Here is a 65,231-nt window from a genome sequence, read left to right as displayed (position 1 = left end):
TCATGAAAGCAACAGGCCTCTAGAGAACTTGAAAAAAACAATGGACCAGAGGTAGACATCATTCAGGTAGTAACTGAGCTCCTACTGTGTGTAAGGTCCTAGAGAAGGGATGTTCCACAGCCAGACTAGTTCTCAGGGAAGACTAGAAAGTAGACCTTGATGTAATAAACTCTAGAGTAAATGTGAAGTCACTGTGGAGGTAAAGGCCCTGGAGGAAGCACAGAGCAGTGAGGGGAACATAGGAAGGGGCAGATGAAGCAGCTTCTCTAGCCCAAGGCTGCCTGGTATGAGCTGTGGATCATGTGGGAACTCCTTCTCCCCAGGAATGCTCATTGTAAGGGGTGGGGGCTGGCTATTGTAATTGCTGTGTTTATAGACAATGGCATCCTAGGTCTAGAAGGGACTTTGGTTGTCTTCTAGTCTATTATTCATTTTTTTTCCCCAGCTAGAAACATCTCTACAGCACCCCTACTGGACATTGGTGCAGGCATTTCCAAGTATATTTCCAAATAAAGACCAACTATTCTGTTTCCATCTTATAGTTCCACATCTGTGGATCCAACCAACCACAGATCAAAAATATTTGTAAAATCAAAATTGAACCTATACTAAACATGCACATATTTTTCTGTTCATTAGTCCCTAACCAATAAGGTCTACTGAGTATTTACAATGGCATTTACACTGTTTTACTTATTATCGCCAATGCAGGGACTATTTAAGGTACATAGGATAATATGGGTAGCTGTTCCATTTTCTATAAGGGATTTGAGTCAGCACATTTTGTTATCTATGAGGGCTTTTGTATCACTTCCCTGTGGATTTCTAAGGAGCCACAAACAACTGTATGATTTCATATGACTTCTTCAGGCACAAGTTAAAAGTTAGGGACAAGGAGCTTGGCATACCCATCAGTCTGAATAGAAAAAAGTGAATTCCAGTTAATGCCCAAGGGGCAGAAAACACACAGGAGCCACCAGCCTTCCAACTACCCTGATATCTGTCCTCATACCAATTCCTGCCCACACAGTCAGTTAGCAGTGGGCTGTAAAATCAGTTCCACTACTCAGAGTTGATTTGGACAGTAATGCCTGTCGTGGTGCTTTGGTGTAGCTGAAGCCAAGAGACGCCCTGTAATCCCCACTAGCAAACACAATCAGTGATTCCACCGGCTCCTTCCCCCAGCCCTTCCAAGTCAGCCAGAAGTCACCTAGTCCTTCTACTGCCACCTAGTGACAACCGCCAGTAATTCTACAGTTTTTAGGGAAAATTTTAACCGCACTCCAAAAGAAAGCTTGCAATTTTCTTCTAGTGTTCTACTTCTACTAAAATTAAAACCCATTTAACTGTGCAAAAATTTAAAAGATATGCCCTGTAAGGAAATGGTCTTCACTTTCAAAACCCCCAAAACTGTATGATAGAGGAAGAATACAGAAAAGGTTTAGAGGGAATGGGGTGGTGGGGGAGGGGAGGGCAGAGTAGGAGTGGTCGGGGGAGAGCACTAAAGATGTTTGAGAAAGCCATATGGAAGATTCCTGTATCAGTGGGGTTCTCTAGAGGAACAAAACTGATGAGTTTTTGTTCCTCTAGAATTATATATATACACTTTATATTAGAGTGGCTTACAGGTTGTAGTCCAACTATTTCAACAATGGCTGTCTCCTGACAGAAAGTTCAAGAATCCAATAGTTGTTAGGGCCAGAAGACTGGGCATCTCAGATGGTCTTCAGCATACACTGGAATCTGGAAGAACTGGGCTCTAATATCAGTGAAGGGATGAACTTGCCAGTAAGAGAGGGCAAGCAGGCAAAGAGCAAGAGCTTCCTTCTTCCTGTCCTTTCTTTTTTTTTTTTTTTTTTTTTTTTTGGTTTTTTTTTTTTCGAGACAGGGTTTCTCTGTGTAGCTTTGCGCCTTTCCTGGAACTCACTTGGTAGCCCAGGCTGGCCTCGAACTCACAGAGATCCGCCTGGCTCTGCCTCCCGAGTGCTGGGATTAAAGGCGTGCGCCACCACCGCCCGGCTTCCTGTCCTTTCTATAGGCTGCCTCCAGAAGGCGTGGCTCAGATTTAGGATGGGTCGTCTTACCTTGAATGATCTAATCAAGAAAAATTTCTCACAGTTACATCCAGCCACTGGAGTTTTGGTTAATTCCAGACACAGGCAAGTTGTCAAACAAGAGCCATCACACCTACTATATTATGGAATGAGTGTGTGTGTGTGTGTGTGTGTGTGTGTGTGTGTGTGTGTGTGTGTGTGTGTTTATTTGGAGTTATACTTCAGAAATTTTTTCATTTGAAATTTTCTAGTTGGCTTTATTTTTAATCAGCTGAAATTTCACATGTAATCAAGTATGATTTTTCCTGGCCATTTAGGACAGCTAAAAGATCTGCTTTGGCTGGGTGGTGGTGGCGCATGCCTTTAATCCCAGCATTCGGGAGGCAGAGGCAGGTGGATCCCTGTGAGTTTGAGGCCAGCCTGGGCTACAGAGTGAGTTCCAGGAAAGGCGCAAAGCTACACAGAGAAACCCTGTCTCGAAAAAACAACAACAACAACAAAAAACAAAAACAAAAACAAAAAAACAAACAAGAAAATATTGCTTTGGTCTGTGTGACAATTCCAACCTCTGGTAATCTCAGGATTGACACACTTTGTCCTTTTCAGGGAGAATGGTCTGAGTTTCATATGCCAAATGAGTGTGGACAGTGTCTTGGACACTGTGACTAAAACCTTGTATGGCCCTTGGGTCTTTGTGGAAGACTGTTTTAGCAAGTCACCAACCTGGTGTGATTCAGACAACAAGCTCATTCTTGATTTCCTGTGAGTGGTAGTGACAATACCACTTTGATTTTCCAAGGCTTTGCTATATTTGTGTGCATCTGTCCTGTTCATAAACCTGAGGCTTGAGGTTCAAGCACAGAATTAAGAAGAGTTCTTTCTTTAAAAAAAAGATTAATTTTTTATGTGTATGAATGTTTAGCCTAAATGAATGTCTGTGCACCGCATGTGTGCCTGCTTGGATGCTCTAGAACTGAAGTTACAGATGGGTATGAGCTGCCACATGGCTGCTGGGAATTGAACCTGGATCCTCTGGAAGAGCAGCCATGCCTCTTAATCACTCAGCCATCTCTCCAGCCCCTCATATCCACTCCTAATTTAAGGATTCTCACATAGTTGCTTTCCATATTTTATACAGAGCTTTTGAGCTGTAGGGAATAAGAGGCTTGGCTTCTGGGGTGTGGTGTTATCTGAATCTGCCTGGCTTCTTAATTGAATTTTTGGTACTTCATAGTCATTTTCCTCTAGAAAGGCTCCACTCTCTCCATCTTAGGATCTCAGCCTGTGGAAACAGCAGTAGCGATCTCATCTCATCTCATCATTTCCAAAGGATAAAATATGATGGGCATCAGGCACTAGTAATTTGTTAATAAGCATCAATGCTTATTTCTCTTCACATTTTCATAAAACTGAATACTGCAGGCTAAGATTATCAGAATAAAAAATTGAGACTTAAAGTATCTGCAGGTTTTGACATTATAGCTACCTGGAACCTAATTGTTGAAAGAAAGATAAAAAAGTAGCAATATTTTAGTAAGCAAAATATCCTATTGTTTTTTATCTGCTGTACAGAGGCTGCACCTGAACCTACCACTGCTTTCAGCTGCTGACTATGCCTCTGCAGTCACTGCCACCTCGCTGTTGAGGCCTCTGCCCAGGGAGCCTTCATGTCCACCACTGCTGCCTCAGCTGACTCCACATAGGGAGGCAAATACTGTTTTTGACTAAGTATCTTTTTCTTGTACCAATAAAGACTCAAGAGTCAGATGCTGGGGTGAAAGCCTGCTAGCTCAGAGAGGTAGAGAAAACAGTTGGCTGACTTTTCTCTTCTGCCATGGTATCATAAAGAGGGCTCTCTCCTACACCATCTGAAACCAAATTCCTCCACCTGGATGTCCGTCCCTTCTACTTCCTGTGCTTCTCTTTCTCTGACCTCCCGACTTCCCCTTACTCTCCATGGTTACTTCCAGTCAACTGATTGCTTGCTCTGCCTCTTGGCCTACAGTTGATTTTTATTTAAATAATGCAATCTCAGGGTTCACAGTGTGATCAAATATCCCACAACATTCTATGTCAATTTTATGGACTTCAACTAGCTCATCAAAGGTCTATCAAGACATGGATGGCATTCATCAAAATGTTAAGTTAGAAGGCTAGATATCTTACAGGTGCCTTACAAAACACCAAACTAAAGAATGAGGATTGTAAAGCCAATGAGGAACATTGCTTTTCCAATGACATGACCTATTGTTCTTGTCTTGCATCTTGAGTAAATTGTGTAGGTGTGTATTGGGGAAGATGTGGTGTGGTGGTTTGAATAAGAAAGACCCCCCCCATAGGCTCATAGATTTCAATGCCAGGTCATCAGGAAGTAACATTATTAGAAAGTGTGGCCTTGTTGGAGTAGGTGTGGCCTTATTGGAGGAAGTGTGTCACTGGGGGAGGGCTTTGAGTTTTCATATGTCTCTCTCCCTTCCTGCTGCCTACAGATCTGGATATAGAACTCTCAGTTCCTTCTCTAGCACCATGTCTGCCTGCATGCCACCATGTTTCCTGCCATGATGATAAAGGACAAAACCACTGAACTATAAGCCAGCCCGAACTAAATGTTTTCCTTTATAAGAGTTGCTGTGGTGATGGTGTCTCTTCACAGCAAAAGAAACCCTAAGAGAAGTGGATTCTTATTTATTTTCCTCCTTTGCCAGATGGTTGGAAAAGAAAATGCAACTCAAAGAATACCTCAAGTTGGTGATCTAAAGACTGTTGCTGTTTGGCCCAATTTACTTAGTCACTATGTGTGGATGATAAACTGCTATCGTGGTGTCAGAGATATGATCTCAGCCTGAAAGGCTGTCAACATTTTTCAAAACAGCTCCCCACGTAGACTACCCTGGGGTTCACGGCAGCATCCACTCATGTTAAGCAATGTAAGACTTTCTATTGCCGAAATCCCACACCAATTCTTAAGGCTTGATTTATGAGAGTTTTTATTTGTCAGCGCTGTGTGTCATTCTCATCACAGTTGCCATGTTAGTCAAGGAAAAGACACAGTGCAGTGTGTGTCGTTCAAATACTGGAAACCGGAACTCGCAGCACACCCTTCCTCTGAGAGGTCTAACTGCTGCGGTGGTCTTCACAGCTTTGCTTTTCTGGACATGAAGCTCATGAGTGCATTGATGCACTCCTCTGACAGCCACCTTGCTTGGAGGGTAGTGCACTCTTCGGCATTAATGGCGTGGAGCCTTTCTTTCTCATTTTTTCTGATTAACTCCTTGGAAATTCTCATGGACTGATGAAACAAAACCAGCAATACGTTATTCCAACAGGAATAGGATTAGTCCATTCTTGCCCTCCACTGTAATGAATGTATCCTATTAGATTTTACTGAGACATATAAAATAGAGTACACCTTTAATATATACAGAGAGGATGCTAGTAGTTGTGGGCGATAGGTCTTATTCCTGTACATTTCCAAACAGCCCTAGATGGACACAAAGCTTCTGGTTCCAGGATCACACACTCACCAGCAAGGATGGAAGAGCAATACATACACAAACGGAAGGGCTAGAGAGTGAGGATCCTAAATATAGCCAACCTCCTCACCTCCCACCTGAATCCAAAGTCAAAGAGCTGGGTGTCTACTGGTATCCTCCTGGAGTCACCCCCATGAAGGATCTCCTATTTGCCCTGTAGCACAGAAATGCAATGTCTATCTGCTAAATTCTTTGTAAAAAAATTACTATTCCCAACATTATAGTAACATTTAATACAAAATCCAGAGGTGCTCAAAGCAACTGAACACATGCCTTGTCTTTTTAGGATGTGTCCTCCTAAGGCACATTTCCCCCTGGGAAATGATTTCCATGTCCCCACAAGTGAAAAACCAATACTAACGTTTGGCGGGAGCTTCGCATATGCTTTCAGCCTGGTCCAGACTTCGTTCTCAAAGGTGCTTTCCGGAAAAACTTCAGTGACAAGGCCTTGAGCCCAAGCCTCTCTTGCTGTGAGCTTCTTCCCAAAGAGAAGCATCTCAGTTGCCTGCAATGCAAAGCAAGATGTGACCCTAGCTTAATAAAGCAAGGCTTCAGTTGACTTCGGGGCAGTCAGCCTCGGGGAGACACAGATGCACTCATGGCTCTTAAGGATGCCTGTCTTTCACAGAACAGGGAAGCTGATGGCCTTGCTGGGCAAGGGTTTTCAAACAGCTGAGGCCATAACCGGTTCTGTCTCTCCAGAAGCTAGAACAGCAGACGCTTCTGTGAGGGTCTGCCTTGGAGAGGCAAGAATGGGAAGCCTAGGGCAGAAATGACCTGAAGCCACAGTAGCTATTAAACCTTGTAAATGATAACCAAGCACGCGCGCGGGGGTGGTGGGGGGTGGTGGTGGTGGGGGGTGGGGTGGGGTGGGGTGGGGTGGGGTGGTGGTGGCGGGACAGGGCATAAAAACTACATCCATATGGTCAACCTTTGAGGAATCCAAAATCCATTCCTTACTAGTTGTCCTAATGGTTGAACTTTGAATGTCTTCTTTCTCTGCACATACTCAAATGACTTCTATGTGAATAAAGGGACATGGGGATAGCTTACATTGCATTTCTACAAAAACTGAGTGCAATGAGCAATTTTCTTTCTATAGTTGCATTTTCTTTTCAAAAAAAAAAAAAAACAACAACAACCATAAACAAATTCCAAATGCTCTATCTCTGAAGAGCTGGGTCTGCTCAACTTTTCAAAGCTTAACTGATTAAAAACTCGGGCTCTGTGACGACAGCACAATGAGGTTAAAGAAGTGTACGGACACGTACTATATATGTGTGCACGCGGGGGGCATTCACAACAAACCATCTAGTAGTCGCCAAACAGGCTCCCTTACCACACTGAGATGGTGACCAGTGTCCACTGAGTCCTTCCCTCTGTCCGTCTCCAGTGCTTAGTGTCCCTGGAGCTGCTCCTCGAAGGACAGACAACTGGATTTGCACAGATACAGAGCTAAGCCTGAGCAGCCTGTGGGCCACCTTGGGAGTCTCAGCACACGGCAGACCAACTGGTAAAAGTCAGCTCTGACTGGGAGTCACAGGGACTACGACTTCATGGGGCTGCTAAGAGCCAGCAACAACATGGCCCCAAAGAGAGGATGTCGTCACCATGTCATCTCATTCACACAGTGAGGTGGCTCTGAGCTGATCACATCTGTAAAGGCTTCCTAGTCTTGGGCCTTCATGGAATGTCACACAGCTGTGGAGGACAAGGTCTTGTGCTGCCACCAGTGCTCCAGCTCTAGGCCACCAGGTGTCAGACTCTGTCCCTGCATTAGGGACTGCAGAGAAAATATCCTGACCCCTGCCTTATATCAGCTCTCCCCTTAGTTGGGTTCCTTCATGTTGCTGAGCAAATAGTCACCCTGCAAGCTTTGCCCAAGGGAAAGAAGACAGAGTACAGGCTTGCCTTGGCAACAAAGATGACAGACACACTACACTTTAAGTTTTTTCTAAGTTACCTTTGATGAGCCCATTATCTTTGGAAAAGTGTAGGAGGAGCATGCTTCTGGGCTCTGGCCGAGGTGGCTGAATGGAGTATGAAATGTTGCCTGGTTGGGATGGGGGGAGAAAAGAAAAGCATTTAAAAATTACTATTTGATTTTAAATCCACAATTTGTATGTTTGTGTTTGAGACAGAGTCTTGCTATGTAGCCCAATCTGGCCTGGAACTTAACTACCTGAGAGGGATTACAGGTGTGGACCACTATGTCCAGCTCAGTATTCTTAATTGATGAGGACATTTAAATTAAAATTATGTGTTATACTATGCACGCACAATTCACTTCTGGTGTGTTATTAATGGAGTCTCACAAATATGTAAATTACGTTGCCACCAACAATTTCAGCAGAGAAAACATTTACTACCCCAAAAGTCCCCTAATGGTCCCTGTGGGCAATCCCTTCCTTCTACCATCCCCATGCATCTGTTCTCTGTCCCTTCTGTTTTGCCCTTTTCTAGAATGTTACACGCATGGAATCCTAGATACAATAAGACCTGTGTTTCTTGCTCCTGCCACTTGGCATAAGGTTTGGGAGTCACTCACGCACTGCAAACTGGTAGCTTCTTTCTTATTATTGTTGCTTTTACCATGTGTACATGCCAGTTAATGCTTTTACTAATGTCTCCAGTATTGTGGCCATTATCAGTAGGGTCAGTCACAACCATGGACTTGCTTGATATAATAATACATTTCCCACTTGTCAATAATATCTCAGTGAAGCTGAAAAAAAAAAATCCTTTTCAGATGTATTCTACCAAAAAAGAAGCAGTTGTGCATAGAGTGGCTGTGCCATCAACATTCCACATTGAGGTAGGAGAGCGCCACCTGGTCCATGTCCTTATTCAGCTTTACTAGGAGAAGTCCTTGTAACCTAATCATGTCACTATGTGCATAGTGGTGCCTCATGTTTTCAATTTATGTATCCTTTATGACTAGTGATATTGAGAATCTTCTTGTATACTTATTAGCCGTGTGTAGTAGCATCTTTGATGAAATAACTACTAACATGTTTCCCACTATTTTTTTGTTCATTTTGTTTTGTTTTTCAAGACAGGGTTTCTCTGTGTAGCCTTGGCTGTCCTGGAACTCATTCTGTAGACCAGGCTGGCCTTGAACTCACAGAGATTCACCTGCCTTTGCCTCCTGAGTGCTAGGATTAAATGTTGCAGGAATCTTAAAGAGTCTTATTAATAAAAATCAACCCTGAGGCCAGTTATTGGGGTGAATGCTGGAAGGTCAGAGAAGCAGAACAAGCCACAGCTAACCTTACCTGGCCAACTTCTCAGCTGATCTTGTTTCCTCAGACCGGAAGCCTCTGTGTCCTCATATCCAAATGGCTCTCAGCTGAACTGTGCTGCTCAAAACCTAAAAGCTTAACCAGCCAAATGCTTCTAGTTTCTGGTCCTCACGCCTTACATATCTTTCCTTTCTACCATAACTCCCTGGGATTAAAGGCTCACTTTCTGGGATTAAAGGCATGTGTCACATGCCTAGCTATTTCCAAAGTGGCCTTGAACTCACAGAGATCCAGAGGGATTTCTGTCTCTGGAATGCTAGAATTAAAGGTGTGAGTGCCACCATTTTCTAGCCTTTGTATCTAGTGGCTGTTCTGTCTCTGACCCCAGATAAGTTTATTAGGGTGCACAATATTTTGGGGAACACAATACCACCACAATTAAAGATATGCACCATCACTGCCCAGAATTCCCTACTATTTTTCAAGTTAAATTATTAAAGAATATTTTTGAATTGTAAGGATTCTTTATAGACGCAGGTTACAAGTAAGTATCATGCAAAGAATTTTTACAGGTCTGTGGCTTATCTTTCCTTTTAAATAAAAATAATGTTTTGGATAAAGGGTCTTTATCCAAATGTAGTATAGGCTGGCCTCAATCTTTGAGCAGTTCTCTTGCCTCAGCCTTCCAGAAGAGTGCTGGAATTACAGGCATGAGTTATCATATCCTGCTAGCCTTTTGGAGGGAAAGGAAAGGAAGGGTGTGGGAGAGGATCTCATGTAGTCGAGGCTAGCCTTGTTATGTAGCCAAGAATGACCGAATTCTTGATGGTCTAGCCCCTTTTCTCCCCAAGTCCTAGGATTGTATCTATCTACCATTATACCCAGCTTCTCTTTGCATTACAAAAACTTTAAGTTACATTTATTTGTGTTACATTTGTTTATGCTATGGAATACTTGTTTAATGATGCAAAGATATGCTGCATTCTTTTATGTTGCATTTGTTTAACTATGTGAAGCTGTGTTATTCTTCCTGTCTAAAACATCTGATTGGTCTAATAAAGAGCTGAATGGCCAAGAGCAAGGCAGGAAAGGACAGGCGGGGCTGGCAGGCAGAGAAAATAAGTGGGAGGAGAAATCTGGGAAGAAAGACATTGAGGGGGAACAAAAGGCAGAGGACACTAGGTGCCAGCCACCCAGCCAGCCATGGAGTAAGAGTGAAAGTAAGATATATAGAAGTAAGAAAAGGAAAAAGCCCAGAGTCAAAAGATAGATGGGGTAATTTAAGTTAAAAAAAGCTGGCAAGAAACAAGCCAAGCTAAGGCTGGGCATTCATAAGTAAGAGTAAAACTCTGTGTGTATTTATTTGGGAGCTGGGTAGCAGGGCCCCCAAAAGAACCAAAGAGTAAAGAGTAATAAAAATCAACAATAGGGCAATGTTCACAACAATACTGGTGTTTAGAAACATTAATTAACATTGAAGGAAAAACATAAATCGTCAAGTTAGACTAAGTCTTTATGAACTATCTAAATTACTGCATCCTACCACTGTCTTGTTTTGCTTTCTGTTGCTGTGATAAAACACTGACCAAAAGCAACTTGAGGAGGAAAGGCTTTGTTTAGGTTACAGGTTACAGTCCATCATTGAGGGAAGCAAGGCAGGAACTCAAGCAGAATCAGAGGCATGAACCACAGAGGAACAGTGCTTATTGGCTGACTCCCTACAGTTTGCTCAGCCTGCTTTCTTACCACAACCCAGGATCACCTGCCCAGTGGGCCCTCTCATGTCAATCATTAATCAAGGAAATGCCCCACAAACATGCCCATGGGCCAATCTGATGGAGAAAAATTCCTCAGTTGAGGTTCCCTCTTCACAAGTAACTCTAGTTTGTGTCAAGTCGACAAAAAACTAACCAGCACACCCACTAACCCCTTGTAATATACTGAGTGATAGTCACCATAAGGGAGAATGCAAGTACTCACTGATTGACGTTTGTTTGTGGAAGTGGACTTACCCTGTCAGATGCATAGACAGCATCAAACAGTCCCAGAAGGGTGACAGAGATTCCCACAGCTGGGCCATTTACTACTGCAACCAGAGGCTTGGGAAAGTCTATAAAACTGTTTACAAATTCCCTAAAGAAATGGAAATAGGAAAGCATTAAACATCCCAAAATGGCACCACTAACTATAGAAAGGAATGTATAAATCTGGTATGACATCACTCTATAGAGGCCACCTCCCCAGATTGGCCCAGGATCCCTGTGAATGGCACCTAATAGAATATCAGGTCATGATCCTACAGGCTAAGGCTAGTTCATACCCTGGGCAGTGAGTTCAGGAGTGGGCCATCTGTGACCTGAGAGACCATGGTGGGGGACTAGGTGCGTGACTGCATATTACAGCACAGGGGGACTGAGAGACTCAGCAGAACTGGGATAGGAAGCCAAAGCCTCAAACCTCCTTCAGCACCTTTCAAGACTACTTCCCGAGTACAGCCAGCACTCACAGGCACTGTCCATTCACCCCGCTGCTGCACGAGAACTCAGACTCCCTTTGCCTCTTTCTCACCTCACACTTTCCAGTCAACCTCATGTAGACGGCAGGAGGAAGAGGGGATCTGACGGGGAATCACAAGTAAGCGCATCGGCACAGACAAGTGGGCATTTTACTGATGATGTGTTAAGAATGAACCCTCTTGGGGGGAGGGATGAGGAAACGACTCATTGGTTAAAGCATTTGCTAGCCAAGTGTGAAGACTGGACTAGAGATTGAATTCTCAAAATCCCCATAAATTCTGGGTGTTTGTGGAGGCGTACTTGTAATTGGTCTCAGAAGCTGGAAATGGGAGCCTAGAGTAAGCATGTGAGTGAGCGCTGGGTTTGAGAGGTCTCGGTTCAGTGACTAAAGCGGAAGAGGGTGCCGTCCAGTCTTAAGTCATCTGGGAAGGAAGACTCTTAATTGGAAAATGCTTCCATAATATTGGGCTATAGGCAAGTCTATAGTGCAGTTTCTTAATTAGTGATTGACGTAGGGGCCCAGCCCATTGTGGGTGGTGCCAGCAGTCCTAGATGCTATAAGAAAGCAGGCTAAGCAAGCCAGGAGGGAGCAAGCCAATAAGCAGTACTCCTCCATGGTCTCTGGATTGTTCCTGCCTTCAGGTTCCAGAGCTTGTTTCCTTTGATGATGGACTGTCATGTGGAAATGTAAAGAGAATAAACCCTTTCCTCTCCAAGTGTTTTTGGTCATAGTGCTTTATCACAGCAACAGAAACCCTAACTGTGACCAAAAATGATGAAGAAAATGTCTGACATCGACCTCAGACTCCACATGCACACACATGCACTCGTACCCAAACACATGCTCACCACAAACAGACACATGAAACTTGGGGGAAAAAAGAATGAACCCTCTAGGATCAGACAAACATTATTCTTACCTCAGTACCACAGCACCCCTGCTAGCTGCCTCCTCTATTCCGCCAGAGGCACTAGTGAAGTTAGTGAGGTCATTCCCACTGCAGTAGTAGTCACCAGTTCCTGCGAACAGTCAATCAACAGAGCCATGGTTCCTCCGTGTATCTACTCATTCGAGGGTTGCTGTGTATCTGCTGTGAGCAGGGCTCAGCCAGGTACTAGTAGAAGACTAGGGAGCCTCATTTACACATTAGGGACTAGCAAGACATGGGTGTTAAAGAACATAACTAAATACAGATGGTGTGACTATAACATGACAGGTGGACATGTGGTCTAACTACAGAACAGGGTTGGTCTATTGGGGTGTTCAGAGTGGAGCTCACTCAGGAAGGGACAGCTGGACTTGAGAGCTAAAGAGCAGGCAAGACTAGCAGAGAGGCAACAGGACAGATGAGGTTCTGTGTCTGAGGTCTCCAGGGTCTATACAACTGTAAGACTGTAAGAAGAGCCCCCAGGGCTGAAGCAAAGAAAAAACAGGGTGCAGGGGGAGCTGGTATAGTCAAGATGAGAAGCCAGACTCTGTGGGCTGTCTAGATTACAATAAGAGCCACTGTCTCTATGTTAAGAGCCACTGAAGGAGTGTGTTTATTAAAGTATAGTTTGCCTACAATGAAATGGATACTTCTTAATGAGTTTTGTTTTGAGACAGGATCTGAAGTAGCCCAGGTTGGCCTCAAAACTCTCCATGTAGCTGAGGATGACCCTGGGCTGCTGATTTCCTGCCCCTACCCATTGATTGTCAGTATTGAAGTCTTGTGTCACAATGCCCATGCTGGGGATCAAACCCATGACTTCCTGCATGATAGGCAAGCACTCTATCTCAGGCTACTTCCCTAGCACCCTTAAATAGTTTTGATAACTGTAAAATACAGGAGTGATCCCAGGCCAAAAGAAGACACAGTGTTTCCCCCTTATGCTCAGGGGATACATTCCAAGATGGTCCAAAAATCCCTGAAACATGGGGATGGTACCAGGTTCTACAATATGTATTGTGTTTTCTCCTTTCCAGTTGATCCTCCATACCCTCAGGTTTTACATCTGTGGATTCAACCAACAGAAAATATTTGAGGACAAAAAAATCATCTGTACTGAATAGTCACAGGCTTTTCCCTTCATGTTCTGTTAGGACTGTTCATTCCTAAACAATGTAATGAATACTGACATAGTATCACTCTGTGTTAGACATAATAAGGCACCCAGAGGGGATTCAAGTTCCTTGAGATGTGTGGGCCTTCTATGCAAGTAGCACATGATTTTACACAGGGAACATGAGTATGAAAAGTTCTATATTGATGGGAGTCATAGAACTAATTCCCAGAGGATGCTGAGGGCAACTGTATGCACATACCTGTGACTAAGTTCAATATATAGATTAGGTAAGGTATTTACAGTAAGAAACTTTAACAATAACCTATATAAGAGTTATTTAAAACATACTGTTAATTTTTCTAGAAACTTCTACATATTTCCTGACCAAGGGTGACAACATGTAACTGAAATTTTTGGAGGCAAAACTACAGAAAGGAGCATTCAGTTAAGATGGGCTACTGTACTGACACCTGTTGTGGAATATTAGTTTAAGTTGTGTTACATTCGTTTACACTGTGGAATATTTGTTTAATGATGCAAAGATGTGTTGCATTCCTTTTTTTATTTTTTATTTTTTTGTGTGTTGCATTCTTTTATGTTACATTTGTTTAACTCTGTAAAGCTATGTTACTTTAGCTGCCTAAAATACTTGACTGGTCTAATAAAGAGCCGAACAGCCAATAGCTAGGCAGGAGAGAGAAACTGGCAGGGCTGGAGGGAAGAGAACAGGAACAGAAATCTAGAGCAAGAGTAGTGAGTGAGAAAAGGAGGAGAGGAGGACGCCAGGTGCCAGCCACCCAGCCACCCAGCCACCCAGCCAGCCACGGAGTAAGAAGGAAAGAAAGATATGTAGAGTAAAGAAAGGTAAAAATCCCACAGGCAAAACATAAAGAGAAACAGGATATTTTAAGTTAGAAAAGCTGGCTAGAAACAAGCCAAACTAAGGTCAGGCATTTATAAGAGTAAGTCTCTGTGTGTTTATTTGGGAACTGGGTGGCATGCCTCCAAAGATTGAAAACAAAACAAAGAAAAACAACTACAAAGACCTCAGAATGTTCCAGATGTTCTTTCTACCCTGCCATCCCAGCTGCCTGAGGCACTCATGTTCAGACTCCATCCACAGAGTAGAATTTCTGTCTAGTATCATAAGACATATAAATTGAACCCAGCAATACGCACTCTTGCATTTCATGAATTTCACAAAGCCATTCTATGAGGATTATCCATACTTTTGCATGTATCAAGCATCTGTTTCTTTTCTACAGATAGTTCAAAGTCAACCTGTTTTTGGACAGATGAGTTGTTTCTGTTGTGGCTTTTGAGAGCCAGATACCACAAGCTTTACTTTGTCAGTCAGGCTGGGGCTTATGATTTATCAGTATTATCGAAGAGTTATTTTATTATGTGCATGATAACATGCTACATTTATAAATCAAACCACCGAAGACCTTCAATCAATACCAATTCTCTACCTAATAAGAGAGTCCCTAAAATAGAAACTGAGTAAGTCTGTGAAAATGGTCTTACCTGTGAAGGCCGTTATGGCTGAGTTGTCTGTGCTTGCATTCTTAAGTGCAAGTATAATATCCTGATACATCTGTGTGATTGGAAAGATAGGGAAAAGAATGCTAAAAATAAGATCCATCATCCAGGGGACTGAGCCACTCTATCTCTCAACACAGTGCTAAAGTAATTTTTTTTAAAGACTTTCTTCTTTCAGTTTATATGTGTAAGTGTTTTGCCTTGTGTATGTTTATGCACTGTGTAGTACCTGGCACTTTTGGAGGTCAGAAGTGGGTGTCAGATCTCCTGTAACTGAAGGTACAGATGATTGTAAACCACCCTGTGAGTGGCTGGGAAACCTAAGAGCCGAGAGTGCTCCTAAGCACTGAGTCCTCTCTCAAGCCTCAGTAATTGTAAAAAGAGGCTGCCTGAGAGGATTTCTGCTCCTCTAACAACCGCTGGATGCACATGACGTACAGGTGCTGTGGCAGATGCACCAAGCAGCCACTGTGTCCAAAAGCGAACAAGAGAGACACAGACCTGGGCCATGCAGCTGGACAGTTACTGTGCCCAACAGGGATGGGGTGGGGGCAGGGAAGAGGTAGCACACAGCTTGCAGGAACTGTTGAGGTTGCTGCAGCAGGTGAGAGGGAAGGTGGCTGAGAAAACTGTCCCTGAAACAGCATCTCAGCTGGGGCTTCAAGGAAGGAGAAGTGTCCTGGGCAGTCTGGGAAGCGATAACTAACGCAGAGGCTGGATTTACGAGACTCTGTGCTGGGATCCAAGGGCCCTGAACATTTCTGAAAATCTTGTTGTAGTTTTAGTGTATTTTCAAAATTGGTTTAAATTTTACTTTAATAAGATTCAATGTGGGTTAGAGTTATGAGGAGGGTGGGTATTTCTAAAGACTCTGGAAAAATACAAACATGTACTTAATATGTGAATAATGATGTGACTGTTTCCCTCAAGGCAGGGGACAGGAAATAATTCCTGAGAATTATAGCAAGGGAGATACAGCAGCTAAGGTGACTAGCTAGAGCCAGGGCCAGAAAAGAGATGGGTCAATTTAGATTCTCCGGCTTATGAGCTATAAGAACTTACCAAGTTACTTCTCAACCTGCTCAGACTATTTTGTTAAATAAAAGTGTCAGGGTCCTCTGTTCAGGAAGTCCTGAGTCTTATTGTTACAGTGTGTAGCTATACTACCCTGCTTACACAGAAGTAACTCAGGACAAGCCTTATCAATTGGAAGGCAGACAAGCAACTTTACAAGATTCTTGAGCCTTCAAATGAGCATGCTGTTCCACACTGCAGATGGCAGCCTTGACTCCCAGTTCACCTCCAAGCATCTGATAAACTTCCTATAGCCAGGGGGAGGGGCTCAAGTGATTAACTTATTATCATTGTAGTTCTAGGGGAAATTCAAAATTGCCCTCAGAAGCAGTTCATTCAAACTGGGCTATTACTGCTCTGCTGAAGATAACGTCTCTCTCCCTGCTTCCCTCCCACAAATGGTTCACGAGCATGGAAAAGACTCAGGATTTATGATCTCCTTAGGGGGTCCTGTGCATCTCCTATCAATGCTCTTTCATTTAGACTGATTTAACTGATTTCTGCTTCCATTCAAAGCAAAGCTTCATAGCCTTCTGGATATGTAGAACCTACCAGAAACTCTCAAGTTCTAAACTATGCCCAACTTTGCTGAGTTAAGCCAAATTATCTAATCTTCCACAAAAATAGGAATAATGCTGAAATTCTACAGTTGATGAGTGAAAGAAATAGAAGAAAAAGAAAAATGTGTCCATGCCCTGTGCAGGAGCATCACCTGGAAAGTTATGGCATTCTTTTTGGTGGGTCGATTGAACACAATCTTCGTGATGCCATCTTCAGAGGTCACCACAATGTCCTTAGACCCCTGGACTTTCTCATTGGCTTCATGCTTTCCCTGGCTAGAGGCTTCAGATGAGGGACTCAGACTGGACACCAGATCCACATAGTTCTGCCTGGCAGTTTCCTGTGGGTGACAAAGACCTCAGTCTTTAAAATAAGCAATTTGAGAAACATACTATGCTAATAAACACCACTAAGCAATAAAGAACAGAGCCTTTGATTCAACAGAGGTACATCACGACTTCAAAGATCGTGGGACAGGTGACCCATATGTGTAATTCCAGCCACTGGGAGGCTGAGGTAGAAGAATTGTTGAGTTCAAGGCCAATCTAGTGTGTGTGGGGGGCAATAAAAAACAATTCAAAGGCTTATTCAGAGAGATTAGATGTGGGGGGAAAAGCTTCTAGTGAGGTCTAGTTAATAACAGTCAACATACTTACCTTTGGCAGGCTGCCAAGAGCATTCCATGCTTCCCACTTGGCTTTATTGACTAGGTCGAACACCCCTGGCTTAGGCATATTACAGGGTCCGTCTGTGGCCTATAAAGAGCACAGAGGTAGTTAATATGGAAGAGAAAGCCTTTGAGAAAGTGGTTCGAGAAACCTAAGAGTTCATTAATTTTGTATTCCTGACCAGTTGTCACAGGAAGTGAAAACAATGAGTCAATATTCAAGTCACAGAACAGTTGGAAGTCCACACCATATTCTAAAGTCCTATCTATGGGGACAGACCAGAACTTTAGTGGTAAACTCCTGCTAACTGCTCAAAGGGCTGTAGCTGGTGCTGGTAGGGATGGGGTCTTCAGTTCCTGGTCCTCAGGAAGCTTAGCTAAGTACCACTCCAGGAAATACAAAGAGAACTAATTTTGTTTGTGGATAGGCGGAGTGAGTATCCTAAAATGCAGCTACTTTTCAGAAGTGATTTTTAAACAATTAAAAATTTATAAATTTTGTCCTAGAGTTAGTTAAAGGAAGACAGAAGATGCATGAAAGTCACAGTCAGTGGAGGCTCATACTAAGTCAGTCAATGGAGTCAACCATCTGGGAAGTTACAGGGAACCGAGTTGACAAAGGGCTGCTCTTCCCTCTGCCAATGGGAACCTAAGGACCTGCTGGAGACTATGGACAGTGGCTTCTATTTGTTTCTAGTCCCTGCATTTCTCCATCCCAACTGTTGACTGATCCTAACTCCTGACAGACTGCAAAGCTTAGGACTGGGCAGTTTCTAAGATCACCTCAGTTCAAATCCACTAGAAAGACTCCTAGTACCCTTGCAAGCTGTGGTATTCATGGTATAGTTCCTCACAGGCAAAGGACAGAGACTTAAGTCACGGGCAAGGGCTCACATGAAAGAGTTCAGAGGCAAAGTCAATGTGACACTTCTCTTGTCCTCTCCCCAGGAGTCAGAAAGGAGGAATAGCCCAGACTGATGGATATATGACAATACACATGGAGTATTGACAGTGAAGACATTCTCTTCAGCTTCCATGTCCAGTCTTTGCCAGAGCCCTAACCCATAGGCAAACCTGCCTACCCTGAGACCACCCTGTACCCTAAATTGACTGCTAGACTTTCCAGGCAAACAAAGCTGCTTGTACCAGGCATGAGAGTTCATGGGGTTAGAGAATACCTCCTAGCAGTTGAGGGCAAAGTCTTTTTGAACAAGTAAAATTCTTGAATATACACATCCATTTCTTAGTTAGGGTTTCTATTGCTGTGATAAAAATACCATGCCCAAAAGCAACTTTGGGAGGACAGGGTTTATTTGAATTTACAACACTCAGGTCTCGTTCCATAAATCACAGAAGTCAGGGCAGCAAACGAAAACAGGAACCTGGAGACAGGAACTGAAGCAGAAGCCAGGGGGAATGCTGCTTACTGGCTTGCTCAGCCTGCTCTCTGATACATTCCACATCAATCATTCATCAAGAAAACGCCCCACAGACTTGCATACCAGCCAATCTTGTTGAGGCATTTTCTCAGTAAGTCGCTCTTCCCAGATGACACCAGCTTATGTCAAGCTAACAAAGCAAAACAACCAGGACACCCACATAAAGAGACACTTATGCTAAGCACCTAGTAGAAATGACAAAACTAATAAATGATAACACAAGAGTCCAGGGTGGCAGACATATGAGTGAAGTCTTTGCCATTGCAACCTTTAGTTCCTCAATGGTTATAAAAATTTTCGAACAAACATATGAGTTATAATATCCAATTAATCAGTCAAACCGTTACTAAATTTTACTTTATGTGCTTCACCTATTTTCTTTTTTGTTCTAATTGGTTTCAAACACCCCAAACACCATATTATTTCACCCTTCAATACTTACTATCCATTTCCCCAGAACATCAACATTTTACTATATAATCATGGCACCATTAACAATATCCAGGACACCATGAAATAATAGTTGGTAAGACTCAGCCAATATTCAGATTTCCCCAATTGCCCTGAAACATCTTTCCAGCGAATTACTTTAATCAGGAAGGACTCAAACACGTAAACATGAATGTGATTGTTAAATCTTTCAAATCTCTTTATTCTGTAGAGAAGCAGAGGGACGGGCTACTCTGTGTTTTGATAGTATATCAAGACCTAACATAAAAAGCAAACCAAAACAAAGCCTGCAGCATACACCCCAAAGGGGTGTCAGCCATGCAGCCCAACCTTTCAAGATGCCTGTAAGAAACATATCAGTTTGAGGAATCATTTGCTCAAAATGTGTTGAAGTAACATCAGACCTCAGGCTACTACCTGCTTATACAGCGCGTAGAGTTTCAGCTTCACTTGGTTTCCTGGGTCCTCTTTCAAGAGTTTCACTTGGTTCATGGCGTTTTCAAAGTCCTGCTGACTGGCCCTCATCGTTGGTCTGCCCAGGTGCACCTGAGCCACTGGGAACCTAAAGACCTGCAAGAGACTGCAAAGAGTGGTTTCTCTTTGTTCCTAGCCCTTCATTTCTGCAGCAGAATTACCGAGATTGGTCCCAACCCCCTATTAATCAGAATGACGTGCTTATCTGCAACATTTTCTCTAAGTAAGCAACTTCCCACTGACTGGTAAACACTTATTCAAATGAAGGTAGGTTCTGCTTTTTCAGGAAGTCACTCATGCCACCGCTTTACTGCAAGCACCAGGTTCCAGGCTTTGCTCCTGATGCGCGGGTTCTTTGGGCTGTTACATGTGGCTCGCTCTCTCCTGCCACTCTCTCAGTATAGCGAACCGATTGTTTGAAACCCACGCTGCTGATAACGGGCTGCGAGTGTGCGGCGGCGCTCAGCTAACTAGCACTCTTGGATGTAGTGTCGCCTTAGCCAAGGCACTCAGCGCCCTAGGAAGTTCCAGGCTGGGCCTTCAGGCATGGGCGCCGCCGGGACCAGAGCAAGCAACTCTCTCTGGTGGGCAAAGGTGGTCAGAGTGCGTCCTTCCTTACCCTTCCAGATTCAGCAGAGGAAGGACATTCGAGGTCACTCTTTAGAGCTCTCGTGCTGGGACACCGCCAAAGGAGTATCCTGCTGTCCTGCTAGCCAGACCAGGTGACAGAGCGGGCGGCTCCGCGGGCGGGCGACAAACCCCCTCTGGCAACTTCGGGCCAGAAAGCCGAGGCTGCAAGCTTACCTCGGACACCAGCACCGCGCCGGTCTCCAGGTCATTGCCGCCATAGCTAGATGCTCAGGACAAACTGAGCCCTGAGGCTTAGGCCCGGCTAAAACTGCCCAGCGAGAACGGGATGGGGGCGGAGCCAGATGTGAGCTCCCGGTGTGGGCGGAGCCAGGGGGTGAGCTCGGGCGGTGAGAGGAGCCGGGACAACAAGGCGGGCAGAGCAGAGCTAAGATGCAAGCCCCGGGGGGAAGGCGTGTAGCTGGCCGCTCCTTCAGAGGGGAGAATGGGCGGGTTTCGGGGAGGAGCCCAGAATTCCTGGACCAGGTCCAACTTGGTACAAAGGTGACTGGCACAAGACTGGGCAAGGAGGGCTGGAAGCAGGGCACGGAGTCAGATACTGGGCTCTGGGAATTTTAATCAGAGATCCTAAGCATATTCATTTAGAAACTGGACCATTTCTCAGCGGGTTCAGTTAGGAGCACATTTCTGAGCACGCTCAGTTTAAGGTAATGGAACATATGTTTAAAAGATTAAATGGACAAGAATCCCTTGGACGTGCTTATCTTGCACAATAAAGTTTAAGCTGAACGTGGAAGGACACTGTATAAACTGCTTTAATGTAGACGTTTGCCCTGAAGGTGTCTGCCTTGCTTAGCCGCTAAGGTACTTGGAGCAGAGACCATGTGTAAACACGGTGTCTGACTGGAGACTGGCGTGGGGGTGGGGCAGTTCTCAATGAAAGGGAACCACTGTGGGTTGGGTAGCACTCCATTTTAGCGTGAGGATCACTGTGTCCATGCTAAGGAGTTTGGATTCTGTGCTAAGCATACTAGAGAGCCATAGAAAAGCTAATTAGTGGGCTAGAGAGTTGACTCGGCTGTTTGAGAACATTTGTTGCTCTTGCAGAGGACCTGGGTTTGGTTTCCCTGGACCTACATGGTGGCTCATAACCATTCAAAACTCCAGGTCCAGGGGAACAGACCCCATCTTTCTGACCTTTGCAGGCACCAAACACACAATGTGCGTACATACAGGTATGCAAAATCAACCACACATAAATAAACACATAGACAAAGTTAAAAAAAGAAGTTAAATACATTTTTTTTTTTTTAAAGATCAGATTGGCATGCTTTTGATGTAGTTCACAGTGCAGTCAGAGTTGGCCAGTACATCCCCTGAGGGTATTGTTTCTGGACAAGAGTAAGAACGGCAGAATCAGCTGGGCGGTGGTGGCACACGCCTTTAATCCCAGCACTCAGGAGGCAGAGGCAGGCGGATCTTTGTGAGTTCGAGGCCAACCTGGGCAACAGAGTGAGTTCTAGGAAAGGCGCAAAGCTACACAGAGAAACCCTGTCTCAGGAAAAAACAAAAACAAAAACAAAAACAAAAAAACCCCGGCAGAATCCTCAAGACCTCAGCCAGAGCTCTAATAGCCACTCTGTTGTAGGAGCAAGGGCTCCTGGTTCTTACGAAGACCTTGGAGGAAGGTCTCTCAATTAGATCCTACCTTAGAGGCTAACTGCAGGGACCAGTGCTGCCCAAGAAGGGATTTGATAAAGAGTTCCAGGCCTAACGGTCACAAGAGCCAAGGAAAAGTTTCAAATGACACAATCTTGGGGGTTCTATTTCATCGTATATGCTCGGTATTTTGAAAGATGTTTCTTGAGATGGTGGCATAGCATCTATGATTGATGAACCTGTCAGCCATAGTGATTGTTTTTATTTCTGATATTAAAATCTCATCAGTGAAAGGACCAAGCAGATGCCATAACAGGCTGCTCAGTCTTCTCTCAGAGATCAGGCCTCAATTTCAGTTTCCTGAGACTTGAGCAAGCAGTTTCTGGGAGGGCCATGAACAAAAGACATAGTCCTTGCAGTAGCTCCCTTTCTGCACATACTCTGACTGCTCAAAGTTCAGCCAGATGTTTACTGTCTGGGGCCCCTCACCAACTTAGAGTTATGTGCAGTACGTGCTTGGCCAGCCAGCCCCCATGGTGGCTCAAGGACAAAGCCTGGGACTTGTGCTGGACTGCCCCCAAAGTGATAATTGTAACCACCAACCAGTAAATTCAAAGGTTACGTACCCTCACCCAATTAAAAGAGAACAGAGATAAAAATAAACCAATCCGAGTTGCACCCGTGCAAAACAACCCCAACCCCCCTGAAGGGCTTGTGGTTTCTGCCTTTAAAAGCTAGCCACACAAAGGAAAAGCAAGTTTCTCCTGGCCTCACTGCTACTACGAGTGAGTGCTTTGGATTGAGCTTCCCTGCCCGGGGCTTGTAAACAGAAATAAACCTTGCTTTGCATTCTGTACCTAAAGTCTCCGGTGGCCTCTTTGGGGATGCGATCTGGGCACAACAATCAGGTCATGTTATTACCATGGCATATAAAATTCTGCCACGTATAGTGTCAGGAATGATTCTGACAGCATTGCCCAGCCAACAGCAAAAGCTAGAAATCTGAAAGAAGCCTGAATCCCCTCTGTCTCCCTGCTGGCTCCCCTCTGTGGATCTGTTGTCCTTCCATAGCTGTTTCCTGGCTTTATCTCCCCTCCCTCATCCCAGTCAGTCCTTCAGGTCTCACTGTTTCTGCACTGCTGTTATTTGGTGGCTTTTGGTTGTAGAAACATAAAATGGACCAAGACACTGACATGACTCACAACATTCTCTTGATCCTTCCTCTGTCACTGGAATCTTGTGTGGGTCCCTTTGCCTAATAAGTAAACCACACCTCTTAGTGTAACACATAAGACCTTTGAGATTGGCCCATAATGTCTAATTATCTCTCATGCTTGCCCTTTCCATTTCATTCATTCACTCACTCATTTATTCATTATGTTAGCTTTTTTGAGATAGTCTCACTATGTATCCCAGGCTGGTCTCAAACATGCAGTGATCCTCCTCCCTCTGCCTCTTGAGCACTAGGATTATAGGCTTGCACCATGGTGTTCAGCTCTTTGTTTTTTATTTAAAAACTTTCTTTTGAGGCAAAAATCTCACAATAAGGGCCTTTGTTGACTTTGTGCTGATCCTCCTGTCTCAACCTTGGATTACAGGTAGTCATCCCTGCCTGTTCTTTCCATTTGGAAATGGGGTGCTCAGCCTCTCTGGGTCTTGTCTGCCCATGCTTTCTCAGTCCAGACACTGTTTTGTGTGAGAAATCTGAGGCCCTCATTGGCTCCAGTCTCCTCCTGTGATCCTCTCTCTCCAGAGCTGGCTAGTTTATTTCAGACTAGCAATTTGTTCAGCCCTCACCTGCCCTGTATTGAATACCATTTCCCGTCTCCGAGCTCCCTGCTTGACAGGAAACACTGTGGCTGTTTGTTGTAGGGAGGTAGACCGACTAAGGAGGCTCTGACCGAAGAACAAGAGGAACTTTAGTTCTGTGTCCTTGTCCAGGAGTGAACTTGGCAAGGTTGGTCTGAAGCTGGAGCCAATGCCTTGAAGGAGTCAAGATGACAGTTTCTGGAGACACGACTCTTCCCTTGTGGGCTGTGAGTATCACTTGTAACACAGCTATGTCTGATGTACCTTGTGTTCTTTTCCCTAACATTATCTCATTTGGCTGTCTGCTGACCTTGGCAACTATCCCCTGCTAATAGCGCATAAGATGCTGAATTTCTTAATAAACATTCTTGTATAAGTCATCAGTGTGGTGATGTATTGTGTCCCCAAATAAAATGTACCTGAGGATCGGAGGAAAAAGCCAGCCACTATATTAGACATAGAGGCCATGCAGTGGTGGCACACACCTATCACTTGGGAGGCAGGGATCTGTCCAGATCTCTGTGAGGTCAAGGCCACACTGGAAACAAAGCCAGGTGTGGTGGCACACGCCTTAAATTCCAACACTAGTTAACCATGGAGGTCTGGAGGTCCGTACAGACAGACAGGAAGTGACAGAGCTGGGCAGGAAGAGGAAGTGATGTAGCTGGACAGACAGAGCAAATGGGATAACAGAACAGAAAGGCATATAGGTGTGGATATACAGGAAGTAACTCTCTTTGGAAGCTGCAGAGTTGGTGAGGTGAGGTTAGCTGTGGCTTTTCCTCTTCCTCTGATCTTTCAGGTTTCAACCCTAATATCTAGTTCTAGGTTTTTATTTAATAAGACCGTTTAGCAATTTATCTACACATCAGCTCATACAAGACATTCTAGTCCCAGGTATTGCTTTTGTCTTTTTCATTTCTCATCCCTGGGCTTCCTCCTCAACACCTTGTGTTTGGGATTCTTATTCCTGAAGGTTCAGGTCAGTTTGTGGACTGTTAGTAAACTGTTGACAGTTTCTGTCTAGCTTGTGTGTTTCCACATGTGATGACAGCTTCCGGGTCAATTGCCACCTTTTCAGTAAGCTGTCAGCCAGTGTTAACTGACTCTATGCTTACAGGTATTTCTTTTTCAGTGAGTCACAGCTCAAGCAAAGGAACTGGACTCTTGCCAAGTTTCTATAATGAAAGCACCAGGGAAAAAGGTACCAAGGAAAATTATATTCACATATAATTGCAGGGAGAAAGGACCGATTATGATTCGATTAGTCACTAAAGCATCTTTGTACTCTCTCTTCACCCTCATGTTACCTGCTTCAGTTTCCTGATGCTGTTTGAGATGAATTAAACCCGTGTAACTAACAGAACCAGCCAAATTTATACTTCTGTCTGTCTTTCCAGTCCTCCCTTCTCTTTCCCCTAATCTTTTGTTGTTGCTTTTAGACTGAGTCTTATGTATTCCAGGTGTATCTCATATTCTACTTAGCTGGGGATGACCTTGAATTTCTAATGCTCCTGCCTCCATTTTTCAAATACTCAGATTATATGCAGCACTGAGGATTGATCCACCAAGAACTGTACAAACTGAGCCACACCCCAGACACCCCACTACCACTTTTTTTTTTTTTTTTTTGGTTTTTCGAGACAGGGTTTCTCTGTGTAGCTTTGCGCCTTTCCTGGCACTCACTTGGTAGTCCAAGCTGGCCTCGAACTCACAGAGATCCTCCTGGCTCTGCCTCCCGAGTGCTGGGATTAAAGGCGTGCGCCACCACCGCCCGGCTTGTTTTGTTTTGTTTTGTTTTAAGGCAGAGTTTTACTGTGTAGCCTGGGCTGGCCTCAAAGCCTCTTTGTGCCACAGCCTTACCAATGTCAGAGTTACAGGTGGCACCAGGCCCAACCTCCTCTTTCTCTTGTCCCTTCTAGCTCCTTTCTCCTCCTCACTTCCTGTCAAGTCAGGCTCCTGCCATGTAGCCCAGGTTGGGTTCTAAATAAGGATCAGTCTTTCTGGGATTGCAGGTGTAGACAATATGCTTTTCTTTTGCTTCATCTTTTAACAACCTGCCCCCCTCCACAGGGTGTTCTAAGTCTAAGGAGGGACCTTGGTAATGATCCCTTCCTTTCTCATCCCATATGGATTCAGCTGCAAAAAATGAATGTGTCTCTAACACTAGTACCCAGGGTCAAGGACTGATTGATTTTTTATAAGGAAGAAAACAGAGACGAGAGTTATTGAAAGGGATACCACCCTTGCCCCCTGTTGTGGACGGTCTCTTGACCATTGTCTTACTGTAGCCCCTATGTGCCCCATAATCCCCCTTCATGCCCTTAAGGCCCTGAAGATGGAGATCTGAGGCAGGGAAGACTCTGCTGTTTTCCTCAGGGCTTGTCATTGGCAGCAGGAATGAACCTGATGCAGCTAGCTGGGTAGCCTCATGGTCATCTTCAAGAATGCAGAGGTGCTCATCTACTTGAGGGACAGAGGAACTTCTTCAGGACTCAGGGGCCTCTACTCAAGAGACAGAAGAGTGTCCCCCAGACTCATTGGCAGGATGAGTGAGAATGACACAGCTAGTGAGTTTATTGACGAAGCAGAAAGACAAGAAGACTTGAATGGAGTCAAGAGCCTCCATCAGGAGAGGGATGTCTGTTTGTACCTCAGCAGTAACTGTGTGTGACCCCGGGGCTGTGAGGCTAATAAGCTGTAACCGAGTTTAGATGTCAGGGACAGTGTGTGTCGCTGTAATTCTTGTCTTATCTACAGCATTCTGCCCTTGAAGAAGAGACTGTTTTGAAGGTGCTCTGTGCATGATGGAAGCTTGAGAAGGGTGTGCTAGTAAAGAGAAAATGTTGATCAGTGGGGTCCTTACTAAACACCTAGATCACAGGGAGGGTGGACTAAGGCTTAGGTCATCAGCCTTGTTCAACAGGCTTGTTTGAGATGCCCTGGGCAAGGCCAGCACAGCTCCTTTTCCAGGTGTGGAGCTCATTATGTAGAAGCTCCAGGGTGTCAGCCTGCATCTGTCTAGAAGATCATGTAATTTTTCCTTAAGTTTATTTATATGCTATATTGCATTTATCTATCGATACATGTTGAACCATCCTTGTATATCCAGGATGAAATCTACATGATACAATCTTCCTAATGTGTTCCTGACTTGTGCTTGCAAGTATTTAGCTAAGAACTTACACATCTACGTTCATCAGGGAAACTGCTCTATAATATTATTTGTTTTTGTCATCCTCTGGTTTTCATATGAGAATAATTCTGGCTTCACAGAATAATTTTGGTTCTTTCCCCTTCAGTTTGGTTAAACAATCTGAGGAGTGTTGGTGCTAGATCTTCCTTAAGCTTTAGTAGAATCCAGCTATGAATCTTTGCAGACCTGGAATTTTCTTTGTGAGAAGACTTCCAATTACAGCTTCAATCTCATTGCTGTAATGGCTCTGTTTGGCTCTATTGCAGTTACTTATATATTCTGGCTTCAATTTTGGTTAAGTTAAATGCATTTAGAAATTCATCCATTTCTTCCTGGTTTCCCAGGTTTTGGAATATAAGTTTTCAGAGCACTCCCCAATGACGATATGGATTTTACTGGCATCTTCCTCCCTCCCTCCCTTCCTCCCTCCCTCCCTCCCTTCCTACCCTCCTTCCCTCCTTCCTTCCTCCCTTTTCTTTCTTTTCTTTCCTCCTCTTTCTCTTTTTTCTTCCTTTTTTGGGGATGAACACCCCTTTTGTTTCTAATTTTTTTTAAAAAAATCTGGGTCTTCTCTTTCTTTTTGTTAGTTTGTCTAAGGGTTTGCCATTCTTGTTAATTATTCTGAGTTTCTTTCTGAGATCATTTTCTCTCAGTCTCAATCTTATTTAACAGTTCATTTACAGTGGGTATATTGCTGACTGTGAGGGCCTGGGGAAATCTCATGAAGAGATACAGAAACCTCTGCCCAATATTTCTATGATCTTATTATTAGAGAAAGAATTCATAGAGGAGACAGTATGAGGAATTTGGGGAGAGCTTTTATTACACAGCTAAAATCCTCAAGGGGTGAGTATGGGTGTTCTCAGAGTGAATCACTGGCTTTAGGCAGCTCATCTATGAGTAAATTTTGATGGAATATTGATGAGTTAAGGTAGAATGGAGGGACAGAAAACTCCGAAATTGGGGAGATTGTATTTCCTATGGTTGGAATAGGATTTACTCCTCCTTTCTGCCCAAGAGATCAGATGCATGATGGGAACAGCCAACACTATTGACATGTAATTATAATGCATTGTGTCAGCCTTTAGATGTCTAGCCTGCCTCCAGCACACTGACAGTGGTTTCTGTCTTCCTCCACCTGGGGGATCCACACCACATACACCACACCAGACAGTATTTCCACTATGTGCAGAATTTGGAGATAACCTTTCTTTCCTTTCAGCACTTGAAAGACTTTTTTGAATTCCTGGCTTGAGTTTGGATGACTTCTCCATGTACTCTACTGTCTAATTTTGAGTTATTACTTTCTGGACACATGCATCTTCTTGCTGAAGTCTTTTCTACAGTTTCTTCTGCTTCTAAGATCTCTCTGTTCCAGCCAGAATCTATGTCACGCAGCCTGGTTGGTACCTTGCCATCCTCCTGCCTCAGCCTCCCAAGTGCTGAGGTTACATACATTCTGGCTGGGATTTGTTTCTCTGTCTTCATCCTTCATCGGTTTGGCTTTGATGTAAACATTATGTTGTGAGAATTTATCTTGTTTGGGGTTTGATGAGCTTCTTAGATGTGTGAATTTATATCTTTCATCATGTTTGAGAAAGTTTTAGTCAGGAGTTCTTTAAATATCTTGTCTGTCTCAATCCAATGCCCTTATCTTCTCCTCTGTGCATACAGTGATGATGAGATGCCCCACCCCCAGTTCTTGTAGCTGTTTAAAATTTTTTCATATCATTTTGATTTTTTTCAGATTAGCTAATTTCTGCTGATCTATTTTCCAGTTTACTGACACCTTCTTTTATTTTCTCAATTTGCTGTGGTTCCTGCATTATGCCTTTTAAAATTTGAGATATTCTCTCTTTCTCTCTTTTTTTTTAATTCTCAGTTTTCCTTTTGGTTTGTAAGAAAATAATTTCTCAGGCAGCAGCTTGTATCTGTCTTTTCAGTTTAATAAGCCCACTTCACAAATGCAGGGTGAGGACAGTGGCTGCTTCATAGTATCCAATCTGATTAGTTTGATTTTGTGGCACACAGGTTTGGTCTTGTGTACTTGACTCCTCTGGTTTTCCTGCCTGCATCGGGACTCCCTTTCCTGCACTGCCCAAACCTGCACAGGGCAGTCAGTTCCAGAGACATGACTCAGGCCCCCAGCTGAATTATGAGTTCTCTTCCCCAATAGTGTCTTCTTCAGTTGTGATAAACAACTTGAATCATGTTAAAATAGTGGGTTCATTGATAGAAAATTCAGGGGTTCCATCCAGTCAGTGTCATATTCTATTACTAATTATTCTCTTGGATAAATCTTTTTTTTTTTTTTAATTCTAAGCACCTGTCAAGTTTCCTGAGAGAGAAAGTCAGCACTCATTTTATATCTCTCAAGATCTTAGGCCCAATTGCTACTGAAGATAATCTTCATAAATCTAATGACATGCTGCACATAGATGTCATGGGAGGCCAGATGGAATTAATGTATGAAAGTATTGCTATCAATCATAGACCAATAGGACAAGTAACTCATTAACATGATTCATGTAAGATGACTTAGCTGCTATTCATCTGCCACAGGCACCTGCTTCAAGGAGGTGTTGGCAGCACTGACAGGGTTGGCATATTGGAAACATTCACTCTTTATTTGTCAATCATGTCCCCAGAAAGCCTCTATTGATCATCTCTTGGGTGCCAGGTTTTAGCAAAGGACATTGGAGTAAAGTTGAGGCTCTGATGAACTGGCTGTGGACTTTGGGTCTCTTCTCCTCTTGCCATACAGAGAAGGACAGTATGTTTCCCTCTGTATCAGTTCCAGAAAGCCACATACTGAGGCTTTTGTAGTGTGGGTCCACATCTTTGTTATGCAACATTAGCAATAGTTCAAGGGTGCTGAAGTTCAGTGAGTTAAGCTCAGCATCGTCAATGGGCCACAGTTTTCCAGAGTACATTGTTTTTATTATTTTACTGACATAAAATTGAAGCCCAGAGTCTGAGTAGATTTCAAGGTCTCAGATTCAAGGTCTCAGAATTAGTGACTGTATGATCTGGGAGCTAAAACTCATGGCCGCAGTGGGTTTTTTTTTTTTATCTGTTAATTATTCTTGTGAGTGAAGAGAGTCAATAACCAGAATTTTGGTGAAAACATTAGGTGTTTCTAAGAGGCAATCTTTTTTTTTTAAGTTAGAAAATGTAAATGTTGTATCAAAATTGAAATCATCTATTATTTTAATTATAACAGAACTAATCTATGTAAAATTGAATTTAGGGAAATAAATGCAATATTGTATTTGAGTTCTCTAGAAAACAGAACTGATAGAGAGATTGTATATTACAAGTGGGATTAATTAGATTGGCAGACAGAATGCACATTGGGTAGCCCAAGATGGCTCAATGTGCACTGGAGAGGCTAAGACCCCAGTAGCTGCTCATCCATGAGGCTGAATGCCTCAGAAGTCCCGTCTAGGGATGAAGGCCAAGTGGATCCCTGTAGAGTCTCCTGGTCTTTGTCCTCAGTGGAAGATACAAGAAGCTGTATTCTACTCAACAGAGTAGATACACTCTATCACCAGCAGGGGGCGAAAGAGAGCAGGTAAAGAAGCAACAATTTTACCTCGGCCCTTCCCATACCTGAGGCACCCATGAGAAGGTTCATGGGAAGGTGCTTTCTTCTTAGGAGGTGGGTCTCCCCCTTGTCAGATAATCCTTTCTGGAAATACCAGTACAAACCTACCAAATGGTTTGTTTCCTAGTTGATTCCCAATCCTATCAAGTTGGCAATCAAGATTAACCAACAGGAATGTTAATGCTAAATTTAAGATACTGAAAAGATGTGATAGAAAAAAAAAAACCTTGAGTCTAAGATCATCTGAAATTTTTAGGTGGAGATATTTTAACAAAAACATGGCATTTATGAACAATAAATAACGAGGCTATTATTTTTGTGGCAAAACATGCATGATACCAAGTTTATCCCTTTGAACATTTTTAAGTGGACAACTTGGTAGTGTTAGGAGCCTTCACACTGTTGTATAGTCCATCTCCAGAAGCTTTTCAGCCTTCAAAGCTAGAACTCTGGCCCCATAAACCTGCAACTTCCCTCTTGCTCCCGCTTCCACCCTACCCACAGTCTTTCTATGTCTGTTTCTATGAACTTTACTATCCCTTACTTTTACCTTAAGGGTCATATACCCACTTGTTGATTTTTTTTTCTAACCAACATTCCCCACATATCTGTTGAGTCTCCTTCTTAGAAGATAAGCTTTATATGTTTAGTTAGTGGGGAGGACTGTTTTTGTTTGTTTGTTTTCTGCTAGTTTTCTGGAATGTGATTCCCTTGGTTTCTGATTGGGTGAGCTAGCATTTCATTTTCTACCTACAGAAAGTAATAGCCATTCATTGACTCAACCAGAAAGTTATGACATCAGTAACAACGGGCCCCAGAGCAGGTCATAAGAATAAAGACCCTCTGATTTGGAGGCTGTGTCTCCCTGCTGAGGACACTCAGCTAGAAGACACTGTATTCCAGAGTGATTAACCCTCAGTTCAGTAGAGGGCAGCCATAGACAACGGCGGAGGACAGCCTTAAGACAGGGTGAAGCAGTGGGGGCAGTCTCTGGATTTTCCGAACACTGCATTTGATTGAGTGCACAGGGCTGTAAAAACATTGGACCAGTTTCTCACCTCACCTCCTACAAGATTTCCATTTCTTTTCAATGAAACATATCAATTTGGCATGAGGTCTTGTTTGCTAAGGCGAGGAAACTTGCCAGCTGTCACACATATCTGTAATATCAACACTTGGGAAGTGGAGGGAGGATAGAATTCAAGGCCAGCCTCAGCTATATAGCAAAATTGAAGCCAGCCTGGCCTACGTGAAACGCTATCATGGAAAAGTCAAAATGGGACAGTCTCATTGGTTTGGGCCTCTGCACCTCTGCAAGGATGATGCCTTGGGAAGACATAGAAGTGTGACTCCTTCAAGGAGTCCACTCTCCTGTTTTGGGATTGTGTACTATACTTCCCTATGTAACTTCCTGTCTAAATATTTAATCCACTAACTTTGTCTCACTCCGGCTCATCCTGAAGTTCTTTTCTATGACACCATCAAAGAGCTGGCTACCTTGAAGGGATGTCCTAAGAGGCTACTGAAGTCTTAAGTTACAGGTGGCTATACCTTCCTGATGTCACGGACTCTCCATGTCTCCCTAGTACTTTGGATTAATGGAAGTCCCTTTTCTGGTTGTCTACTGGTAGCCATCCACTCCCACACCTGCATTGCTGTGATAGGAAAACAGAGTAAAAGCAGACTGCTGCTTTCTTTGGGCTACAGCTCAGCATGGTCCCCACTGCTTGACAGAGCCCACTGGACTTTCCTGTGCTCATCCTGCTGTCTCTCAGCCCTCCTGTCCAGTCCATACCAATCCCATGCTTCTGCAGCTTGGCTCACATTGCAACACAGTGGTGTGTGCCTCCTGCCATCCTTTGTGGGAGCTCATCAATATCTTCTACCTTACCTAGCAGCCTCAGGGCCCCTATGCATGTGTGTCAGCCCTTTGTCCTGCTTCGTTAGAGTCTCGTTTGAACTCTGAGACTTCTTTAATCCTTTGTGTCTGCAGCCGTTATATAGCCTACAACACATATACATATTACTGTGACCTGAATGTTAATATAAGTTGTCTTATCATTGTTCTATTGCTGTGAAGAGACACCATGACCAAGGCAGCTCTTTGAAAGGAAAGCATTCAATTGGGGCCTTGCTTACAGTTTTAGAGGTTTAGACCATTATCATCATGGAAGGGAGCATGTGGCTTTCGGGCAAGTGCTGGAGAAGTAGCTGAGAGCTATATCCTGTTCCGTCGGCAGCGAGAGAGTAGGGGGAAAAGGAGAGGGAGAGAGACTCAGCATGGTGGGCTTTTGAAACTCCAAAGCCAACCCCTTGAGATACACTTCCTCCAACAAGAACATACCTCCCAGTCTTTAATCCTTTCAAATTGTGCCATTTCCTCATGACGACTAAGCATTCAAAGATATGAGTCTATGGGAGTCATTCTTATCCAAACCTCCACATTAGTAATTAAATTAATACTAAAATAACCAGGTTGCCAACAGCCATCTACCAAGGGAAAGTGGGACAACTAGGCAAACTGCAGCCAACACCCATATACCGCTTATAATATTGTTATTTAAAAAAATCTGACTTTATGAAGGACACAAATGAGACTGTTTCTGGCATACCACACTCTTGACCAGGTCTCAGGAAAAAATATCGTTCATTGTTATATGTCATGTAATCATATGTCTGTACTTGGGAACACCGAAGAGGGCGAGGGGTTAACTGACAGATGATGAAACTCCACTTGGTTGTTACTATTGGGAGAAGTAATTCCACTGGGCCCTGCTCAACATATTTCTGCTAAATACCCAGCTATTATGTTTCAATATTAGATATCTAGGCAACACCTCTATTGCAAAGTACTTCCCTTGGGGATTAAGATATATTTTTACTAAAGTAAGCTTGGTGCCTCATTTCACATGGGATGGGGTAGTTGCTCTAAGACAAATGTCATAGCCATAATGACAGGTTTTTTGGGAATGGGAGAGAGGAGGCCAAACCTTCTGTTACTGAGAACAAAACTAAAGCCTTCACTTTAGGAAGTGAAAAAGTGCTACTCAAGGTCACATTGAGTCACATAGTAACTCTGCATGCTCCTTTCCCGGCACACTATCTGATCTTTGAAGTAAATCTCTCCTGCTTTATCTTCTGGGGGCCACTAAGTTACACATAGTCCCCTGAGACAACATCATTTGAGGAATTTTCAAAGTTGAAGAGAGTGTGGCTGTCTTCAGATGCATTTTGGTAAAAGGTAGAGAGAATATGTGTTTATTATAGTTGTAACTCTCTCCCGAATGGAGGTGGTGATGTTTCTCCTGCACCTTGAAGTAGTAAAATTTATGCTATAAAGAATTTACTGATAAGCTTTCCTGGGAAATATTACATTACAGAAAGTGGAATTTAGCTAAAGGGGTGCTGCCTCCAGTGTGACTGGAGGTAAGTGATGCACTAGCCAGGCTTTTCAGAAACTGTAAGAAAGAAAATTCTGTGTCATGACTAGAGTTTGGGGTTGCTGAGAAAGTTTCTGCTTATGTTTATTAGCCAAGATTGACCTCCAATTAGGCTCCATTCCCTTAACAAAGGACATAATCATCAGCCCTTAGGCCCCTTCCTATAGCAAAGAACGTGCCTCTAAGGGGCAGCTCAAGGGCTGCTAAGTCCCCTGTGCTTTTATCAGGAGAAGCATAATTCTGCCAGATGAGCAAGATGAACCTGGGTAACAACTATGGGAAAAGAACATCACTGGTGAATTTAAAAAATAATTCTAATTCTGGCGGTCTTTGCTTTGTAAATCATCTGCCAAAGTGGTGGGCTTCACAGTCTCCATGTCTTTGTTTAAATTGTTCAAAGTGTAATCTGGGACAAGGGCCTCAAAGAGATTTAAGGATGACAGGGTATGCAGATATGTTAGTAAAATCTTCTGTTTAAGCCTGGCTTTTCTTCAGGCATTAGCCACAGCTATCTACACACTTTTTTTAGTAAAGAATTTTTCCTTTATTAATCTCCCAGTGTGCAGAGTAATTTCTCACTGGAAAGGTAAATTATTTCTGTAACAGTGGCAGCCTGAGACACTGGAGTTACAGCAGAAAAAACAGGTTCGAGCAAAGTCTAGGAAGGTCAAAATGAAGTGTCAACTTTGCTGGAGGAAGGATTTCTCAAATGATTGATCACCTGTCATGCAGGTGAGCTACAGAAAGCCAAGAGTAGCTCAATGAAGTGTGAAATGATCATGAAAGCAACAGGCCTTCAGATAACTTCCAATCATGAAAAACAATGGACCAGAGGTAGACATTTATATAATAACCGAGCTCCTACTATGTTTAAGGTCCTAGAGAAGGGATGGTCCACAGCCAGACTAGTTCTCAGGGAAGACTAGAAAGTAGACCTTGATGTAATAAACTCTAGAGTAAATGTGAAGTCATTGTGGAGGTAAAGGCCCTGGAGGAAGCACAGAGCGCTGAGGGGAACATAGGAAGGGGCAGATGAGGCAGCTTCTCTAGCCTGGTATGAGCTGTGGCTCATGTGGGAACTCCTTCTCCCCAGGGATGCTCATTGTAAGGGGTGGGGCATGGCTATTGTAATTGCTGTGTTTATAGACAATGGCATCCTAGGTCTAGAAGGGACTTTGGTTGTCTTCCAGTCTATTATTCTTTTTTTCCCCATGCTAGAAACATCTCTACAGCACCCCTACTGGCCGCTGGTACAGGCATTTCCAAGTATATTTCCAAATAAAGACCAGCTATTCTGTTTCCATCTTATGATTCCACATTTGTGGATCCAACCAACCACAGATCAAAAATATTTGTAAAATCAAAATTGAACCTGTACTAAACATGCACATATTTTTCTGTTTGTTAGTCCCTAACCAATAGAGTGTACCAAGTATTTGCATGGTATTTATAATTTTTTTGGTATTTTTAGATAATGCATGGACTATTTAAGGTACATGGGATAATATGGGTAGGTTGTATGAAGTTACCCCATCATTTTCTTCATTGATACTACATTAAGGAATAAAAACAAATCTTCCTCTTGGAGCAGTTCAGAGCAAGAGTGAGGCCAAATCTGAATTCTTCATTTCTTTGTGTGCCTTCTTTCTGTATGTCATTTGTGGTCTGCAGCCTGTGGTCTCTCTGGTGTGTATGTATCATGTCTGTCTGTTCCTGTTGTCTGTAACAAAGACTTTGCTCTGTATTTATTGTATAGCAAAGGAAACATGGTGTGGGAAAGAAATGAGGAATTAGTCTTTTTCCAAACAAAAATCTTTAACTGATATTATGAAGGAAAACTGACCCTTAGTCAGTGCGCAAACCCTCATCCTATATCCAAATATTGTTTCCAACGTTCATAGAATATTTGTGTTTTTATTGAAGGAGCCATCCCCTCTTCTAACAGGACTGACCCTAATAGGGCCAGTTGTTTCTCCCCCTGCCCCAGTCACCAGTTTGCTAAGACCTCTGCCTCATATTAGCCCACCATCCTATGTTGACTCATGTCTGGCTTCAATCAGACCCTCAGGAAGTACATCCAATCTGGTAGCCAATCACAAGCCACAAGCAGGAACTGTTCTTGCTATTTTCAGTCAAATAGACCCCGACACACAACCACAGTCGCTGACCAGATATCATGAGCCAATCATAAAATGATTCCTGTATTAGTAAGGGTCTAGACCCAATCACTTCAAAGTACACTTAAACCACAGCTGGAATCCCCTAGCTATGCTTAAAAGGAGCCTGCAAGCTTCTCTCAGGGTCACCATTTTGCCACTTTGTCAAATGGTTTGACCCCTGCATGCTGAAATTTTTGCTCTGGAGAATCAAACACTCTTGTTGATTGCATACATGTCTGGTGGTCTTTTGTGGGACTTCTCATGAATCCTAACACTATTTATTTATTTATTTTTGTTGTTGTTTTTTAAGATTGCTTCCAACCTGCTGGCTGCTTTTAGCAAATAATTACCCCAACACACACACACACACACACACACACACACACACACACACACACTCTTCTGGGTCAGAGTCATGGAAGAGTAGTTAAATTAAAATTAAAATTAAATCTATCTACTTAGTTTAGGTTGTAAAAGCTGTTTACATGGAAAGTCCAAAGGATAGTAAGGTTGGTTACATTGTTTTCTTAAAGGCTGGTTAAACTTAACCAGGCTGATAACAGAGAATTGAGTACATAGTTTTAAATGATTTCAAGGTATATTATTAACCTGGTTACAAGGTCTGGCAAAAGTCCTGTCTCTGAAAGCAAGAGGCATTTTCAGAAAAAGCTACTTAGGTCCCTATAAGGGATTTGGTTAGCATGTTTTGATTCCTATGGGAGCATCTTGGGTCTGACCGCCTGGGGATTTCAACAGACAGCTGTGAGTTCCTGAAGCACAGATTAGAAAATCAGGGACAAAGATCTTTGGTGTATTCAAAATCTAAGCAGACAGAACTAAATCCTAATTAATGCCTGAGCGGCAGAGAACATACAGGAGCCCACCAGCCTTCAAACTACCCTTCAGGAACACCAAAGAAAGGCTGCCTGAGGGTGGAGGTGGGGCAACTGCTCGGGGGGGTCTGACAGTCTCTTCAATGTCTGTTCTCACAGCGATTCCTGCCCACATACTCAGCTGGCAGTGGGCTGTAAAGTCAGTCCCACCATTCAGGGTACTTACTTTTAGCTTGCTGTATTGCTTCGACGTATCTGAAGCCAAGACGAAAATCCACCACTCTCCACCCGCAAAACACAACAGAGACTGAGTCGTCTCCCCTCCCCCAACCCATCCAAAACCAGTGGTCAAAAGTCACGAAATCCTTCTGCCGCCACCTGGTGACGTCACAGAGCAACTACACAGTGTAGGGGAAATGTTTAACCACGTTAGGAAACAAAGCCTGCAATTCTCTACTAAATACTCCGGTTTTACTAAAATTAAAAATCATTACCTTCACAAAAACTTAAAAGATCTGCCTTTTAATGAATTTGTTTTTACTTTCAAAACCCTAAAAACTGTATAATGAGAGGTAGGGCAAGAATAGGGGAAGGCTAAAATGGGGATATGGTTGGGTGGAAAGGACAGATAAATAATACCAAGAATATTGAAAAAAAACACGTGGAAGCCTAATATATATACACACACATATACATACACACATATATCCATAGATGCTGTATATTTAGAAGTTTAATTGGAGTTACTGTACACAGAGGTTAATGTTTCTCTCAGGAGTCATAGATTTCCAAACTAGGTGTGGGACACCAGCTATGGAATTGACCAAGGAAGGGAATGTCTTAGGTACCTTCAAAACATTGCAGGCTTCTGCTGGTGGCTGCACTTTATTAATCTATGAGTCCATTGTATCAATACCAGCTTGTGACACTAGGTGCTTGGTAAATCCTTTTGAATATGTTGGGGACTGGGCTGACACACTGAATGGTTTCTTTTAGGGGTGCCACAGATGGTTTGGTTTTGATTCGACTTTTTGGTGAGGTCTTTCCCTGCAATTTTTCCAAATTAAATGCAGCATTGTTTGAAGCCTGTATTTTGCAGACTGTGGTTGGCACAGGAAGTAGAGAAGGCTCTCAGAGAGCCACACACTGTCAGCTGTTGCTGTCTGCCTGTGTCCACCTTTCCTTCCGCACTGCAGATGGCAGGTTCCACAAACTGCTGGGATTAAGGAGATGGAAATGGCTGCAGGTCTTAGGGGCAAATGCCTGGACAAAATTGTTGGAAAGAACTTGAATGCTTTGGTCAGTGTTCTCTAGAAAAAATAGAACCAACTGGGGGGGGGAGGGGGGAGAGAGAGAGAGAGAGATTATTTAAATTTTTCATACAACATATTTTCATTATATTTCATGTTCTTTCTCTCTCTTTAAAATAAAAGCAGAAAAACAACAAAATCAAATTTTGAAAATCAAACAAAAAAATGTAATAAGACAAAAAAATACCAGAACAAAACCAAAAGTGCACACAAAAACCAGGGAGTCCATTTTGTGCTGGCCAACTGCTCCTGGGCATGAACATGATTGATACACCAGTGACGTTCCATTGGAGAAAACTGATTTTCCCTGCCCAACAGTTATCGATTGCAAATAGCTTCTTGGTTAGGGGTGGGACTTTGTGTGTCCACGTCCCCCTTCTCAGTGCTGGTATTTTGTCTGGTTTGAACCCATGCAGAGTCTGGCATGCTATCACAGTCTCTGTTCCTTCCTATGATCATAAGTCCTGTTGTGTCTGGAAGATGCAGTTCTCGGAACCATTAATCACCTCTGTCTCTTACAATCCAATGTCTGGATACTGTAATTTAGTCAAGTTGACACAGAAAAATAACCACCCTAGCAAGGTCCCAGGGAAGCACCTAGCAGCTCTGTTTTTCATAGCTGGCATTAAAATGTATTCTTCCAGTTAGACAGGAGCAAGCCATCCACACACCAAAGATATGCTCTGCTCCTGCAGCCAGGCAGCTGGAAGGGCCCTTTGTTTCATAGCCCACATCTTTGTTTTATTATCATTATTTGCAGACTCTTCACCATGAGTTCATGGTCAGCAATGTGACATATACATACATTTCTACAGATATGTACATGTTTAAAAATAAATATACTTATTTGATAGAACTAAATTAAATGGAATTGTAGAAGAAAATTAAAAATAATCCCATATTTTCACAATTTAAAAGATATTTGTAAAGTTGAAAATGTTCTGTTTGGGGATCCCAAGAAAATGAGCTCAGCAATATAATAATAATTACAATCCATCTCTATTTTCTGCCCCATGCTGGCTTTAAGTCAGATAGTAAAAGAGAAAGTTTACATAAGCAATCACACTATACTTACATTTATGTAACAGCATATTATCTCCCTGTACTGTATGTTTTGGTTAATTTGTCTTTACTGGACAATGACTCTTTAACATGGGGAATTGTCATTAAATGTTTATAATGAATAAGAGATGGTGTTGCCATTTTGCTGTTGCTTAAATGTGGGTGTGTAGGATTCATGGTATTAAGACTTCATTAGAACCCCAGACTTGACAGGTCCCAAATTGAGCTCAACTTTTACTCAGACTCCATCTTTTTTCAAACCCCACATATAGTCATCAAGGTAGAAGTCTTTCGATTACCTTAGGAAGCCCCATTTCTCCTATTTCCCATAGTGGACTGTAGTTCCTAGAAGAAACTGCATCTGTACGGAAGATCCTGCAAACTAACTGGCTAAGAATTCACAATTAATGGAAGTTGGAAAGTTGTACATGGAGCCAAATATGTTCATCTATCTTTAGTACTCTTAATGGTCATTTACTACCAACCTATGAATCTGACCTAACTTCTTCGTGAGGGCAAGTAAAACTTTTGGAATGCACTGTAAATTTAGCAGACCACTAGCTACCACGGAACCCAAGTTAAGAGTGCCCCAAGATGGCACCAGAAACCTGCAGAAGAAATCCCTGCTGCTATGTTGTAACCTCACCTACCTGATGCCCCCACCAAGTAATTTGGTACATTCATTGATTTGTGACTTTCTTTCATTCTATGACCATGAAAGTTGAAGTGACTTCTTCCTTAATGGAACATACCATTCAGGGGGACCTGAATCAGTGTCCCATGCTACAGTTTCATCTTTGGCTCAGGATAAACCATGACTTATTTCCTTTGGAAGAAGAGCTATGTTTTTCAGTGATACCATGTTTAGCCATCAAGTCCTATGGTTCCTCCTTCAGGAGTTCTTGCCATTTGCCCAGGCCCTGGTCACTCATGCCCTGAGTCCCACAGTAGCTCTTTACTAGGTCTGTCTACCTCCCAGCCAACTCTGATTCTGTCAGGTGATCTTTGAGAAATGCCTATCTCATCATTTTACTCCCTGTCATCAACCGCTCAGTGGTCCCTCAGGTTGCTTGGACAAAGTACACACTGTGGTGTGGCCCAGAAGATGCTTTGTGGCTGGTCCTTGTCTACTCCTCTTTAACAATCTTGTGCCTGTTCCCATTGGCCCTTTGCTGTAGTCATACCATTAACTTGCTCTCCATAAAGCCACAGAGCTCTCCCCTTGCTTACCTGATATCTGGGTTGGCAGACGTTTTTCAGTCTACAATCAACATCTCTTCCTCCTTATTCCTCAGAGCCTGTGTTCTCTCCCCTCATGTGCTGAGGCTCTGAGTATGCCAACATAGGCTCTGCCCTTGCCTGGCCAAGGAGAAAGGGCTTAATTCTGCCTGGGCTCCTGGGTCCTCATCTCGGATTTGCCAACATGATGGAAGTGTCACAGGGAAGGACAACCCATGCCAGGAACTCTGGACTCCAGTTGTCTGGTCAGTGAGTCCTTGTTGGCTGGGTTCTGTGATCGGCCAAACTTCTTGCTTGCCTGAGTTGGCCTTCACTGTATTCTTTTTCATCTGTTCCATTTTGCTTGAGTTGGTTAGAGGTAGTCACTACCATCTGAATATGTTTGTCTCCCCCAAAACTCATGTTGATGTCTGGTCCTCTGTACAATGCTGTGAAGAGATGGTGGGACCTTAGGAGGTGTTGTGAAGGGGATCTGGCCTTATGAATGAATTAATGTTGTTTTTCTCAAGGCACTGGCTCTCTTGGGGGTTTTACTCCCTCTTCTAAATTTTACTCACTATTCACCCATTATTCTGACATATGAAGCTTCCACTATATTCTTCATGATCTCCATCATAAGGGCCTCACCAGAAGTTGAGCGTCTGATGGCATCACGGTTTTGAATTTTTAGATGCATGAGCCCAAGAGAATGTCTTTTCTTTATCGATTGCCTGGTCATGGGTTCTGCAAGATAGCAACAGAAATTGGAGTAAAACAGTCAGAGCCTGTATTTAGAATATAAAAAAAAAAAACTCCAGTTAACTCACCTCTCATCCTCTCTAATGAAGCTTCTGGAAGACTGTCAACCACTTATCTTGAGGGAGAATGCCTCTCCTTTGTTTCCAAGGGCAGGGATGATATATTTGAGCATGCATGGCCTTGCATCACTTGGGCCACAGGCTTCTCTGCAGCCCAAGTACATCAACAGCCTGAGGCTGGATGTCTGGCAGCATCTCTGCCCTATGACTGTCATGTGATAGACACTGCTACCTCCCTTCACTAAAAATAAGCTGAAGGCCCAGAAAGCACTTGGTGTAGAAATTAGAGCAATAAGTATTTTTATGAATCAAAACATTTTCAATGAAAATCTTAAAATCTGTAAAAATTCTCTATATTAAACATTAAATGAAGTGAATTTTCCCCCTTTGATGCTTGCTCTGAGCTGACAAGCAGTGCCGCCCTTGGGACCTTCTCAAGAGGCCCCTGGAGCTGCCTTATGGTTGCTGGAGTATGTGTGGCCTTTTCCCTTCTACTGCTGTACCAGCGTTTATTATTCATGCTTCTTTGGTGCATTATTAAAGAAACACCTATTGAGCACTTGCCACTTGGCCGCCACGGGGCTGAAAATTAGAGCGCATGCACAGTTACATTCTGAAGGACACACGTCTGGGGAGTGGGGCTGGATCGATGAGAAATGATTCAAAGATGGATGCTCGGGAGCTCATCTGTAGGGTTCCGGATCTACATGGGATCAGGGGCTTTTTTTTTTTTTTATTTTAAGGTACACCCTTACAGAAAAATGGACATTTTCCAGGTGAAGAGGAGAGACATATGTATAAGGAGTGTGTGTGTGTGTGTGTGTGTGTGTGTGTGTGTGTGTGTGTGGTGTATATGTGTGCGAGTTGTGTGTGTATATATAGTGTGTGTGTAGTGTGTATGGGTGTATGTATAGTATGTGCGTAGCGTATAAGTATGTAGTGTGTGTGTATAGTATTTGTATGTGTGTAGTGTGTGTGTGTGTATATATATATGTTTAGTGTGTGTGTAGCATATTGGGTATCCTACTCCATCATTCTTGGCCATATCCCTTGAGATTGGGTCTTTTAACCTTAGAGCCGATATTTTGACTGGTTAGCTAGCTAGCAAGCACAAATGATCATCTTGTCTCTGCCCCTCCACACTGCTGTGGTTACAGGCGTGTGTGTGTGTGTGTGTGTGTGTGTGTGTGTGTGTGTCCAAACCCAGCTCTTTAGAAACCCAAACGCAAACCAACCAACCAACCAACCAACCAACCAACCAACCAACCAACCAACAAACCCCAAACTTCCCACAGTGCTGGGAATCCAAATTCAGTTCCTCATGCTTGCACAGCAAGAGCACTTACCCACTGAACCCCTAGGGAGAACTTTCTGAACCCGCCTGGGCATCTGTCTATAGGACTGACATGTGCATCTTCCTTCCTTCTACCAGGGCTGCCCCTCTGCTACAATCCTCCAGTTTGGTCATTGCTGGGCTCCTGGAGCATTACAAGTAACTAGTGTTGTGAGTGGGTGATATGGCCACAGGTTCAAGTGAGCATACTACCACATTGAGTCTGTACAGACAGTCTCTAGAGTGCTCTAAATTGCCAGTGAAGTCCCTTTGTGGAGGTCAGAACAGTAGGATGTGAGACTCCATATCTCTTGCCGTGAGGCAGAAACTCCACCACAGTGAGGATGGAGTCTTCTGCAGGAAAGTGAAGAAAGAGAGGGAGAAGGGAAGCGTCCTGGGGGCGAGTACATTCTTATTCTTGCTGTCACTGAGACTCAAGCAATCCCTGTTCTTCTCATGGCTTGTTGGGTCATGTATTAGTTTATCTTCTGCTTTATAATGAAATACCAGAGACTGATTTATAAAAGGAGAGGTTCATTTAATTTTCCATTTTGGAAGTAGTGGCAATTTTTCTGGAGAGGGCTTGCCTGGCTGTGTCACAGCATGGTGAATGACATCATGAGCATATGGGAAAAAGAGATCATGTAGTAAGACAGGAGGCCAGAGATGGGTCCCAAGAGAACTAAAATAATCCTAAGAGCAAAATGCCCAGTGAGCCAACATCCTCCCACCAAGTCGCAGCTCTCAGATCTCCACACTGAGTATTGAGATTCCACAAGTGAGTCTTCAGTGGAACAAACCCCACCCCAACCATAACAGATTGCGTGGTTAATGACAGTATCTTCTAATACATTCTGAATGTGTCAATGAGTAACTTATAATGAATACTAACTTCCCAAGAAGGAGCCCAACTATTCTCTGTGGGTTTTCCATCACATATATCCAGATACATACTGTGACAACCATAACACCCTAATCTTGGCCCATGCACTTGCCCTGAGTCCACAAACACTGGAAGACACATATTCTTGCTCATAACTCTTCTGCATGAGGGAGGATGGTGTTAAGGGCTAGTTGGTATTGTCACTCTGACATGCTTGATATTAAGATAGATTTACAAATTTGAAATGTCAGACCGTATTGAAAATATGAAGATTAGCGGTGGCAACAGTAAGTATGGATGCCAGATTTCCTACAGCCGTCAGAGGGAGGCTAGCAGTCACTGTGCATAGACATCTGTGCCTCTTATACCACCTGCTGGCTACCACCAGGCTGCCCTCTGATTTCCCTTATTTCTTCTCGGGCTTTGTTAGCGCTAATATAAGACTGCCCCTTGCCTGGGATCACCACATCTCCCTCACCCCCGATGAGAGCTATTTACTTCAGCAACTTCTCTGCAGCCCAGCCCTGCTGGTGCTTTCCTGGCACATGACCACTCTCTGGAGTCTGTTCTGTCTTGTTATGTCCAGGCTGGAAACCCGAATGTGGCCCTAAGCCACAAGAGGATGCAAGCTACCTGGCTACATATGAGACGGCCGGATTCTCACTGACTTTAAAGGGAATTCTTCCTGATTTTTAGAATAATAGAGACCCAGTGTGATCTGGCACATGGGATTTTAATGGAATCCATAAAATGCAAAAAGCAGAAATAACTCAAAGGAGAAACATCTAAGGCCGCCATCTCAGTGTGCGGCATGTGACCATGCAGGATGAGGGGGTCTGGGGCTCCTGGGGACGAGTCCTAATGTAAGAGTCATAAGATCCTGTGGTCTGGGGGAACTTAGACTAACATCAGTCTTTGTTCTGATATCCCCCAGGCATTTCTGTGAGCATCTGACCCAGCACTAGAGCTCAGCTGGGTCCCTGCATTGGTAACGTACAGCAAAGGCATTGCCCTCACTTATCTGTGATGGGAATGAAGGTCAACACCCATGTTGTCTCTGTTTGTTCTTGAACTTTGCTCCCCTACTCCAAACTGCTCAGGGCCACTAAAGGGGGTGGGAAAACAGCTGGCTTTTGACATCTGCATTTCAAAAGTGCTGAGTTCAACATGCTCTCAGGGGTTAGATTTGCCCAGATGGATTGTTACCATGGATGCTTTTGTTTCTTGTTTAGCTTTTATGAGAAACACAAACCAATTTCTTACTGCTTGGAAGGGTCCTCATGGAAAGCGCCTGAAACTGACAAGATGAGGTATGGCAGACAGGTTGGGCCAGAGGCATTCTTCTTCATTTCCTGACTTAAAGTGCATATTCATTTCTCTCTGACTCGAGGTCTTTCATTAGTCCACGTTAATCCTACAAAACTTTTGAAGGAGAGATCAGAGACAAGTATTTTTGATGACAGCCTTTAAACAGAGCCAATTCTCCTTTTGGAGAGAAAGGAACCCTGGGAAGATACGGAACTGGAATGCGGAGGGAAGGGAGCCGCTAAAGGGAATGGGGAAGAAATAAAATCAATGAAAGCTTGGTGATGAGATGTGGAAAGTCTGTTTCATGTGCCAAGAAAGAGATCAACAAAATATATTCCTCAGGTCTCTGCAGAAACTTGAGGAGGGTGGTGCAGGCCATGTACCACATCCTTGATACAGGCTATGTACCACATCCTTGCTGAGGTTCTAAAGCCTGGAGCAGGAGATGGATTGGTCTCTATGCAGGTCAGGCTACAGAAAGCCAGTTCATTTTGTAATAGTCAAATTAGAATCTATGGCTGAGTGACAAAGTCTCCTCTGGCTTCTTGAGAACATGGCAGTGTTCCAAGCAAGCCTTGAGCAGATCTGATCCTTGAGAAAAAAGACAAAGAGTACATTTCAAAATAAATCATTAACAGCCTGGTGATCCCTTGTCATAATAAGATTGTAATTGAGAGAGGCAGAGGGTAGAGCAACCAGGAGTAAGCTATTTCACCCTTGGGAGCTATAAAGATTCAAGGGTTCTGGGAAGCTGCCCTCTTTCCAGCCCATAATCCAGTTCCTCCCCGGGTTTATTTGTCAAGAGCATCAGGCTGCTGTATGGACCCTTCAGACACCAAGAAAATGGATACTTTGTGCCCCACCTCCAGCCACCTTGGAGACCAGCAGTCTTGACCTCCAACCCAAGGGCTAGTGAACTTCTAATGAACAACACCAGAGGAGTGAAGGGCACCACAGCTTCTGGGAATAGGTCAAGAGGGCAGTGGTGAAGACCTGGGATCCCCAAATTCTTGGACCAATTGCTAACACAATTCACTAGATCTACACAGAGGATGTTGTGATTCCCAGGGCAAATTTTCCTTTTATTACCCCAATATTTACCTCCATCTCAAGTTCCTGGTCTTTGATTGTTGACCCAAGTCAATCATTTCAAAGTCCCATTCAGCAAATATGTTAGCAAATTGGCTTTGACCATAAGTCCTTTAGCAAATTTGGTCGTTTGGTCATTAGTTCTTAAAGAATCAATATTTGGAGGTATGGATAAGAACCCCTCAGAGCCTGTTTCATAGTGTGATCACCACAGATGGGCAAGGAAGTTTGAAAAGGCAGACAAGGCCCTCTCATCCTCTATGTGACTTGGAGTTTGGTGTGCCATGCTGCAACTAGGCAGAACCTTCCTATGGCTTCTGTGTTTACAGCTGGCAGGCAAGGATGGATGGGACCAGAAGTCAGTGTCACAGTCAACATATGTTGGGAAGGGGCGGTCTTGGGATGCTGCATGCAGCAAAGGCAAGAAGAGAGAGGACTGCTTTGAACTGCCACTAGGGGTGGGAGGCATCAGGTTGAAAGCTGTCTTTATGTCTGTGGTGGGTGTGGATGAGTCACCTTTGTCTTTATTCGTAGCCAAATAGCTCTGGCCTTTGCTTGGTGTGACTATCATTATGTGAACCAGTCTGTTGCCCAAATCTCGTCCAAGAGGAAAGGCTCCTCTGTTCTGATAGACATGCTCTGGTGGTCCAACCTTTAGTGGGCCTTTCATTGATGGTTTGGAGTCTGTCATTTATATAATTTCTGCACATGTGGCCACAGCTGCTTTCTCCTTTTGCATACCGGTTCTGTTCTTTCTGCCCGGGTTTTTGTTGTGATCATTTTCTATGCAGACATGCTTTCTGCTCCAGGATACTCTCCTTCCCCATCCACTCAATGAGGCTTGGAGATGTTGAGTGTAAAGTTTCCTTGGTGTGGCTGGTGATTTAGGGACAAGACTCAGCAGACGGTTTATGCATCATCACCTGTCCCCAGCCAGGGGAAGGAGACGGTTCTCTCCTTCCTTTTCCTTCTCTCTTGTAAAATGTTGAAGGTGTAGCCCAGTGACAGAGGACTTGCCTGACCTGTGTGAGGCCCTGGGCTCTACTCCCAGCACTGCAAAAGCAACAACAGGCTAAATTCAAGCCATCTTTATATTTCTTTTTACTTACTGCCCCCCACCCCCCAAATAGCAACATTATGGAGGCACAATTGTCTATGCTTTAACTTTTTTTTTTTCAGTTCAGGGGATTAAGCTCAGGGCCTCACCCATGCTAGGCAAGCCTGTACCCCCAGTCGATTAGATATTTTAACTCCATGACTTTGGGGAGATATGAGGAAAACCCCCTGAAGAGAAGCAGAAGGCTGCAGTGGTGGAGCTTCTCAGGGAAGCACAGGTGGGTCCACAGACCAGGATGTCAGACTGTGGACATGCACTGGTTCTGGATTCTGCAGGAAAGAACAGGCAAGGCAGGGCTGTCAGGCTCCAGCCAAGCCAGTTCAAACAGCTTTAGATTTAATGGCTTAGCGTCTGCCCCTGGTTGTCTGGTACCTGGTCCTCTGTAATATGACTATCAGGTAAGGGGAGATGGTTGGTGGTGTGGCCTCTTTAGCTACTTAGGAAAGGCCAAGCTACTTGCAAGGGCCTCAGAACTGCACAATAACAGCATTTGAAAGATTGCACTTTCCTGACAGTCAATAAACTGTATGTATTTCCAGTGTACAGTTTGATGATGTTGACATGTGCAGATACCTGTGAAATTCTGATCACAATGGAAATGGCAGATGTGCCTATTACCACGGAAGTTTTTCTCATGCCCCTTAGTGATCTTTCCTGACCAGGCGACCACGGATGTGCTTTCTGTCACTAGAGATGAGTTTGCATTGTCTAGCTTTCCACAAATGGGTAACAGCATGTGTCCTCTTTTGTCTGACTCCCACTCAGTATTGTGATTTGGGAGTTGCCCATGATCTTGCATATGCCAGTGGCTTTTTATTGCTGGCTAGCAGCCACCATGTGGATAGCACATCACTGTTTATCAGTCCATCTGTTGAAAACACTTGGGCTGTTCACAGTGTGGGCTGTTTCCATAGAGTTGCTGTGAGCCTCATGTACATTTGGGCACCTGAATTTTCCTGTGTGTGCAGATACTTTGTTTTTTCTTGGGTGCCTGCACCTACATGTTCAATGGCTGAGTTCCATAGTATAGTCATCCCCAAATAGTTACTGGAGATTGGTTTCAAGAACCCTCCCTGGATATGAAAATCCATGGCTGCATAAGCCCCACACATAAAAAGAGGTAGTATTTCCATAGACTCTATGATTGACTCTGTGATCTTTTTTTTTTTTAAATTGGCCATTCAGTTCTTTATTAGATCATCAGGTGTTTTAGACAGACACAGTATCACAGCTGACTCTGTGATCTTTAAATCATCTCTTGATGACTAAAAACAATGTGAATGCTATGTCAATAGTCAAACTGCATTGTTGAGGGAACAAAGACAGGAAAGAAGTCTATACAAGTTCAACACAGGTACCACGTTTTTCTCCTCCCTCCCTCTCTCTCTTCCTTCCTTTCCTTCCTTGTGTGTGTGTGTGTTTTACTGGGGATTGATGACCCTCTCCAGCATTTTTTCCATCATTTTGCTGATCTTTGCCATTCTGATTGTAGTAATATGCAATCTCAAAGTTGTTTTGATTTTCATTTCCCTAATTGCTAGGGATGATAAACATTTTCTTAGATATTGCTTAAAGACTTTGATCTCATCTTCTGAAAACTCTCTGTTTAGATCCCTAGCCAATTTTTTGAATGGGTCCTTTTTTATTTTTTGTTTTTTGAGTTCTTTATATATTGTGGATATTAATCTTCTGTCAGACATATATTTGGAAATATTATCTTCCATCCTGTGAGCTTCCCCATTACTCAATTTTTTTTAACTGTCCAGAGCTTTTTAGTTTTGTGAAGTCCCAGTTGTCAATTGTTGGCCTCAATTCCTGGCAAATGGGGTTCTATTCAGAAAGTCTTTTCCTATACCTATAATGTAAGGTACTGCCTCTGTTTTCTAGTGGTTTCAGTGTGTCAGGTTTCACATTTAGGTCTTTATCCACTTGGAGTTAGTTTTTTGTGTAATGTGAAAGACACAAGTCTAATTTTGTTCTACATACGGACAACCAGTTTTTCTAGCACCATTTGCTGAAGATGCTATCTTTTCTACTGTGTGTGCTTTGGGCATCTCTGTCAAATATTATATGGCCGTAGTTACCTATACTCATGTTTGAGACTTTGACTTTGTCCCATTGGTCTACATGTCTCTTTTTGTGCCAGTGCCGTATTGTTTTTATTACTTTGTTTCTGTAATATATTTTGAGGTCTGGAATGGCAATCTTCTCAGCATTGTTCTTTTTATTTAGGATTGTTTTGATTATCTAGGGTCTTTTCTACTTCCAGGTGAATTTTAAGATTTTTTTTTCTTGCTGTGAGGAATGAGATGGAGATTTTGATTGCAATAGCTTGGATCTATAGTTGTATTTTGGAAGAATAGTCATTTTTACAATATTAATTCTACCAATCTATGAGCATGGGATGTCTTTCCATTTTCTAGCCTTTGTTTATTTCTTTCATTAGAGATTTAATGTTTTCATTGTAGAGGTCTTTCATCTCCTTATGTGTCTCAAGATATGGTCTATATTAGAGAAACTTCCATGTGCTGCTGAGTAGAATGTATATTCTTTGGTATCTGGATAGAATTTTCTGTAGACATCTGTTAAGTCCATTTGATGCATGATGTTATGTAATTCTGTTTTTCTGTTTAATTTTTGTTCAGATGACCTATTTATTGGAGAAAGGGGGTATTGAAATCACCTGCTATTAATGGGTTGGTGTTAATAAGCATCTTTAATTTCAGTAGTACACTTTTAATGAAATTAGGTGTACCAGAATTTGGTGCATATATGTTTAGGATAGAAATGTCTTTTTGGTTAATGGTTTCATTGATTAAAATGAAATGTCCCTCTGTATCTCTTCTGGTTACTTTTAGTTTGAAGACTATTTTGTTAGATATTAGGATAATGATACCTGCTTGCTTCCTGGTCCTATGTTATTTGAATACTTTTGTCCATTTTTTCACTCTAAGGTGGTACCTATTTTTATCTTTCTTGTAAACAGATAGATGGATTTTGTTTCACGATCCATTCAACTGGCACATATCTTTTTATTACAAAATTGAGGTCATTAATACTTAGCTTTATTGAGAGGTATGTGTTAATTGCAGTTATTGTATTGTTATTTTTTGTTGTTGTTATTTATGTTCTTAGTGCTTCTTTGTATTTCAGTAATTATGGCTTTGTTTTTCTTTCTACAGTCTCTTGACTATTCCCATTACTCTCTTCAGCATTAAATATTGCTTCCTGTATTTTCTTTGAGTTTGGTTTGTTATATATGAATTTTTTTTAGGCTAATCATATTATGGAAGGCTTTTCTTTCTATGGTATATGAATGAGAAAATGTGAACCTTTCTCACTTAATAAGAAAACTTGCTAAGGTTGCTGAGATCTACAGTAAGGTGTTACTTTCTCACTGCTACTAATTTATAAGTTAAATTTTTGTCATAAGTCTGGATATGTAGGAAAACAGTATACATGGTATGGTAGTTTGAATGTAATTGAATGTAATAGTCACCAATGAGAATTACCTAGATGAACCCCAGGACACAGAACTTAAAAGAACAATCATAAATCATAGGGAATGGCACTATTAGAAGGTATAGCTTTATGGAGTGGATATGGCCTTGTTGGAGGAAGTGCGTTACTGTGGGTGTGGGCTTTGAGGTTTCCTATGCTCAGGATACTGCCCAGTGTTTTAGTCAATTTCCTGTTCTCTACAAGCCAAGATGTAGCCAGCACTATGTCTGCCTGCAGGACCCCATGCTCCCTTCCATGATGATAATGGACTGAACCTTTGAAACTGTAAGTGAGCCACCCCCAATTAAATGTTTTCCTTTATAAGAGTTGCCATGGTCATGGTGTCTCTTCACAACACTAGAAACCCTAAGATACATGAGGTTTGACACTGTTCCCAGTTTCAGACATACATTTGGAATGGATAAAGGATAAGGGTGGGTCACTGTACACTGTTACAGTATTCCTAGAAAACTAACCATCTATAAATTAATTTACTCTTCCGAGCCTGGTTTCCAGGGGTTCAGTTATAATGCCTGGTCACTGTTTCTTATCCTGGTCCATCTCACTTGCCAGGAGGCCCACAGTTTAGAGCATGTGAAGAGGCCTCAACAACCCTCAGGGGCCTCTCCTGAACTCCAGTGCAGAATGTTGCTTGTCTGATCTTCTAGTTCCCCCTCTAAGGTTGAAGCCTCTTTGTAGCAAAAATCTTAAAGAGTCTTATTAATAAAATCAAACCTGGAGTCAGGTATTGGGGTGAATGCTGGAAGGTCAGAGAGACAGAACAAGCCACATCTAACCTCACTTGGCCAACTTCTCAGCTGGTCTTGTTTCCTCAGACTGGAAGCTTCTGTGTCCTCATCCCAATGGCTCTCAGTTAAACTGCTGCTCAAAAGCCTGAAGCTTAACCAGCTAAAAGCTTCTAGTTTCTGGTCTTCATGCCTTATACACCTTTCTGCTTCCTGCCATCACTCCCTGGGATTAAAGGCTTGCTTTCTGGGATTAAAGGCGTGAGTCACCATGCTTGGCTGTATCCTTGAACACATGGATTTCTGCCTCTGGAATGCTAGGATTAAAGGCGTGTGCTACTACTGCCTATCCTTTATGTTTAATATTGTGGCTGTTCTGTCTCTGACCCCAGAAAAGTTTATTAGAGTGCACAATATTTTGGGGAACACAATACCACCACACCTCTTCTGCCCTCAGATCAGGGAATTCTCCTTGGAACCAGACTCGACAGGACATTTTCAGCCTGGAAGAGAGGGCCTTTTGGATAGGTGGGACTTCTAAAATAGTGCAGAATGTGAGAGACTCCTGGGTGCTTCTTTCACATGAGGCATCTACATCCTGGGCTCGTGTCTGGCCATCAAACACACATGGTGACTACTTCTGGAGCTTAAATGGAACCTGGTGTGCCCTGGCATTCCCTGGTGTGCCCCAGTGTGCCCTGGTGTGCCCTGGTGGCCATTGTTCAGACCACAGCTTGTTGGTTGGTTGGTCTAGCAGTACTGGATCTGCCCTGCCCTTGCTCAGAGCTTCCTACCACTAGTTCTGTGGCTGGGAAACTTGTTGTGGCACCTTCAGCAGTTCCCAGAGGTCAGGCAAGTCTGGCCAGCCAGATATTCTGTCTTTGAATCCATTGCATCCATTTTCCCATAAAAGTTTTATTATTGAAACATCAGAAAAGCAAAGAGAAAAAACAACCTATAATCACATCATTTAAAGCAGTGGTTCTCAATTTTCCTAATTTCCTAAAGCTGTGACCTTTAATACAGTTCCTCTTGTTGTGGTGACCCCCAGCCGTAAAATTATTTCATTGCTACTTCATAACTGTAATTTTGCTACTGTTAAGAATCGTAACGTAAATATCTGATATGGGACCCCACCCAAGAGGTCGTGACAGATTGAGAACCATTGATTTGGAGACAGACATTGTAAATATTTTTATTTTTATTTTTTTCCTTATTTTACCTTTTCTGCTTACTTATATTGTCAAAGTGTATTCATTACTTCTCTGTTGCTGTGATAACACAGCATGACCAAGGGAATTTATAAAAGAGTTTATTTCGGATTACAGTTCCAGAGGGTTAGAATCCATGATGACAGGGACACCATGGCAACAGGCTGCGGGCACAGCAGCAGAGCTCGTACATGAACTGGAAGCACAAAGCAGAGAGAGCAAACTGGAAGTCTTTAAATTCTCAGAGCTGGTCTACAGTGACATACTTCCTCCAATAAGGCCATACGTCCTACACTTCACCAAACAGTGCCACCAACTGGGGCCCAAATGTTCAAAAGCCTGGAACTATGGGAGCCATTTTTCATTCAAACCACCAAAAAATAATATGAGTGTACATGTTAAAAAATTCGAGCTGGGTATGGTGAGCCTTTAATCTCAGCACTTGGGAGGCAGAGTCAGGTGGATCTCTATGAGTTCGAGGCCAGCCTAGTCCTCAAAGAGAGTTCCAGGACAGCCAGGGCTGTGACACAGAGAAACCCTATCTTGAAAAAAAATTTTTTTTCTAAAGGACTTACATAAAATCTAATAGCTTTGACCCTTCCCCACTGTCCGGGGTGTCCACACTATGGACAAGCACTTCCGATTCTGTCTCTGGCTGCCACATGTGGAATCATTTCCAAACTGTAAACATTCTTTATCTGCTTCATCTTGTGCTAAATAAAGATTTGGGTTCCTCACAAGGTCTCCACTTTCGAATCCCTTCCCTCATCCTCTCAATACAACCACTCCATTTGGTGGAGATGATATTCAAAACATTGTATACCGACCCATACAGCTAACCTTCATTGTAGAAGGTGGAGTACATTATGACCACTTCTTCCTTTTCCGGCCATTTCCCTGAGAGTAACATCAGCTCATGTCTTATTTACTTGTTTGTTGGTTTCTTGCTGGTTCTTTGCACGTATCTCACAGCCTCTCAGTGCAGTTTTCCTCCGTGAGACCCACATCCAGTGACTCATCACTTCCACACCTCCCGTGTTCAACCCGATACTTGCCCCTTGGGAACATCCTGAGCAGCTGCAATCCTGGACTTTTCTTTGCTGGGGTTCTCAGAATCCCTGCTGTGTTCCTTGTTTTCTGGATCTCACGCCTTTCTTCGTTACTTGCTGTACAAATGATGCTGTGGTGGCCATTGGTGTTCATGCCATTTGCATACTTGTAAGGCTGAGCACGTTTCTATTGGGTAGCTATGTAGGAGAGGAACCTTGGTGCTTTAAAAGGTTAAGTTTTCCCTCTAGCTGGTGGGTGAGGCATGAGATCTTACTGTTTTCTAATTTCCCTGGGTTTTATTGATAATGACTTTGGATGCTGATTTCCCATCTTGGAAAATCCTTTTGTATCCTTTGCTCAGTTATCTCCTGGCTCCCTGCATTTTCACCCATTGAAAGGATGCCTTTGTGGATTCCAGATACTACCTTTTGACCTATTTCCTGCCTCCTGGCTTCAATAAACCTATAAGTTGGTTTTTCAGGATTCGTAACGGTTCATTATCATCCATGTTTTACTTTTCATAATGGTAGAAACACAAACATCAAATTTATCACCACTAAATTTATTCGTGATTTATGGTACATACATATAGACTTTGTTTTCTAAATGTTTTAATTTCTGAGGAAGTCAATATACATTTTCCTCTAAAATCTATGGCTTCTATGACTTTAGAAATCCTTCTATATATTATATATTCACCCACGCTTTTTCTGTGTTTTTCTTCTTTTGCATCTAAGTGTTTTATCCATCTGTGGTATAGGAAACTACTTCCATCATAAGGATCATCATTTGTCCCAGCATCACTTATTGAACCGTCCATTTTCTCCTTGTTTGTAGAGTTACCGCTTTCATTTATGAAAGATAACATATATAGCAATGTAACCTCAGAGCTGCCCTGATGATTTCAGTTGTCACTTTTGTATCCGTGCTTTTTGTATCTGTGCTCTGAAGACTTTCACTAGAACAACAGAGGTTAAGTGACAGGGAGTTAAAATTCTGTGGGAGCAGTTCACAGCCTAAGTCAGAGGAACTGAGCTCCGAACACCCCTGACCTCATCTCACATTGCCCCCTAATGCCGCTTCTGAAGGCATGGTTCTGAAACACATCTTAACACCCTCACAGGGAGTGGTTTCACCATCCCCTGCTGTGACTGCTTAAGCTGTTTCACCATTTGCAAGTGCCTCTTCTACGTTGACTCCCTAACACCCCCGCCCCCAAATGAGTTGCTTACACTCAAAGGGCTTGCTTCTAGAGGAACTGAAATGCATGGCTCTATTTCAAGGCTTTCTGTTTGGCACAATCATTCTGTTTGTCTGTCTTTGGGGCATCTAGCCTCTTACCCTTGTACTCTTTAGCAGGCTCACATAAAAACAGGCCTCCTTGATCCTCTTGTTACCCTCTGTTAGGTTTGTCTGTCAGTGTTAGCATTCTGCTTTCACATCCATTCTCCCGGGGCTGCCCTCTGACTCACCCTCTGCCTTTCTGGCTCTGCTGACTCAGCACACAGTTGTGACTGTGGGACTTTGGACCGGCTTCACCAAAGACAACTTGAGTTTTCATTCACACCATGATTTTTTTTTCTTATTGCACCTGCGAGAGCGCGCGCGCACACACACACACACACACACACACACACACACACAGAGGGAGAACAGACAATTGGAAAAGGATGCATACAATTAATAATTTATCCACACAGTACCCTTTTGTTGTCTTTTGGATTCTTTTTCTGTATCTTGAATAAGTTGCAATCACAGTGCAGACAAAAAGTAGAATCATGCCTTATTTTACAAGTTATTTTGTTAATTTCATACTTTTCTGCCAGTTTTTTTAAAATATCTATTTTTAATTTTTTTTTAAATTATGTGTTGTACTGGCTGGTTTTGTGGGCAAACTTGACACAAGGTAGAGTCTTCAGAGAGGAAGGAGCCTCAGTTGAGAAAATGCCTCCATGAGATCCAGCTGTAAGGTATTTTCTCAATTAGTGATCAAATGGGGAAAGGCCTAGCCCATGATGGGTGGTACCATCCCTGGGCAGGAGGTCCTGGATCCTATAAAAAAGCAGGCTGAGCAAGCCATGGGAAGTAAGCCAGTAAGCAGCACCCCTTTATGGTCTTTGCATCAGCTTCTGCCTCCAGGATACTGGCCTGTTTGAGTTCCTGTCCTGACTTCCTTCAGCGATGAACAGTGATGTAGAAGTGTAAGCTAAATGAACCCTTTTCTCCCCAACTTGCTTTTTGGTTCTGGTGTTTCACTGAAGCAATAGAAACCCTAACTAAGACAGATTGGTGCCAATGTAGTACGGTTTTGCTGTGACAGACCTGACCATATTTTGGGGAAGAATGTGGAAGGACTTTGGAACTTTGGCTAGAAGAGCCATTGAGTGTTAAAAGCTCTATGGGATGTTCTGTGGTAGCTTGGAAGACAAGAATGTTGAGAGCAGTGCAGAGGATGGAGGCCTGGCTTGTGAAGTTTCAGAGGGAAGTTGAAAGACTCTATTGGGGCCATTTGTTATTTTTGAATTAAGATTTTGACCATGGTTCTGGTCAGCTAGGGCTGAAGAATCAGCTGTGACTAACAAGATACCAGAACTACTAAAGTGAAACTTTACTGGGATACTTGATGCTGGTTAGCTGAAGCTAAGAAATTAGCAGTGATTTAGGAGAGACCAGCATCACAGAGGTGAAATCTGGGAAGTATTTCCTGAGATCACAGAGAAACTGTGCTCCAGAGGCTGCCAAGGTTGCACCTTCTGCTGGCAGCTGGACTTGGTAATGTGTAAGAGTCACCCAGGTGGTACTGGTTTTGAAGGCATGAAGGGGTCATGGAGAGCAGCTGAGGCTTGGCACTGTGAGCCAGGAGAGGCCATTGGTGAAGGTGCAGCTTCAGTGTCAGTTGAAGGCTCAGGACTGAAGGGGTCATGCAAAGAAATTGAGACTTGGCACCATGAAGAGAGCCTAGGAGAGGCTATTGGTGAAAGTGCAGTCCAGCTGCAGCAGAAGACCTCAGTGTTTTGGAGATGCCAGTAACATGGGATGACCACCAAGAACAGCAGCTGTGGAGTGGAGCCTGCTGGAGCTTAGACAAGCTGTGTGTGTTGTAGAGGGTGGAGCCTGAGAGGTGCCCCAAGCCCTTTGGAGGAGTCCAGACAATGGTGAGTGGATCCCAGACACTGGACAGTTGGAAGTTAGATTTTGCTTTGGCCTGATTGTGACTGTGCCCTGATTTTTCCCTCTTGAAGTAAGGATGTATTTTACTAGATGGAGCCCATAGTTGAGAGACTTTGAATTTTAAAAGACTTAGGATTTTTAAAGTGATTGGCTATTTTTAGAGGGACTGAAATTTTAATGTGTTTGAATTTTTAAAGACTGGGACTTTTAAAGTTATTTATGTTTTTAATGTGAGATCTTTGGGATGAATAAGAAAGAAGTGGTTATGGCTTAATAGTGATGTGTTTGTATGTCAAGTTGACAAGGTGTCAGTTGTACTGGCTGGTTTTGTAGGTCAACTTGACACAAGCTATAGTCATCAGAGAGGAAGGAACCTCAGTTAAGGAAATGCCTCCATGAGATCCAGCTGTAAAGCATTTTCTCACAGATCAATGGAGAGAGCCCAGCCCATGGTGGATGGTGCCATCCCTGGATTGCTGGCCCTGGGTTCTATAAGAAAGCAGACTGAGCAAGCCATGGGAAGCAAGTCAATAAGCAGCACCCCTCCATGGCCTCTGCATCAGCTTCTGCCTCCAGGTTTCTGCCCTGTTTGAATTCCTGCCCTGACTTCATTCAGTGATGAACAGCAATGCTGAAGTATAAGCTGAATAAACCCTTTCCTCCCCAATTTGCCTTATGGTCATGATGTTTCATCACAGCAATAGGAACCCTAAGACATGTGTATATGTGTGTGTTTGCATGTACATATGTGCATGTGCATGCTGATGCCCACTAGAGCCCTTGAACTGGAGTTACATGCAGTCAGTTGCAAGCTGCCCATGTGGGTCCTCGGAACCCAGGTCTTTGGCCAGAGCAGTACTTGTGCCGAGTCATTGGGTTTCAAAGGTTCTGGACATCTTGTACTCTCCTCCTGTGTCTCACTGAAGTAAGTAGCATAGGGCTTTCTGATCAGTTGTCTGAGTACTTCAGGACATTTTTGTGTGTGTGTGTGTGTGTGTGTGTGAAGAAGTCAGAAATGGACACTAGAATGGACTGTGCATCTGCTATGAGCATATGTTGCGATATGAATAGATCTCTAATCACACAACCGAGAAAGCAGACGTTCTCAACTAACACTGTCATTGTCTACTTGAAGTCTTCAGGAGATTCGAAAACACTGCTGTAATTATTATGACATGTTAATGTGTGGGTCCTGTGGTCCCTATTCCAACAGTTATAGCTAAAATTCTTTAGTCTGGAATAAGAAAAATGAAAAAAGAGCCCCTATATAGAATTCTTGTCATAACACTATTTAATTTTTGTCCTGGAGAACTGTACATTACTATAATACAGATGGAAATCTAAAAACAAACATGTAAAGACAAACAAAACCCCAAATACAGCCACAGCTGACCATATCATTACAATATGGCGGGGGTGACAAGGTGAAGGCCCAGCTAGCATGTGCTTTGGTCAAGATTGGAGGAGACTGGTAGGGGTATCTGAGTCCACCTCCACCCCATTCCCATCCTAGTTGTTCAGTTCAGGGCTTTACTGTGTGAGCCTCCTCAGCCCCAAGTATGGCTTGGTTAAGCTCTAGAGAACACCTGAAGGAAGTAGTCTGTGCCCTCAAACTGTGATTATCTGATAGAATTAGTCTTCCTAAGGGAGCAGTACTTACTGACCATCAAAACATGGTATTATACTCGTCAGCTGTTGGTCGTTATGACAAATACTCCAGAAAATTGGCTTATGAAGAGAAAAGATTTGGGGTCACAGTTTTCTGTGATGGCCGAGTCATACTTGATTGACCCCATTATTTTGGGATTGTGAAGCAACAGGGAATGTATGGCAAAGCAAAACTGCTCACCTCATGGCTAGGGAGCAAATGAGAATGTAGTAAGAGCTGAGGTTCTACTGTGCCTTTCAAGGGTACACCCCCAATGACCTAAAGACCTCCCTTTAGATGCTGTCTCTAGAAGTTTCCAGCACTTCCCCATAGTGTCAAGCTGAGAACCGTGCCTTTAATGCATGGGCCTTAGGGGGACATCCAATATCCAAATTATAGCAGTACAGTGTGAAAGACTATTCAAGACCACGTGACAGGTGCAGTGACTGGAATTAAGTCCACATACAGCCTGAGCAAGAGGAAAGTAATAGTCAAGCAGCAGGGTAGTGCCGGTGGATAGAAACTAACAGATCACATGAAGCGGGTTCTGGCTGATCTAACTAAATGAGATTCTTGCTGAAGATAGTCTCAGGTCACCAGATGTCACTTGAGGGACAGTGGAAGCAGAGAGACCTATCAGAGACATGAGGGGCAGATTACTGGTTGAACTGGCTTAGCAGGATTCTTAAACTGGATTTTACAAGGAAATGCACAAGTAGCTCATAGAAAGTTCAGAACCCTGGTGAAGGTTTGACCAAGCAAAGTGTCTTTGTCTGTCTGAACCTTTTTCTTTATATATATATATATAAGTGTGACTATATATATATATGTGTGTGTGTGTGTGTGTGTGTGTGTGTGTGTGTGTGTGTGTGTGTGTGTATGTCTCTACAGTAAGTGTGACTCTGGATACTGACAAGTAGGTTTTACTTTGTTTCCAGTTTTGCAAATCTTGCTGAAGCTATGAATCCATTTAGTTAGTTTGCCTGCAATCCTTATCAGATTTTAAAATGATTTTTCTTTGTTCTTTCTGCTTCAAGGCTCTGAACTACAGTCTTATAGGTGCTTTTAAATTCAAGCAGCGAACTGATCAGTAGTGACAGCTTGGGCAGATTTGCCCCCGGTGTTTTCTCTGTGGATTTGCAGTTTCTGACCAGAAGTAGAACTCTGCTAGTGGGCACAGCACTCAGGTCACAACCATACACTCAGCCTAAAGGACTGCCCATACAGCCCCCACTATATGCCTAGGTCCTTTCCTGTTCCAGCTGCTTTAATCACACTTTTGTCCTCCAAAAGGACCTTGGTTGGAACCGTGGGCAGTCATTCCTCAGGAGAGAGGCTTGGATTCTAAAGCACTGTGCCAAAGGAGCAAGGATTCCTTTGCAGATGGCTGAAGGTCTATTTCAGAGACCCTGGAGGGCATGCTCAGATACATGAACTTGTGTGCATTTTCCTCTTAAAACCCACGTTGCTGCCTGTGAGTACTTTCCTGGATAGTTCAGCAGTTTGAGCAGGGGTTTGAAGGGACAGCCTTGTAGATAAAGAGTCTACAGGCTCTTTATCAGTCCCATGATACAGTGCAGCACCTCTGGCCATTGGTCAATCGCACAGCTCAAGGCAGAGTCACGTGCAGAACTGACTGCCTGAGTGTCCCCTGTCTCCTGGAGTTCCGGTGATCACCGGGGTGATCACCATGGAGTGCAAAGCTCCTTCTTTTGTTTCTGCCTCAATCACTTTCCCCTGAGGCTGGAGGAGAAAGGTCTCTGTTCTCATACCACTCTGTTCCTGACTCTATCAAGAAAACTCACCTCACCATTTTGTAATTACCCAGCTGTCTCCCATTTCTCCGGGTCACATGAACACACTCAAGGATCACAGTGAGACCACTCTTAGTGAAGTTAGGCCTTTTTTAGGTCCTGCTTTATCCTTCCTATTACCTTGGGTTCTTAAGCTTTGTTTCTGCAGCCAAGAAATGTTCTTGGCAGTGAGATGTTAACTTCCAGCTCATTTCCTCTTCTTCTGTCCAGAATGATAGTTTTACCACTCTTGGGAGTTATCCAGTGCCTGTATAGGAGGCACATTGGCAGTCACTGGAAGAGTGCCATGCAATGTCACTCTGATCAGAGGAGAAAAGGCAAGTGTTTCTGTGTCACTTCAAGTTGTTTAAAGTTGGTTACTGTAGCTAAGCTACCTTCTCATACCAATTCTAAGATCTATTAGTGAAATTATTAAAGCCACTCCACATAGTTAAAAGGGAGATTTATTTAATGGCGTAACTTACAAATGAAGGGATAGGTAGGTTGTGGGTTCTGGGAAAGATGCAGCTCAGTCCAGCGGTGTTCTCTGGAGAACTCTCCTTGGTCTACCTCTAGCGTCCAAGGTCCAAGAAGCAAGAGAGCGCACTGCATCCCGATCTCGGGTCTTCAGGGCCCTCCCTTGGCCCCCGCCTTGTAGGCATGATAGTTACTGAAGCCTCATTGGGGTTGGAACTTCCAGACCAAAGCTGGAATGGCTACCCACTACAAAGATCCTACACCTGGAGCCATTATGAATGTACCAGGTAGGCATGTTTATGTAAAGAGAGCTTGGTGCCCTACCCTAGTCCATAGATTGTAAACATAGTGTTTAGAGTTTTTGCCCTCAACCAAGACTTAGGTAAATAGATCACTCCAGTAGCTGAGTGGCCCCACAAATACAACCATGTTTGGTTATAAAAAAGATCTTGCCAGGCACAATAGATGCATACTTTAATCTTAGCACTCGAGAAGGAGAGGCAGGCAGATCTGAGTTCTAGGACAGACTGGTCTTCATATCAAGTTCCAGGCGAGCCAGAGCTACACAGGGAGACCCTGTTGCTAAAACAAAGAAGCCAACAAACCTGACAACTTGAATTCCTGCTGTGAAGGTTTCAGGGACTATTGATCTTTATGCCTCAGGATCTCGTATATTACATCTTAAATTGTGGGCCCTGGTGAATAGTAAGCACCTTGGGTGCACTTGGCACCTCTCCTTGGGTGACCATCCTGCTTTCAGCCCCATGAAGCTTCCTTTGAGCATTCCTGGGGGTCTGAGAGTTTCTTTGTCTTTGAAGACAGGCCCCGGTTCTCAAAGATGAAAAAATAGCCTTATCTTGAATCACTGTGACCCCTTGTGGTGTGCCTGGGAAGTGCATCTCCGCTTTTGCTAAATGGTTTTCTCAGCCCAGTTTAGGAATTTATGCAAAGCTTCCTTTTAGTGTTGACACCCTCTTCACCTAACCCTGGGAGAGGAAGTGGCCTGGAGCAGGAACATGCTAAATTCATGTGCTTCAGTCAGTGTGACCAGGTGAGTCTAAAAATGTATTTCTGTCTAGAGTTAGGGAACAATAACAACTACAACAAACAGAACAAAACATTTCTGCCTGGAGATGCAGACACATTTGCTTCCCACTGGAGTTGGTGTGAGTCTCCCTTATTCTCTTTCTAGCCTCTTTGGTGGCTTTCTCACACCAGGAGGTAAATGGGGACTTTATGATGCTCTTTCCCAGCAGGTACACTTCCCCACCCACCCACTGGAGACAGGTCTCCATGGAAACCAAATCCAGAGGGAACATTCTAAAGAGGCAGTTTGTCAAACAAGGTGTGCAGATACTGAAAGAAGGGTGTGAGAAGGAGTTGCTCCTGGATTGTATGATGAAAAATGAACACACATGCTCAGAGGAAATGTGCAGGAAAGCACATTTAGTTCAAACAAACAAAAAAAACAACGGAACACTCTAAAATGTTGCTACTTGGCAAAAGTGAAAAACTCTAGAAATCACAGGTCCACAGCGTACCCTGAGAGCATGAAGTGAGGGATGCATTCAGGCAGCAGATTGTGACCTGTGGCCAGCAGGTGCATCCTCTTGGGAATGGAGCATGCGGATAGTGACACAAGAGGCAGGCTTGAAGGAAGCCGGAAACTCCAGCAGAAGGCAGGCCAGAAGGGGCCAATCTGTTTTTTTAACTTGACTGCTTTATTATTCTAAAATAAACACCAAGGAGAACATGTTCTTTTTATGAATGATGGATGGAACTCAGTCTATCGTTCTGGTTCTCAACCTTGGTCAAAGGATTTTAAAATACGGGAGTCAGAAAAACATTCTAGCAGTGATGAGCTAAGAGAAGGAGTTGGGGGAAGGAGAAGATAATGTTTTACAGTCTTGGCTAAACCAGCCCATTCTCAGGAGAGTTTTGACCTCTGCTCCATTCTGAGGGACTGGTGAGCTTGAAATGAGTCCAGACAGCCCCGGCCCTGGGATTTTAAATTGTTCCTCTGATGATTCCATTGAGCTGCCAAGTTTTAGAGCCACCAAAAGACAGCCCCCATCATAATATCTTCCTCATCTAGCAAACACAGACACAGAGACACACAGGTATACAGGCACACACACACACACAGACATAGACATACTTAAACATACGCTGCTGAAGATTTCAGCTTTGCAGAAAAATGGATTAAATGTAAATGCAGTGGGAGAGAGATTTCAGAACACTGAATTCATCAGGCACACCATTATTTGTTTAATATGCTAATGAAGGGGTGCTGTGGCCTGTAGGCTGCAGAGGATTTGGGGAATGATTTGAATTCAGTAGTTGTATGTCCCTGACCCTTGACATGTTCCACTCAGCAAGTGTAGTTCTGAGCCAGTTTTAGTGGAGCGATGTCTGTGCCAAAGGTCATGAAAATGGAACTTGGGTTTCAGTGTCTGCTATGACACATCACATGCATCCCCTCAGCTCCAGTGTCCCCGAGGCTGTCTCCACAGAGTACCCTCTTTTTGCTTATGCCTTTCTTTCAGATCGTATGTTCAAAGTTAAGCACATGACAAAAGGGAGAGATAGCTTGTTCTGTTTCTGGACAGGGGTGACCTTGTGCCCACAGAGGAGTAAGATGCATAGTTGGTGAAATGTTCGGGCCAATGAAAAATTACTATGACAAAGTGCTCTACTGGCTTTCGTGGGGACAAATGGCAGTTTGCTGTCAAGGAATTACTCACAGAGTGTGACTTTAGGAGAACTAAGCTTGGTAAGCTTGGATGAATCCTCCAGCTTCCCTGGCTTCTCATTCCTTGCTTCCATGACTTATTTAGAAGTTTTAGATTCCACATAGCTCAGCTGTGGAGAACAGGCCTGATGCAGGGCCACTGCAGTAATGATCATTGAAGTTTTGTTTTGTTTCCAGGAACTTTGCTTGTCCAACATAACTTGGTTGAAGCCACTATGTTCGTCAGTTGGGCCTGAGCAAGTGTCCGATGGGTGACCCTCTGATGTCAGAGGGTTGAGAACTCCACTTGTGAATCATCCCAATGCTGTCATTTTCTGAACATGGAAAGGAGAGCCTATGAAGAGGCATGATTGGAGTATGCATGAGCAAACATAGCTCTCTCCATCCTGCATTGTGGAATTCTGTCTTCCAGGCATGGCCACTGGCTTGAAGTCAGAACGTCTGTGATTACCTGCACAAGACGCACATAAGATCAGGACTGTCAGCAGTCTCTGTACAGAAGGACAGGAAGGCCATCAGACCCTCACTTGAGGTTCCACTCCCTCCTGCCTCCAGGAATTCTGTCCTACCTGCATATGGTCTTGAGAGGGTGGGACTTTTCAACCATGCTGCTACTTGAGTCTCCCATGCTCCAAAAGTTATTTCCCACCCATGTGTCTTGAAGTATACTTCAGAGACTCATAGGTTCCCAGGCTAGATTTGAATGGAACTGTCTTTGGTCTTGGATCTCTCACTTGAGGAAATAAGTTTATATCAAAGGGAGATTGGGGGACACACATCTTGCTCCCCATCTGCTTCTTGCATGGGAATCAAAGGGCCTGGCTACACTTGTTCTGTAAAACTACCCCTATCTTCAGATGATCAGAGAGACCCCATTTCTGTCCCATGGGCTCTTCAGAGACCCCAACATTCTGTCTTTGGTGATGGGGTCTCTGAACTCTGAGAGTAAGTGCTATGTTTCTATCTGTCTGTAGCATGAATATTAAAGGGTATTATTAATAAAAACAAACCAGGAGCCAGGTATTGGGGTGAACGCTGAAAGTTCAGAGAGACAGAACAAGCCACAGCTAACCTCACTTTGCCAACTTCTCAGTCGATCCTGTTTCCTCAGTCTGCAAGTCTTCATCTGAATGAATCTCAGCTGAACTCCTGCTAAAAGCCTAAAAGCTTAGCCAGACTCTAGTTCCTGGTTTTCATGCCTTATATACCTTTCTGTTTCCTGCCATCACTTCCTGGGATTAAAGGCGTGTGTCACCGTGCCTGGCTGTTTCCAGTGTGGCTTTGAACTCAGATTCAGATGGATCTCTGCCTCCAGAATTCTAGGATTAAAGGTGTGTGTGCCACCATTTTCTGGCCTCTATATCTAGTGGCTGTTCTGTTCTCTGACCCCAGATGAGTTTATTAGGGTGCACAATATATTGGGGAACACAATATCACCACATCTGTCTGTCTATGATGTTATTTACTTTTCTAATGAATTCTTTACTTCTTAGTAATCTGTCCCAGTGTCCCTCTTGAACTCCCCCAACTTTCAACTATTTTATTATATTTCATTTTCTCCTTTCAAGTATTTTAAAAATGTTTTTATTTAATTTTATACAATATATTTTTATTATATTTCCCCTCCTTCTACTGCTCCCAGATCCTCTCCCATACCCCATCCACCCAACTTAATGTTCTTTCTCTCTTCAAGAAAAACTCAAACCCCAAACAAAACAAAAAGCACACAAGTTGGAGTGTTTTATGTCAGCTAGCTACTCTTGAGAATGGGCCTGCTTTGGGCTGTGGTTTATATACCTGGTGTTACTCCATTGAAGAAAATTAATTGTCCCTCTTGAAGCAACTATCATTTGTG

General features: G+C 43.3%; 1 protein-coding gene across 5 annotated transcripts; it reads right to left on the bottom strand.

Moving 5' to 3' along the window:
- Positions 1–5,024: 5,024 nt before the first annotated feature.
- Positions 5,025–37,220, bottom strand: LOC131911217 (enoyl-CoA delta isomerase 2). 5 transcript variants are annotated; one of them, XM_059263178.1, is made up of 10 exons: positions 37,116–37,220; positions 19,542–19,704; positions 17,225–17,323; positions 16,720–16,908; positions 14,919–14,988; positions 12,266–12,365; positions 10,842–10,962; positions 7,551–7,640; positions 5,949–6,092; positions 5,025–5,343 (listed from the first exon to the last, which is right to left on the bottom strand). In XM_059263178.1, exons 2-10 carry the CDS (start codon positions 19,647–19,649, stop codon positions 5,188–5,190), a joined length of 1,077 nt encoding a protein of 358 aa, XP_059119161.1. In that variant the 5' UTR covers positions 19,650–19,704; positions 37,116–37,220; the 3' UTR covers positions 5,025–5,187. The 5 variants fall into 5 exon arrangements, with proteins under 5 accessions (XP_059119161.1, XP_059119163.1, XP_059119158.1 ...); XM_059263180.1 differs by having other exon boundaries at positions 19,542–19,694; positions 37,116–37,134; XM_059263175.1 differs by lacking the exon at positions 37,116–37,220 and adding an exon at positions 20,403–20,535.
- Between the last annotated feature and the right edge of the window lie 28,011 nt (positions 37,221–65,231).

Source organism: Peromyscus eremicus, chromosome 5 (genome assembly GCF_949786415.1).
Source record: "Peromyscus eremicus chromosome 5, PerEre_H2_v1, whole genome shotgun sequence".
Classification (NCBI taxonomy): Eukaryota; Metazoa; Chordata; class Mammalia; order Rodentia; family Cricetidae; genus Peromyscus; species Peromyscus eremicus.
The sequence above is the reverse complement of the archived record's forward strand: the minus strand, read 5'-3'. Positions and strand labels throughout refer to the sequence as shown.

Coding starts and splice junctions, on each gene's coding strand:
- LOC131911217 (XM_059263175.1), bottom strand. CDS start 20,446: ATGGCGGCAATGACCTGGAGACCGGCGCGGTGCTGGTGTCCGAG. Junction 12,366..14,918: donor AGCCATAACGGCCTTCACAG/GTAAGACCATTT, acceptor GACTGTTCGCAG/GAACTGGTGACTACTACTGC. Junction 6,093..7,550: donor AGATAATGGGCTCATCAAAG/GTAACTTAGAAA, acceptor TTTGCATTGCAG/GCAACTGAGATGCTTCTCTT.